Genomic DNA, 60,948 nt, shown 5'->3' with positions numbered 1-60,948 from the left:
GCACAAAGTGTATCTGTCTTCTCCATTTCCCCCCTTTCCTCCCTCGCTTCCTCTCCTCCCTTGCGTAATTGTTTTGAATGGAGCGGACCCGACAGAAGGCGAGAAAGAGAGCAAGCCGGAGGAAGGAAGCGCAGGAGCGGTGAGCGGGTGGGGGCTTGTGGAGGCGTGTGCTCCGCCGGCCAATGGCGGAGCGTCTCGACGGCGGGACCGCACATGTTTACGTGCAGCATTCCGCCGGTTGGGGCTTGATCAGAGTCCGTACTGGAGCATTCCGCAACTGGACGCGGATCCCTTGAAAACGCGTGTTTTCAACTAATTTCACTTTCTGCGGGTGCACGACAGCGAATGGCGTCGAGTAGAAAGGTTTAAACGTGACAATTGAAGCGAAGTCGTCGACGAGAAGAAGCTTGGTCGACCGGCTTGACGCCATTTTGCTCCATCGTGTAAACGTAACATGGCGGCTAGGCCAGCTCCGCGTTTTCTGTCCGACTTCTCTCCCAGCTAGCGAGGCAGGCAGCGAAAACAAACAGGTCGAAGAAACGAAAAAAAAAAAACAAGCAGGAGCAAGATTGGCAGCGGGTTTTGGACGTGGAGAGAATTGTTTGTCTTGTCTTCACCGCGGAAGTCGGCGAAGACGACGACGGCGTCCGTTCGAGTGTCGAGCCCATCGAGTATGTTCCCCCTTCCGGACGTTTTGTCAGGGCACCCGCTGCTGCCGCCCCTTGACGTTGTTTACCAGTCCAACAGCTTCATGCTGTAAAAATAAATAAATAAAAATCCCTCCCCTCCTCCGGTAAATTCGCTTTGGACACCCGCGTAGAGATGCACACCCGACGCCTGGTGAAGCGCTCCATCCTCGGCAGCCGAGTGTACGCGCCGAGCCCGACCGGCGATGGCGCTCCGGTGACCGGAGTGGTCCAGGCTGTCAAGCAGGAGAGCAGCGGGGACGCGGGGGCCCGGCGCGGCGGAAACACTAGCAGCGTCTACACGGTGCTTCTGCCGGACGGCAGCCTGAAGGAGTTCGCCGAGGACGAGATAGCCGCTGCCGGCTTGAACCACGCGAAGGGGACGCTCAAGTCCAGCTTGAAGGTACGTGAAACGAAGGGGGGACGGTCGAGGGTGTTGTGGCCGTTTTCGGGGCTTCCTCCGCGGGATGCCTTGACTTTCAGTGCCCGGGGCGTGATTAACGACGGCGAGTAAACGGGACAGGCAAAAAAGGCGTGCTGTCATGACATTTTGGAGACATTCTGCAATGTGGCACAATGGGCTCCACTGCGGGGCCTGCGCCGTGTTCATGTGCTCTCGTGGGCGGCTGAGCAGAGGCAGGCAAACGACAGCAGCCATTTGGACTCCTGGTGTCCTGCACTTTAACATTTTTTTTTCACATTGGCAACTACTTATTCAGTTTCGAGCATCCAATTTAGCGTCAGATGGCGACGCGTTGTGTTTGTCACGTGGCGTGATGTAATCAATACACAACACGACGTTGTTGTTTTAAGCTTGTCTTTCTTATATTTGTACAATTGTTCGTGGGTATTGCAATCGATCGTTCGATGTCAGTCATCCCATTTGATAAAAAATTGCACGCGTTTTGCAGTCTAACCATAGTTTGCATGTGCTCTTTCTTTTTGTCGCATGGTGGCATGATGCAAACTACTCCACACAGTAAATAATTGTCATTTGTCCTGATTATATTTTGACACATATTCATGAGCACCGATGTTTGATTTCCTTCAACATAAAAATGGCACGCATTTTGTCTTCTTACCATAGCTTGCTTTTGTTTTGTTGTTGCTTTTGCCAACCGGCATGATGAAAAAACGTAACGCAGCACAGGACATTCGAATCACGCCTTCATATTTTGTCCTCTTCCATCACGTTTACTGTCTTCATTGTCAAACAAATGTTTAAAAAGGAGTAAACAAAATATGTTCTTTCAAGCATTCCATTTCACATCTGGCCATTCGTCGTTTTAAATAGTGGCTGGTCGTGTTTTGTTGCTGTTGTGTGTAACGTGGCACGATGACAACAATGCCCAAGACAGACCAGTGCTATTTTAAGCCTGTTCTGTTGTCACTTGTCTAATGTCACATGTTACCATTCTTAATACTTGTCCAGGTAAAAAAAAAAGAATTTTGGGTACAACTTAAAGTAAATGTACTCACCCAAAATGGACGTGCAACCACCACCACTTACAACAGTTGGCCGAACATGCCATCCACCCATTCATTTAAAAAAGCCAAAAAGTCCACAAACAATTTTCAGGAGGTCCATAGCAGTGTGTTACTTCTTGCTAGTCAGCGTTTGAGGAGTCTTGATTGGAATTGCCCCGGTGTAGGTGAACGCCAGGGACAGGGAAAAACAGTTGAAGGGTTTTAACCGTAAAACAAATGTTAATAAGAAGTTCAAAAAATAAAGATCAAGTAAACTACTCACCCTTGAAGGAATTTAGCAATACTGACCCCTAGTGGTCACAAAGGATCACTTGTGGTGGCGTGTGGATTGATTGGCCCGTTCCCTAGGCCTTCAAATGATTTGCATGGCTTGATTTAAAAAAAAAAACAAAAAAACAATAATAATTCATACCAGAGATAAATATGTATGCAATCAAACACCATTTGGGTATTTACGGCAAATGAATACACAGTAAAATTAAACAGAATGTGTGAATTTACAGCGAACGTTAATTCATGGAACCGCCCTCGTTTTTATGTTGTCGTAAGTTAATGAATTCATTTCATTTCCTGTTCGGTGTTTGCCAATCACACTCCTTGCGAGGCTCGCTGAGCTGAAGTCTCACCAATTTTTGATACTATTGCGCAATTACAAGGCTTATTTTGACCTAAAACCTCAAATTGTTCAACTTTAGCCTCGTCGTGTTTACGTTTGTAACCTCAAAACTAAATAGCCCGTGTGGGCGTGTGTGTGCGCGCACATGCGAGCCCGCGTTTAGAATGTCCACAAAGGGGGTTAGCAATGCACAATGGTCACAAGTGTCCCTCCGAGCTCGAAAACAAGCCCTAAAATGAGGAAGAGGCGTGCGTGTGTGCGTGCGTGTGTTGCTATTTCAAACATGGAGGGTTTTTGTTGTTTGTGAGGGTACGCCGCCGACCCCCCTTGACGCAGCTGCACAGGCCAACAAAGCGGGCACCCCCAGGTCGGCAGCGGGTGGCATCCTCCGAGGAATCTGAGCGCTTGGCGACATGCCCGCGCTGCCGAACAAACCAAGGAGGGTGTGAGTGTGTGTGTTTGTGTGTGTGTTCATAGCCACTTGTTGGCAGTTTGCTATTTGGCACCGTGCCAAAAGAGGCATCACTGTTGGCATGGGATGGTGGGCAAGTCTGGAATGGATGAGGCAGCTTTCATTGACAACAGCTAGTATTGCTTCCCACAACGCGTAGGATTTTTTTTTCTTCTTAAAAGCATGTTTTTATTTCGAGTTTTTCCTCTGCAAATTTCTCTTGGATTTTTAAACAAAGTAATGTTCTGAATATTACGACCGGTATATTGTACAAAGGTATATTGTTTGAAATATCAAGTCACATTTGCATTTTGAATAATACAAAAAAAAAGAAAGAAAACAATTGATTCAAATGAATCAATTTGAGCTTTCATGAAATACAATTGAATTTATTGACTAGCTCAGTGGTCCCCAACCTTTTTTGCCCTACGGGCCGGTTTATGTCAGACAATATTTTCAGGGACCGGCATTTAAGGTGTGGCGGAAATGATACAACAAAATACTATGGCATGAGCCGCATGAAAACGGTGGTGTTTTCGAAATATAATAATAAACACAAGGAGCATCTAATCTGGCCGCAACACTCTGATCGCGATGGTAATGTTTAATGCCTTCAAAATACGATACAACGCAAATTCAAAGTGCATGAAAATGACGACTCACCACAGCCCCGAGCTTGATTTTCTGCAACCAGACAGTCCCATCTCGGGGTAATAGGAGACAAATAGTGTGTGGTTTATGTCCAGTCTACTTTGTAATTGTGTTTTAGTCACCGTTGCTGCAGAAAACCCCCGCCTCACACAGGTAGGATGTCGGAAATAGCAACAGTGCTCTTGTGGCGATCTCAGAGTATTCAGCCATAACTTTAATCCAGTTGTCTCAAACGTACTTTTAAGGCCGCCGTCATTTGCGATCTTCAGCAGTTTTCTTACTCATTTTGCGAGCTCCGCCGTTTTGTTTTTAGCGTATTCGGTCACGTGACGGAGAAGCGTGGCTTGAGGCGTGTCAAGCGTGACACAGACGGATGTAACGGAGAATCCGGTAATTTTTCAAAATAAAACATCATTCGTTTTCCGAAATAAACGGAATTAAGGCAAGTTCTTTCTGTGCGGCCCGGTACCAAAAGCCCTGCGGACCGGTACCAGTCCGCGGACCGGCGGTTGGGGACCCCTGGTCGAGCTAGTTTTATCTTCTGTGATTATGCTTTTTGTTTTTCATGTTATTTATTCATAGCCAAAGAGCCTGATGAATTTCCGTCTTACTTCATTTCCATGTTCAAAACAATTCCTCAAAAGAAAAAAAAAAAGAAGAACCAGAAGACTTAAAACAATTGTTTCACTAAAGTAATTCGCAAAGTGTGCAACAATTGCCTCAAGATGTCCGTGGGCTCCCTCTTGAGGCATGTGAAAGAATCGCTGGATTCTGTGTTGAAACTGAATTTTTCTTTCAATCCACGACAGCACATTTCACTCCGGTTCAGTTTTCGTTACCTTTTAAGTACAATACGTTTGCATTTAATCATGAGAATCTATTATTTTCATGTAGCTGTTTTTTAATGTTGTTTTTACGTGTAATACATTTGAATTGAATCCATTTTGAAGTCATCATTTTTTTACGTTCTGTTAGTGGAGTGCAGTGTTGATGTTCAAACTCTGCCTGTTGCATCTCGGCAAACATGATCCTTGACGATCGGTGAATCGCCTCATCAATTATTATGCATGTTTGTTTGTTTTTCTACCCGACTGTTTGTTTTTATGTGAGCAAGATGATTTACCCAACTTCACAAAACAGCACGTACTGTATACAGGCCATCATTTCAAATGCATGGCTCTGCTTCCGGTGAATCTAACGTGCCGGTGACATTTCAATGTGTGGCAGAGTCATTTCTGACTCTTTACCATTGAATGTGTCCAAGACTCACGAGCACTTGGCGACATGCCCGCGCTGCCGAACAAACCAAGGAGGGTGTGAGTGTGTGTCAACTTCTTTGGATAACTCGATGCACAAGCACAGCTGCCACAGCAAGCACAATTTGTTCGCCATCATTACTTACCATAAATGTATCTCACTAGGGGCTAGCTTATGTTGCTAGTCTCGTTAACTAACATCCTTTGATGCATCCAGTCCTGACCGTTTCTTCCCCCACTCAGAGCTCCATTAACGGAGGCCCAGAAGGGCAAAAGGCGGACGGCCCTGAGACGACGGCGGCGGAGAGCGACCACCGTGAGACAAACGGCAAACGAATGGACGCCTGTCGGTCGGTGTCCCTGCTGGAACAGAAGCGCAAGGTTGTCTCCTCCAGCATCGACGTCCCCCACGCCAGGTAGACACTCATTTGGCTTTGGCCCCCCCCCCCCCCAAAAAAAAGAAACAAAGAAAATATTTCCCCACAACCTCTCAGGATAATTTGGGGCACTTGTGTAGGTGCCCCAAGTGCATTGGTTCACCATAATTACCTTTCTTAAAAGACTCAAATACATCTGCAAAGTAAAAATCCAGTTCTGTGAATTGCCTACCAGCTTTATTTATTCATTTTTTGTGGGAACAAAGATATTTCCGGTCAGCCTTTCAGGATAAGTGGGGGCACTTGCGCAGGTGCCCCACAAAGATTGGAAAATTGCCGTTACATTTTTTTAAAAGATCAAAATCCCAAGTAAAAACTAAACTACACCGATAGCTGCAGAGCCTTATCATTGAGTTCAATGGAGCCATTAGGGGCTAGCTTAACTTGCTAGCACCGCCCCTGGTAAGCTAACAGCGTATTCCTATTGTACAGCTAATACAAGTAGGTTATTTGTGATTCCTGAAAGAATTGGATAGCGCGGGGCAGGTGTGCAGCTGCCCCTGATGCATCGTTTGCTTTGTGGACAACCCCTTTTTTCAGGATTAGTTTGGGTTTAACATCACTACAAGTTCTTTCGCACTTCACAGGAAACTAGTGTAGGTCCCCCAAGTGCCGTGCTTAACCATTACCTCTTAAAAAAAATTCACACACTAAAAAAAGAATGCAAATGGTCACCTAATTTTATCCGGGGTCGGTTCCCGAAGAAAGAAAAAAATTTTTTGTCAACTTCTTTGGATAACTCGATGCACAAGCACAGCTGCCACAGAAAGCACAATTTGTTCGCCATCATTACTTACCATAAATGTATCTCAAACCTCCAAAATGTTCTGATTGACTGTGTGTGGTTTGTGTGTGTGTGTTTACGCAAGTTGACAGCGGGTGTGATGTCTCACTGGGAGGGAGTTCATCAGAGCAAAGTTCAGCAAAGGTTTATGGCATAGTTGTGTCACTGTCGCGTGACATCCACTTTCATCACTGTGTGCGCCGCGTGGCCACAGCCGCTTTTTGTGTGTTGAGAGGATGATGTCATTGTAGCGCCTCCGGTAAAGGCCGGGCCTCAAAAAAACCCCTCGCTCCCATCAGTTGCCCGGTGTTTTGTCTCGAACCTTCATAGAGGCGCTACGTTCCGTCACTCCTTTGGCTATTGCTCACTCTCGTTAACTGCGGAGGCCATTTGCTAACCAAAACAGCAGACTCTATCAAAAGTACGAAAAAAAATAAAAGTAAGTCTGGTTGGTGTCTTACCATACGTTAACTTCAGCGGCAATCACCAGAGCGCACGGCTTCTTCACGTCACAATGGCGTTTTAGGATCCGCAATAATGGGCAGCAATTTGCCCCCACTTGACATGTCATTATTTTTGAGACTGGCACTTCAAAGCTTACACCGGCATAAATTCTAAAAGATCCCAATTGTAAAAATAAATGAATAAATAAATGAAATTGACTGCCTGAGCAGCGAATAGAACCCCAAGCGCGACCATTATTGCCGTGAGATTAAAGAGCCCTCGGATCTCCGTCCGTTGCCCATCTGCGACCACACACTCACATTTATCTATAATGGAGGCGAGTGGGTAAGGAGACGAAAGGGGGCTTGTTAACAAGGAGAAAAAAAAGGTGACTGATGGAGGGGGAAAATGTCAGGGGATTTTGTCCCCCCCCCCCCCCCCCCCTTTTCATTTTTCACTACCGGCTCCCTGGAGAATCCTGACTTTGGGGTTGTTAATTGTGCTCTCCAAAAAGTTTCTTGCCGGTGATTTAGTGAGAAAATGTCCGGCCCTCCGGCTAACTCGTTAGCTACGCGCTAGACATCCTGAATATCTCGCCTGCGCTGAAAAAAAAAAAAAAGACACGGGTGGAGGTTTGAGAAATATAAGGCTTCAGGAGGATATGCAGTGAGCCTTTGAAGGTGACATCCAACTCCCAAACGCCCCCTTCGAAATATTTATATGAAAGTTGCTGCGTGTGGCCGTGCGGAAAGTGGTCATTGTGGCACATTTCTGATTTGTTTCAGACACATTTATCAGCGTCTTTCTTTTTATTCATGCCTTCCAGCTTCTCACTCCAAAGCAAAGGGGCTCACTATGTTTTCCCAACACGCAGGAAAGAGTCAATTGTAACCGGAGCCGAGCAGGGCTCGACAGCGCTTTAGCCTTTTGACAAATGGTTTTGCGGCGACTAATTGCTAGAAAGGGGAAATGAAGTACAAGCTCCAGTTGTTCTGCTCCAAAACAAGATCCTCCGGAGTTGTTGGGAACGAATCAGAAATGCAGGACGAGCCGCGTCGTGCCTCTGTTCCACTTCACAGAAATTAGCGGGTCGACTTTTGGTACCTTTCACGCACAACAGTAACACGGGGGAAAAAAAGACGGCCTTGACCTTTCACGCAGAGTCTCGTGTGAAATTGTAACATCGGAGACGTAACAGTAGGCTGCAGCACCTCTGGTGTGACCTCAAGCCTTCTATTCCATGTTTGTACCGTTCACGCAGAACCACGCGGCAAGGAAAATGCACAACAAAAGCCAGCTGCAGCCAGCATTTGCCAAAGAAAAGCGGTTTTCCCGTACCGATCGCTATCTCCAAGCCTCCGCGTTCTGAATGGATTAAAGGACAAGCTTGTCTCCCCCCACCCCGAAACTATTTTCTCCTTCGTTAACTTTTCCGACATCCGATACAATCGGAGTGTGGCTAAAAATAACCAAAATGTGCTTTTCATTTATACGCCGCAAATGTTTGGAGTGTGCGTCCTTACCAGGCGAGAGTTTTGTATCAACAACATTAGCATAACTTGCTGTAGCTAGCCTGCTTAGATTAGTGTTCTGTTCTTATGGCGGTATTATTTTTTTAAAGTTGCCAAACTGAATCATTTTAGGGATAAAGTGTGCCGGATTTTCAAAGATTTCAACCGCATGGCTTCATCCACTGTCCGCAACTTGAGTTTCCCGTCTACGATCATCTCGCGCAGCAGAAGAATCCCCATGTTAATTCTGCGCAACCGGTGGAAAAGCTCTAAAATTAGAGCGTCATTATCTAATTACAGTCATGGGCCCTCTGCGTTGTTGTATGATCATATTCCCACATTTCTGCCTTTAGTGCCTCGGCGTAACGGCGAGTATTTAAAAATTAAATAAATAAAAATCAGACCTTTCTGCATCGGGAAATAATCAAGGCGCCAAACAAAAGGCTCTTGTGGCGCAACGATGCGTGTGAAAGTTTTCCTCCAGGCAGTCTTTGTCGATGACTTCAATATTGTATCATTTGGCATCCTCCATCTTCACGGACCTCCGCCAGGGACAAGTGCCTCGCAGAAGGAAATTTAGATGATGGCTCCAAAGGAAGCGTTTTTTTGGTTCAAGGCTGGAAAACCACAACGGTCGTTAGCCACGCCACCAGATCGCTAGCCTGCGATCCCCTCGTTGAGGAGGAAGATTAATGGCCCCGCCGCGTCCAAAATAGTTGAGCGCTGACTATAAAGTCCAGAGCCAAAATGCTCAGGGTTATATTCGGTGAAACCCAAGCCTTCAAATATTTACTCACGGAGAATTCTGGAGCGAGAGAGTCGCAAATCTGACTTTGTCGTAAACACATTTTCATGCCCCTTCCGATGAATGTTGCTATGAGAGTATTTAATTAGATTGACATATGCATCCGTTATTAATCGATTCTGGTGCATTTTATAACCATCGGTCTAATTTTCACAACCATACGGCGTACCGACAAAACACGGGCCTGTGCGAATTGGTTGCAGCGTCTCTGTGACAAAGTTCACCTGCAATGCTGACGAAAAGGAGTCACGAGTTCAAGTCGATATGCAAATGGTTGCTTTTAATTACGCGCGCTGAATGTCAGCGAGCATGGATTTGCCGACGCTTGGCTTGAGAGCCGTCGGTCGTGCGGGCCGCTGCAAATCTCTGCGTTAAACTTAATTTGCCCGGCCCCCTCACACCCTGCCGTGTACGGCACGAGGTGCCAATTGGGACAATTTCACGGTTTTGAGGAACATAACGGGCCGGTTTTAACTGAAAAAAAAAAAAAAAAAGTGTCCTTGTGGCGTCGTGCCTTTAAAAAAAAACATGGCGCTGGTTCTTAGGAGACAAATTGACCAGGTCTTTTCTTGACTGCATTTTCGCGTCCTGTCAGCAGCGGCGGCATGAATCAATCCAAGAGAAGAACATCACCGATATGCTAATTTGCCCTACTTGTATCTGTGAGTGAGGCTCCGCGTGTTATCATTGCCCGCTCGCTATCTATAATGCATATCGCATCGGGCCTGCGTTGACGCGATACCGGCTCCCCTCGCGCTAATCCATAGTTGCGGGCTTTAATGGAGCGCCAACTCAAAGTGCTGCGCCCGGAGAATAGGCTCTAATTGATTCTATGGACAGGCGTGCATCGACGGCGCAGACGGCGACGTTTATAGTTCCACGAGGCGGGCCGAATTGACGGCTGCCACTGTCGCAATTTGCGGCCAAAACCAACGCGCTAATGAGGCGTTGGACGTAGCGGCGGCCTTCCTTTATAAATCCGCAGAGAGGACTTTGACCTGACCTTAGCCAAAAAATTGATCAACTTGCCATATCCCTAAGTTGCACAGTTACTTTATGCAATTTAGAGAGTGTTTATTTAGTTTCGTTTGAATGAACATTTTAAGGGTATGCCACAGTTCAACAAGAATAAGAACACCTTTTAGGTTCTTCGAAACTGACAAAACGATGTTTTTTGGACAGCAAGCTAGCTTGCGCTCTTAAGAATCCCAGCGAAGTTACTGCAGTCCTTCCTGTGTTTCATTTGATTGTTTTATATTTATGGCCAGAAAGTGTTTTTTTTAAACATTGTTATTATTATTATTATCATTATTATTATTATTTCTTTCCTGCAACTCTGAGTTCACTACTGTATTAGTGAGTCCAACTGAAAAAAAAAATCACGACAAAATTGGGTTGTCACAGCTGTGGTAACAGAATTTAGTTGGCGGGCTTTGTGATGTGCTCCCTAAAATGCAAAGTAACGCAGGATAATATTCCTCTTTTTTTTTATAGATTTAATTCCCAACCCCCCCTCCCCCTCAAATGTGTTTGTTGAAATTGTACATTTCATTCGAATAGGGCGAGTGCGATCACGTGGAGCATCAGACTCTCCTTTTCATTTGCCGTCTGCTTCTCCAGATGCGACCAATATCTTTTGGCGCACAAGGGGAGAAGGTAATGCGCTCGACTCGGCGGCAACTCTGCCGTTTAATTTCACCTTTGTGAGCAATTGGGCGAGCGTCGATGCTTGATGCGTTTGCTGAAAGCGGAATTTCATCAAAGTTTGATAATCGGATTCCCATCCACGCCCTGTCGTTAATAACGCAGACGTTGAGTTAAAAAGCACGCAACAGATGTCCTGGTGAGCTATTAATTGAAAGTTTTCCATTTGTTGGTCTCCACATCAAATGAGCATCTGTTCTGCCTCTGATGTTACATAAATCTCGCCCGAAGAAAGACAAGAGCGAGAATCTCCTTTTTACAATCCCGCAAGAGGCTGCCTTTGGTGTCTTTGGTGTCTTTTCCTCATGAGCAGGCAGCTGACCAGAACCGTAAATACAAAAAAAAAAAAAAAAAGCTCAGGCAGGAATTTTAGAGGCTAATCTGTCATCTGCCAGACTTGCGAGCTTGCTCCAGCACTTGGCCAGATGTAGCGTATAGCAACGTAACAAAGAAACAAAGTCCAACTTCTCGTCATGATGATGATGATGATGATGGAGAAACTTTATGAGCATGGATTATGTCTTAAGCTGAGTTTGTACAGTTCTGAATTTAACCAAAACTGTGAACAGGAAAAAGTCACTTCCAATCGGGAACTCAGTGCAGCAGGCATACAACCGATTGGCTTCAGTGTTTTGTTTTTTTTACACTGTCTGCAACTATCGAATATTTTCAGAATTGAGTATTCTAGTGATTATTCCATTTATGAAATATGATTTTTCATGATGAACACACGATACAGTGGATGTGAGATTCGGATATTATTTTGTCCACTTGCGGGTGCCATCCTCACGTCCGACTGGGAAGTCTGTAACTTTGTGTGTGTACGGCTTTAAAAGGCGGGGCCTCGTGACCGATATGGGTGTCAGCAAATGAGAGTGTGTGGTTGGCTGGCTGTTCATTTGCTAACCTTTGCTTGTCTTTTATGGACGCTTGCATACGGCTGAGATTTTGCTTCGGCTATTTTTGTCATCTAACTATTTTACATCCTATTAGGCAATTAATCATTGCATGCTAACCGAGCACTTATTTTTACATCTACACTTTCAAAGTGAGGTAAAACTCCCCTCATTTGGTTTTTACCTACTGTGTTTTTTGTAAATATTTTATATCATATCAGAAATCGCACCGAGGGGTGTACTCATTTTTGTTGCCATTGTTGTACATATTCATGACTGCTTGCTGCGTCCTTTTGAGGGCACGATCATACAAGCTACGCTGACAACTTGGATCAAAATGTTGATTTCCTTAGAAAAAAAAAATTCCCCGTAGATTGAACAAAGGTTATACCCCGGCAACAACGGGACCTCAATGAGCGTATTATGTCTGTTTCCACGGCACCGCTAAATCAAATAATTGCTTTGACTCGGTGGCTAATAGCGCTTCCATCCCATTGTTGCTCATCTTATTGTTCGTCGCAGACATCGGTCATTAGCCGCGCCGCTTTTACCTGCTACCAAAAGACAAACGCGTGGGGGGGGAGGATCATTCCTGTTATCTTCGCGCTGAGCAAATTGCGGGGGCACCAAATCCTCCCCGACGCTTCGCCTCGTATGAGGATAGAATGTTACAGTGAGCTCTGTTTATCGCCGGAGCAGCGGCTGACAGCAGTGAGTGTGCTCTAAGTGTGTTTTATAATTTTCTTTTGTCCTCTCGGTGGTCAATAAGCATGGGGAAAACACAGCCGTGACTGTGGCTCTCCTTTCCCACACGTAAGTGAAGTGTAAATACAGTTAGAACATTGACTGGTGAGTTTAATTTGTTTCTTGGTCATACTCATAACTCAAATCACTTGTATCTTAAATGAAATTTCCCCAGTAAAATGATTGGAAATGTCATTAATTTGTTCCAGACCCACAAAAAAAAAAAATCTGAAGTGTTTTTAGTCATACCAAAGCTCTATAATGTACTGTACTGTACAAAACATCTACAGTGAAACGCCTCTACAATGAAACCTACATGGGTGAAAATACCCTCTAGTGTGAAAACATCTTCATGCATTAACACCATTCCCACTTTCCTGCCCCCCGTACAACGAAAAAACCCAGTTGCGTTATATGAAATCTTTTTCTTTTGCCTCGCGACGAGATTCACTACAACGAAGTCTAATCCAACAGCGACCTCTACTGCTTCGTTCGGAAACGGCAACAGCAACCACCACACTGGTTTACACATGCGCAGTAGTCCAAGAAGTATTTGTTATTGTTAGTTTCAGATGCAGCAAGAACGTTGCTTTGCTAAAATGGTTACAAAACGGACCTTTGGATGTCAAGCAGCTAAGACAAGAAGAGCTCTGACGCTGGAAGAGAGGGTAAAAGTGATCAAAATGAAAGACGGAGGAAACAAAATAAAAGACATTATCCAAGAAATTGATGTAAGTGAAAGTGAATGGTGATCGTAAATTTCGCAATTTCTTTCCCGTTTTTTTTCTTTCTACACTGACTGTATGAAATGTCAAATAAGTGTATGCTCATATTTATGCACTATTAGAAGAAAAATAAAGCGTACACATACGTTTGTGTGTGTGTGTGTTTACATCTGAGATCAAATTTGCTGCAGTGAAAACCCCCCTGTTGTGAAAAATATGTTGCTGCAAACATGGTTTCGTTGTAGAGGAATTTCACTGTAGTAGCATAATAAACTTGAATGTACATTTTTTTCCCCTTACTTGCTCCACTTTTAGTCTTTGACTTTAAGTGAACTTAATATGAACTGGGGGGGAGGGTTGTTTGTTTTTTGTTTTTTTGGCCACAATTTCCCCATTTTCAGGAGCTTCTCTTTTCATGGGCAGGTTAGTTAGCAACTTCGAATTAATTTTAACACATTTGGCTGGCCTCAGACCTTTTTTTTCCCTACTCCTGCTTTAGTACTACTCCATACCCAGTCCACACGTACACCGCCCGCCTCCCATTTTTCATGATTTTAAGGACTCCCTTTCAAAAGAAGGAAATCTGGTGAAACCTGCACCCAAAAAATGGAAACAAAACAAGCTAACCATGTGAACTGATTGTGGCCAGATGTTGTGAAATTCACTGCCACCATCTGTTGGTGGAGGTTCAGTAGCTCACTTGTAAGTCACTTTTTTTTTCTCACAACAGAAAGTGAAAAACTGACCAAGTCGTATTTTGTAACTCTGAAAATCTTGGAAGTTGTATCACTCTGGAAAAAAAAAAGATATAGTGAAATGGCGAACATTGTAGGGTTACACTTCCAAACTTCACGCCCCATCGTCATTCAGGCTCAGTCATAGCCGATACGGACTTGCGGTCACCTAATCAGCCGCCGCCGTGATTGTTTTTGTTTTGATTCAGGCTGCGCTCGTTGAACTTGACTCCAATTGGATGAGGACACTGCCTGTGCAGAGTCGTCTCTGGGGTTTGGATTGTCGCGGCAATGTGATGTCCTGCCAAACCTGAGGGCTCGCATCCCAACTTTTGTGTGACTTTGTGTGCGTGTGCTGGCTCTGACAGGCCGCAGGCCCAAAATGAATGTGTTTACCATCACCGGCTCCCTCTCGGCCCGTCAAAGAGGCCTCTGTTTTCGTTCGAGAAACGGAACAGCGCCGTTAGCGGTTAGCATCGGAGATCCATTAACTTTTCTCTCTCTCTCTCTCTCTCTCTCTCTCGACTTTATGACCAGAGCTCCATGTGATGTAATCAACACTAATGCAGTAGTTAGGTCACAATTACGGTAGCTATTTGTATGTAAAAGCACTTGTAGTCTGCTAAAAAGGCAAAAAAAAAAAAAGAGAATGTAAATGCAAAACAGTGAGCGTGGTTTCTTCTTCGTAGTAGTTAGTTACCCACTGTTACAATAAAATGTGAAAACAACAAAACACCCATTTGTTTTGGACGGGGAGTCAAACCTCGGTTTTCAAACATCTCTGTTCTCGACCAAATCGGTTTTCGACCAGAAAATTTGAAATTTTTACGCCTCGGATTACGACCGAAAACCGTTTTTTGACCAAACTGAGCAAACCCGAATACGCCACTTGACTCCTCTTGGCTTCCTTACACTAGGAAGTGACGCTTCATTGTGAGTAGACGTGTTTGTTGTGATTTATGCAAATCTGATTGTTTTCATGTTTTTTCTGCATCGTGTATTAGTCCCTAATCATGGGCTAGTAAAATAGTTTCAGCCTTCTGGAACGGATTACGGTCGAAAACCGAAGTAGGACTGTGTGTGTTTGTGTGTGTGTGGGTGTGCGTGAAGCAGCTTAAATGTTTTTATATATGTTTTTTATATATATATATATATATATATATATAATGTATATGTGCGTGTGTGTGTATATATAAATATACGTATACTGTACATCGGTGGCAGTCAGGGGCAGGGTAACCATCATGAATTCCAGGAGCTTCAATTAATCAAGCCATATCCTTTCCAATAGGGAAAAAAGTGCTTTGGCGCCATCATGTGGCATTTCTAGGCAATTATCAATGACGTGGTTAACGTGAAAACTTGGCAGGTTGACGTTGTCCTTGGACACGGAATAAAGATGGAGGGGGGGGGGGCTTTCTCTGTACACACTGAACCCCAAAAAGTGTTTAGCTTCGGAACGCTCGTTGGGAAATTGTTGTTTCACAGCCCTTCCATGATAAAAGGCAACACAAAGGCTGGCTGACAAAGGTCAACAACAGCACATAAACGGGACTCAAGCGAAAGAGAGAAAAGTGGAGGGAATTGGGGCTCGTGGTAGGTGCCACTGAGGGTGGGGGGGCTGGGGGGTCAAAGGCCTTTAGGCTCCTTTGTCCTGCCCGCAGGCGATGGCAGCCGCTGATAGGCCTTTTCTAACGCTCCCTCCATCGGCTCAATCTCCACAGGATTTCATGAGCACCTTCAGCAAACACACGCACACACACACACACACACACACACACGTCAGGAAGTGTAATTGGGAAAGGGCCCCCCCCCCCCCCTCCTCCAGGGCTGCAACGGTCCTCCTGGGAGATGAGCGACTGGACTCACGTGTGCATCACCATGCTTAACGTACAGCCGAGGTGTTTAAAATTGAGAGTGGCACTGATAAAAGGCTGAGTGTGCGTGTGCGTGTGCGCGTGCGCGCGCCGTAATCGGCAGGTAGTGGCGGCTGGAGCGTCCCCCCCATCACAATGAATGGCGAATGGAAAAGTCACACATTGGCCAGCCTCGGTTATGTGCATAGCCAAGGCTCACCAATTTGCGGAATACGTGCAATATGTCCAAATGTTCCCCCAAATAGGACAAGGAAAGTTTTAGAGGTGGAATACTTTTGATCCTTTGTTGGGGGCCATATTGGTCTCATGATGTCAAAATGTGAACAGCATGATGAGGACGACTGTTGAAACACCAGGACATTTTTTGGTCGATTCGAAGTCGTTGTGAATTTTGCCGCTTAAGCTCCTCGTTAGAGAGCGGCAACTTGTTCAAAAAGTACTGAAACATTTAAACAGTTGCACGTGTGCATTCAAAAGCTTTAGAGAAGGTTACAATTTGTGAGTCGTGTATGTAAAGGACCCACACAAATGCAAATTAGGCAGGGGGGTGGTGGGGGGGTTGAGGTGACTGGACTGGCATTCCTATGGCACCATTTTCAGTCTGTTTTGAAGGCGGACTACACCCCCCCCCCCCACCACCCCCCGTTGAATGTCTTAGCTGCTACTTTGCTGCTCATTCCTTTACATCAAGCCATGGAGGACAAAGGACGGGAGAGAGCGGGAGCGGGCGGGGCGGGGGTGGCACTTCCTCTCATATTTACCTCCGGAGCCGAGCACGTTTAGCCTCTACATTTGCTCGCTTCACTGAGCCTCTTCTCTTTGTTTTGCTTGCCGCCGCATCATATAGATGGGAGCCCTCCTCCTCCTAAATGAAAGCCAGTTGACGGGGGGGGGGTATTATTTACTGATGATTTGCGCTATAGGTCGCCATGATTGTCAACTCCGCCGCCTTTGTTTGACGCGGCGTAGCGACGCGTACCTCGTCGGACGTGGTGCCCGTGTGCAATTTCACCGGGTGGGGGGGGGGGGGGGGTGCTTGTTTTTCCATTACCTGCTGCTCGAGTGGACAAAGAGGAGAGCCTCCCATCCTATGCGTACGTGTGCCCTCTCGTGCCAGAGGCAAACGGCCAAGGAAAACCTCCGCCACGCCACATATAGGCCATCTACGCGTCTTTATTTGCCCCATCGGAGGTAGCGTGAAAACACCCCAATGTATAGTGGAAAATGTAGGGCGCGCACGGCTTCTGAAGTATCTGCGCGCGTCAATCATCTCAAGGTAAAGCGCAATGAAGTGAGCACAAGATCATTTCCCCTTTATCTGGCTTGCTTGAGGGGGTTACTAGGCGTGTGTGCGTGTGTGTGTGCGTGTGTGTGTGTGTGTGTGTGTGTGCGGTGCCTCGATGGGATCACCACCTTATCGTGGTGAGGCACTTTGCGCGTCTCCATGACCCCTAGAGCTATGTCGGCAGGAGTCCCGCACTCCTGGCAGGGTCACCCAAGCCGAACAGGTCGAAGGGTAGAGGCCAGACAAAGAGTGATCCCAAACCGGCACCTGGGGGCAGGCACAGGCGGAGTCCAACAGACCGGACTACCGGCAGCCCCCTGCAACTCTTGCCAGGAGAAGGTCGTCATGGGTACCCTCATGCCACCGGAAACCACCTGGCAGGAGTGAAGATGGTGGGAGTGAGGACTGCGCGCCCACACCCTCACCTTAATCCGAACCTCTGCGCAAGCTTCTTGCCCCAACCCCACACCCAATCCCCCACCCTGCATCCCCCTAATCCCCCAAAGTCCTGTGGCGATGTGGAATGGCGGTGGGCACAGGCCAAGGATGTGGCTGGGAGTGCCTAGCCAAACCATGCACACAGGCGGCAATGGAGTGATGGTCGTTGACACTGCGGGATGGAGCAGCGCATCTCTTCGGCAGCTTCCATTGTGACTGAGCAGCTCCACACTGCTCACCCCTGAGATGGGGAGGGACCTAGAAAAAATGGTCTAAAAATTGTCTGCTCTCCACACTCCGGACGGTAAACCGCAATCGTCGGAGCATCCCCCTTGCGGTCGAAAGGATAATAAACGAAATAGAAAAAATCTATGCATAGCTTCGTGGAACGTCCGCACACTGCTGGACCTGGCTGAAACTCCTGACAGGCCCCACCGGAGGACAGCACTTGTGGCCACAGAGCTCGCGAGGTATAACATCGATATCGCAGCTCTCAGCGAGACCAGGATACATGGAGAGGACTCCCTGACAGAAGTTGGTGCAGGGTATACCTTCTTCTGGAAAGGGGTCCCTGAAGGCACTCGTCGAAACCATGGAGTTGGCTTTGCTGTGAAGTCCCAACTGCTGAAGCGCATCCCAGAATCCCCCACCGGCATCAATGAAAGGCTGATGACATGGCGCATTCCCCTGGCAAAGGGACGCTTCGCCACACTCATCAGTGCCTACGCACCTACTCTGAATGCCGAGCAGAATATAAAGGAGGATTTCTACAGAACTCTGGACACCATCCTGCAGCAAACACCGGCTATGGACAAGCTCATAGTCATGGGAGATTTCAATGCTAGGGTGGGCACGGAACACCTGGTATGGAGTAAAGTTATTGGCCAGCATGGAGTGGGAAAAATGAACAACAACGGCCTTCGGCTCCTCTCTCTCTGTGCAGAACATCAGTTGGTCATCACTAACACCATTTTCCAAATGAAGAACAGGTTTAAGACCACCTGGCAGCATCCCCGCTCCAAACACTGGCATCTCCTGGACTATGTGATTGTCCGTCAAAAGGACATACGGGATGTCCTCATCACCCGTGTCATGCGCGGAGCTGAGTGTTGGACTGACCATCTCATGGTCAGATCCAAACTCCTCATGAGCATTCAACCCCGTCATCCAAGGACAGCTCCCAACAAAAGGCTCAACTGTGCAGCATTGAACAACCCCACCACCAGAGCCAACCTCCGGCGACTCCTTGCTGAAAACCTTGACAAGATCCCGGAGGAATCAAGTGACTGGCCAGCTCTGCACCAGGCTATCCAGAGCACAGCTTCGGAGGTGCTTGGCCAGTCAAGGAGACGCCACCAGGATTGGTTTGACTGCAACTCAACCGAGATACATACACTTCTGAAAGCAAAGCATGAGGCCCATAAAGCTCTCCTGTCCTGCCCTACATCTCTCACCCGTAAAGCCACCTTTTCTGCAGTTTGAACAGTGACCCAGCGAGCACTCCGTATCATGGAGGACACCTGGTGGGTGCAGAAGGCAAATGAGATCCAAAATCTGGCAGACTGTAACAACACCCAGGGCTTCTACAATGCCATCAAAGCACTGTATGGTCCCAAGAAGCGGGCAATTGCTCCAGTCCGATCAGCTGAGGGCTCTGCACTCCTCAAGGACCACCATGAGATCCTTGCCCGTTGGGCAAACCACTTTGAACATCTTCTCAACCATACCAACCCTGTCAATCCACACATTCTGGACAATCTTCCAGACCTGCCAACAATCATGAGCCTCGACGCCCCACCATCCTATTCTGAAACCCAGCAAGCCATTGCGGGCCTAAAGAACAACAAAAGCGCTGGACCTGATGGCATCCCTGCAGAGGTTTTCAAACACGGAGGTTATCTCCTCACGCGCCGACTGCACCTCCTGATTCAAAACATCTGGGAACATGGGACCGTCCCGCAGGATTGGAAGGATGCTAACATCGTTGTTATCTATAAGCAGAAAGGGGACAGAGCAGCCTGTGGGAATAGCCGAGGAATCTCTCTCCTCTCCACCGCAGGAAAGATCTTGGCCAAAATCATGCTCAGCAGGCTAGTCGAGCACATCTCAGAAGGTGTGCTTCCAGAAACCCAGTGTGGCTACCGGAAGACTAGATCCACCACTGACATGATCTTTGTTTTAAGACAGCTAATGGAGAAAAGCAGAGAACATCAAAAGGACCTGTACATAGCCTTCATCGATCTCAGCAAAGCCTTTGACACCATTAACCGTGAGTTGCTCTGGAAACATCTCTCCAAACTTGGGGTCCCACCCAAGTTTCTCAGCATCCTCCAGCAGCTGCATGATGGGATGCAAGCCAGAGTGCTCATCGGAGGACTCCAGTCAGAGCTCTTCAAGGTGAAAGTCGGGGTGAAGCAGGGCTGTGTCTTGGCTCCAGTGCTTTTTAACATCCTCCTCTCTGCCACCACGTGCCTCTTCCACCATGGCATGGGACATGAAGACGGTGTCCATATGGAATACCGCCTAGACGGAAGCCTCTTCAACATCAGACGGCTCCAGGCTCACACAAAGACAAAAATCTGTCAGATCTGTGAGCTTCAGTGTGCTGATGACTGCACTATATTAGCTCACAGTTCAAACTCTATGCAGCACGCCCTCGACACCATTTCCAATCTGTACCAATCCTTTGGTCTTCAGATCAACATTAAAAAAACTGAGGTCATGTTCCAACTCGCTACCCCAACCTCCACATCCCCCAGCTTTCACATTAATGGCACTCCACTAAACGTAGTGGACCATTTCACCTACCTTGGCTCCACTTTATCTTCAAACTGTTCCCTTGACACTGAAGTCCACACCCGTATTAATAAAGCATCATCATCCTTTGGTCGCCTACGCAGCAGGGTCTTTGAAAACCGAAACCTGAAGACCTGTACCAAGATTGCTGTGTACAACGCAGTGTGTCTCTCCACTCTGCTCTACGGGTCAGAGTCATGGACTCCATATCGCCGGCACATTACTACCTTGGAAGCCTTCCACATCCGCTGCCTGCAAAAGATCCTTGGCCTGTCCTGGGAAGATCGAATTCCCTATACAGACATCCTCGAAAGCACCAATTCCATCTGCGTGGAAGCGGCCGTGGCGAAAAAACATCTTCGGTGGATTGGACACACCATTCGCATGCCAGACAACCGCCTGCCCCGCCAGGTCCTCTATGGCCAACTGAGAGGTGCAAAGCGTTCTGCTGGGGACCAAAAGCGGCGCCTCAAGGACTACAGCAGGGACCTCCTAAAGCGAGCCAACATCAACCCCACGCAGCTTGAAACACTTGCACTCAACAGACCAACCTGGCAGATCACTTGTGCTACTGCAATCTCTGAAATACACAAAATTAACCAAGCCAGACGAACCGAGAAACGCATTCAACGACACCAGCGGGCAGCTGGTACCCCCCTGGTATCCGGTTTCCCTTGCTCCATCTGTGGTCGAGTCTGCGGCTCAAGAATCGGTCTCTATGCCCACGAGAAGTGGCACCAGCGACAGAGTTGCTGACCCCCCCCCCCCACCCCCACCCCCCTACCCATCCTCCCCTCCCTTGGAGCAAGTGTCATCATCAGACATGATGGACAGCTAGAAGTGTGTGTGTCATAAAAAAAAAAAAGATCGACCTATATCCCATAGTGTACATCAAACTGCCAGACACGTGCGCAAGACGGTATTTGTGAGCCTTTTCATTTCCTTTCATAACAAGAACACACACTCCAGCGTATTTTTGCACACACGCTTAATTAGGACATTTTTGCTCTACTTTATGGCCTCCATCCACAAAAAGTGGCTATAAGGTGTCATGCACGATCAAAAAAAATGCACCGTGTTAATCAAAAATACGATTGGGTAAATCCATTTCTCCCAGAATTCTTTTTTGAAAAGTCAGCCCCCCAAGACTGTTTCGCATGAAATTTAGTGGGGAGGTCTATCACGAGAAGACCCACAAAAAAAGTCTCAAGAAGCCAGCTGCAAAAGTCTGCCATTTTGCCTCCACGCTGCCATTTTTCGCTCATTATTTACATTCAAGCTCCCAGAGCCCGTTTCACTTAGCAGCATCAAGTTTAGTAAGCATGTCGTTCATGATTGGACCCATAAAAAAGTCTTTTTGTACCTTGATGAAGCCCGACATGTTGTCACACAAAGATAATCTTGCCCGTTTTCCAGACCATCTTCAAACCGAGAGATTTATTTTTTCCCAATGGCTACCAAATACGAACGACAAACCGATATTTTAATCGCTTGTGAATCTGTAAATAAGCTAAGACGAGGGGACGCTTGACGCCCTGCTTTTTATTTGTTTGTAGCATCAATCGCAACATGTCCACCGTGGGAGGCAGAAAAGGGACAAAAGCGAGGCTAATGTGCATGTGACACACTTTCTGTTGATTTGCTTCGGCATAGCTGTTGGCCAGCAATTGCGCTTGTTTGGCAAGCGGTCTCACACACACGCGCACGCACACACAGAAACACACACACAAAGTAGTCACAGGGTCTTTGGCGCGCTCCACAGCTAATGTACACCACACCCTGTTGCTCTCTGTCGAGCCGAGTGCATTTGTTTCGTCGATCTAGAACCACAAACTGCTCTTACAAACGTGTTTTAAGACGAATTAAGTTTCACTTTCACTAATATTCAAAATCGGGGTCGTGACCAAATCCGCATCGGCTTTATTTCGCTCGAGCAGATTCCGCGAATGGGGAAAGTCTGAACTAGTTACGAGTCCCGAGGAGGTTCTGGAAGGCTGGCCGCGGCTCCGGGCCAGTGCATATGTTGTTATGACTGCGACCGTGACGCGGGCTGCTGATTGTTGTGTGTCTTTGAGAGCAGCTGTCTGTGCCCTCCGGAAAACGTGGTGATGCTGGTCCGAATGATTCAGAAACAAATACAAAGACCCTTTATTTATCGGCCGGATCCTTTGACGGCACAACCCAAATGGTTGGATAAAATTGCAAACATGGCATCCAGTGATCACACTCTGGCTATTTATCAATCATACGTACTATATATATATATATATATATATCAGTGGTCCTCAACTAGAAATGCTGTAGGTCCACTTTTTTTTTTTTTTTTTAATAAGACCAAGGTCCGATCCCATGCACGGCGGTCATGGAGAGCAGGGCTATATGCCCATTTAGTATGGTAAAGCTAAGCTTATACAAATCAACACTCCTCACAACCAACCAATAATGGGGTGCATGAAAATAACAATTATTCACTTTGCCAGTACACGGCAAATAATGAGAGGTATTGTGTTGAGACACAGGAACTCTTTTATTTTGTTAAGTTGTGCCTGCTTAATGATAGAAATAGCCCTTTTAGGGAAATAAGACATTTTTACTTTAACTTTGTTAAACAGTAGTTGTCTTTTTTTTCCTTAATTTAACAAAAACAAAACAAAATACTAATTTTACCAAAATAAATACTAAACATGAAAACAAAAATATCCTTTTCATTTGTACAATTCCCCTTTTCACATCCCCTCTGAAATCACTGAAAAATATATCAGAAGAGGAGTTAAGAACCATTTTAAACACTGACACAAGGGAGCACAGGAATGTGCAGTGCTGTTCTTCCACTAAAGGTGAATGCAATGTCTGAGGCATGCAAATATTATAAGATAAGATATCCTTTATTTGTCCCACACTGGGGAAATTTACAATTTATTACAATTACAAAAAAAATTATTTGAGGACGCCATTGGGATGTTCATTTACCATGTTGCGGTGTTCTGCTGTTAAACAGCTGCAAAGATCCCCGGGTAGACGGGAGCAAAACTGCACACAATCGAAACCTCCCGCGATTCGTTTTGTCTAATTGTCTGTGTGCGGCTCTCCTGGGCTGAAGCTGTGAGCACACTGTGGCGTCGCGCATGCGTCTGTTTCCTGACACAATCATCCATTTTGAATGCGTGACGCTTATGTATGGGCACACCTTCAGTTCAGAGTAGCCAATCAGTGCATCGTTATCGCCGACATGCCCTGCTCTGCCAGGGTCTCCAGTTAGTCAAACATTATACACACAAAGTTGTGCTGCTGCGGTCCTCTGCATTACATCTGTTAGTGCACGCAAAGAATACAACGGATAATTTTAACAAGCGATCGCGGTAATGCGCAGATTATAGTCCAAAAATATAAAATGTATAACGTAAAAATCACTTTATAATTTTTTATTTTATACAATTTGCCGAGGGTCCGGACAGAGGAGGTCGGCGGTCCGGTCGTGGATCGCGGTCCGCCAGTTGAGGAAGACTGATTTATATCAATCAACGTTAACAGAATACGCCTTCCCCCAAACGTTTTCTTCGACGACCTAGCGATGGCTTCAATTGACGCCGTCACTCAACGCACTCACACCGGTTCGCTAGTTAACAGCCAGTCAAGTCTACGCTCTCATTTGCCGGCTCCCACATCACTCACCGGCATCATTCAAACTATTGATATGACAATCAAGAGAATAGTCAATCCTAAAACTATTTGATCGCCGTTGCTTTATTTGGCCGTTTTCACCCTGGGAAAAGGATTTGTGAATGGGGATATCGATGACATCATCGGACGGTGGCAGTTGCTTTCAACGCAGCAGGTAGGACGGAGTGAGGCTTGGGTTTTAAACTTCACTGCCTGCTTCCTGTGTTTTGCACTACTTTTACACACGGGTGCTGTTCTCCCGTTGATACTCGGTCGATAGCCCATCAATTTCATCCAACTATTGCATTTTGGTATTTTTTTACCAAAGACCGTGACTGTGTGAAAGGGGCCTCATCGTGGAAATTATTATTTTGACATGCTTTTACAAAGCGTCCGAAAGGGGCTGACATGGAAATACTTGGACGATTGCTTGGGAGTTCAACGTCACACCCGCTCTCAAGGTGTTGCGGAGGTTTTCCACACAGTCAATGGTCTGACTCTCTTTGGGTCCTGATACAACCTCAGGCGGCAGAAAAACATACACGTGATGCAATCATCGGCCCGCAGCTGCCAACCGCACCTGTCTGAAACCTGGCGCGCACCCTTATGTTTGGTCGGCCAGCCAGCATTTAACGCACCCCTCGCGGGAAGTCCAATGTGGACATTGCCAAGGACGATTCCCGTAATCTCGCATTACTTTTATTAGTATTGTAAGAGATGCCAATCGCAATTGCTCACTGTGCTTGTGGTCGTTCTTCGCAGAGGACAAAGAATATATGCCCTTTAGTCTTTATTCGCAATCTGACAAGCTGGTGCTTTTTGTGAAATAAATTGAGGTGAGTTCACTGCCACTGTACAGCACAGGAAATAGGCGCCAGAGTGGCGCGGCTGTAATAAACGCCTCTCGCCCTTTGCCGTACCCCCCCCCCCCCCAAAAAGTAGCAATGCACGACAGCAAAAGAGGCCGGCCGCGTGGGCGGGAATGTTGGCGGGGAAGACAGTCATGCCCGGCAAAACAGAGGAGTGAGGGGCGGGGAATTCCTGTAATCCAGCGCAGCGTTCAGTAGCCTTCATTTGAAATGATTGATCACCGTGAAGCCGGCAGGGAAACCGAAGCCACCTGGGTTTCTGTTTCTGCCCGTTTGCGTGCATCGAGATTGACCTCGCTAAGTTTAGATGGAGCCGGGATTCGGGGAAAACATCCTGCTGATTTTATACGGGGGTAAGCTAAATAGCAAGGCTAAGCCAGTTTCCACGCAGTGGTACACTCGAGGGTGGCTGAGTGATACAGCTCCAAAGGCTTCCTTCCCTGAGACTGTCGGCAAAAGTGCCTCATTCTCTGTCCACCAATTAATGGACAGGAATATGATTGGCTCCCCCCTACACCGGCATGCCATGCAGAAATGCCCCCCCCCACCGCAAAAAAAACAAAAAACTGTGCACCATCCAAAAAAAGACGGTTGACAGCAGGTTCCCAATATAATGTCTGCTCTTGTGTTAAATAGAAAGGTTAAAATTGTCATATTCTGACCTGAATATTTTGGATTCCAGAAATGCAGACTCAAACTGCAACAACAAAATATTTATTACAACCAGAACCAAAAAAATGCATAAAACAAAAAGCGCTTGCAAAGGCAAGGTACGAGAGAACAGCGAGAATACACAAACAAAATATCAAAAGTCCAATAACGCGAAAGCAAATAGAAAGATTGATTCAAACAAGAAAGGAATCATGAAAACACAAAGTTCTGAGACAAAACGAAAAGGTTTAGAATACAACACCTGAAAGCTCAACAGCGTGCAAAGTCAATCATCCGACAAGAGGCTTGGCAGTCCTTAAACAAATGGCGGGCTTGGTTGGTAAACGCGGATCAGGTGCGCCTGTTGGAGGGAAACGCCCTCCGCTCCAGCTGGGGCTGAAAACAACCAAAACAGACAGAACATGACAAAAATATGAGCCACACTTCCCCACCTTGCAGAAAAAAAACTACAGCGAGAAGAGCATAGTTACAATCCCTGCTCTATATTAAATATCGATGTTTCAATTCTTCGCCGTACGTCTAAGGCGGCTTCCCACATCGTGTTCTCGATTTCCAAGTGTATTAAACGCAGATGTGCGTGCGTGTGTGTGTCCTCAAGTGAGTCAATGGGTGGCAGCCATCTGGGGGTGCAACTGGTGTAAATTAGCCCCCCCACCCCAGGCGTCCAATCTTCTTCCTACGCACAAATGCGTGCGTCCTTGACGCTTGAGCTTGCGTCGTGTCGCCGGGGGGGGGGGCCAAACATGACACACGCTAAGCGAACGCACAAGAAGAATTAAACGTCCGCCGGGAAAACAAAGACGCACTTTTCCTCCTTGACACTCGCGCGCGTTTTGCTTGAAACTCAACCCTTGTGGTCTCGCGGCATACACACACACACATATTTGCTTCTCATCCAGACCCTTCGCCCAACCTTTTGTCGTACCTTTAAGGGCGTGAGCAACAATGGCAAAGGTCTGACAAGATCGAGGAGGTGCGAGGGCGGGAGACAAAGGGAGCGCGGCGGAGGTGAGAGAAGAGGAAACAAAAGGTGGCGCCGTAGGAAAGGAGACAAAAGGAGGAGTGTAAAGGATCTGAGGCGAGGCGCAGCGAGGAAGAAGAGAGTACAAGAGGAAGGGAGAGGAAGATGGTAGTTAAAGCATGGGGCGGTGGGAATGGAGAAGATATGGTGCAAATAGGGGAGGAGACAAATTGGGGGGGGGGGGGGGTATGGACGCGCTGGGAGGAGGTGAGGCTGAAGAGGGGGGGGCGAGAAGAGGAAGTGTCGAGGCGCTCTCGGAGCAGGTACGAAAAGAGTCCCTCTTGCTGCAACACGTCATTAAAAATGTCATTCCTCTCTGTCCCAGCAGAGGGCAGTAAAGGGACAGAGTATCAAACGATGCCATTTAAAATCATTTCAATTAAAAAAAAAAAAAAGAAAAGAAAAAGAAAACAGCAACTTTCCAGCAGTTGGGCTTTCTCCCATTCAATGTGAGTAGCCCCAAGACCCGGAGATCTGCCAGTCGACGATAGTGAACTACAAATAGGCGCTGAAGGCGGGAGGAGGTCAGATAGGAAGAGACAAACAAAAGAGAAGATGGGAGGAAGGAGGAGACAAAAGGCGAGTCGAGGAGTCAAAACCGTGAACGTCCGTCCGTTAGCCGCCGCGATATTGATGAAGAACGCCTGCGCCGTTGGCTAATCACGCCGCGCATCAATCAAGATGCCGTTGCGCACAAACCACGTCCTCCACTTCCTGGTCACCTTGGGGGACGCCGTCAAGTGACCGACTGTCGTCAAGGCAACAGCGAGCGCTCATCACGGCGTGACAAGCGCATTTGGAGGACTCTCAATTAAGACGTGATGTACGAGCGGTGGGAGTTGGCGTCCAAGTGCATAATTAACGACAAACTGCCTAACGGATCGCTAAGTCAAAGTCTGATGGATGTCGTTCATAAATGTGTGTGCGTGTGCGCGACCAGTCATCTCAGCCGACTTGCAATAAAACATCTCGCTAGCAGAGCCCCCTGGAGGTCCCAAAGTAGCTTGTTGACAAGCAGAAGCCGCACGTAACTCCAGCTGGTTCGCTGGCGGCTATTCATAAATGCTAAATGAGCTTGTTTTCATCATGTCACCTGATGAACCCGATCATAGCCTCCTGACTACCAGGAAAAAAAAAATGTTGTCCAATCACATTTATTTTGAAATTCCCCAATCTATGTGAAGTAATTGGACTACTCCAAAAGAAATTTTTGAAATACCATTACATTTTTTAAACACTTGAATATTAGGCTCACATACACTTAAAACAATTCAAACAACACTTTAACGGGTTCATAAGAGTCTTATAAATAAAATGCCAACAGCATTTCAAGACAAAATGTGTTTGATAAAAAGTATTACTTTTCCTCTTCCCATAAAAAGTGCTTGCACTGAGGGAAGCCGTTTTCTTACTTTTTCTAACCTCTACAAATTTGGTATCATTGGAAAGCACTGAATGTCCTCTTTAGAGTAACAAAAGGAGTTAATGCGATTGGATGCACTGGGTGGGAGATATTTAGGTTCACAAATGTCCTCTACAGAGGACAAATTTGAACTACTGGTAGTCAGGAGGATATGCACGTCCAAATATGGAACACCAAACTTTTAAACTGTATTTTAGCTGCTCGTTTAATCATGTTTTTTTGGTTGTTGTTTTTAAACAGACGGTCAGAGGAGGAAGTGGACATGGACAAGGTGACGGCCGCCATGGTTCTCACCAGCCTCTCCACCAGCCCACTGGTCCGGAGTCCGCCCGTCAAAGTCAGCGGTAAGCTAACAGACACGTTTGCTAACCGAAACGCAGTAAACGAGATCCCTGCGCAATATTAACTTCTGTTACGTTACCAACTATTAGCGTTCCAATTTTGACATGGTCACACAGCACTGTTGTGGTGCTCACCAAAATAACAGCGCATAAAGATTTCGTTACCCCCCTCAGAGGCTCTGAGCGGCTCATGGAAAGAGAACGGCTCCGGGGGTCCCTTCACTCCATCCAGCAACAGCTCATCCGGCGGCTACTGGAGCTGGTCGGCACCCAGCGACCAGTCCAACCCGTCCACGCCGTCGCCGCCTCTCTCAGCCGACAGCTTCAAGCCCTTCCGGGTGCCTGGCGGGGGCCCCCCCAATGCGGGGTCCGAAGACCCCAGCCTGGAGGAGACGGATGGAAGCAGCCTGCTCTTCGACGAGCCGATACCACGCAAGCGCAAGGTGGCCGCCCATGGTTGTTTTAGTTAGCCACGTGAGCAGTGAGACCCAATGTGCTAATGACAATATTAAGCTAACTTGCTAAAAAGATGAGTTAAACACCTAAAACAATATACTTTAGTCCACTTTGTCATAGCTAAAGAAAATGCTAATCTAATCATCTTATAGAGTAAACAAGTGTCTGATGACCTTGTGTTTTTTAATGTTTGGTTACATGGACAAGTTAGCCATTCGACATTCAAATGATAGTGCTAACGTTGTGATCGTGTTAGCACTTGTTAGCCACACTTCATGTTAACAATAATGGTAACCAGCTACAAGCACACTAGTCTAAACAAATAAGTCACCAAAGTCTCATTGTCATTATTCAAAAATGCGCTTTGCTAGCCACCTAGCAAACCAGCTAGCCCCTGGTGCTAACTGGGCTACGTTTGTCCTGTGCAGAACTCCATGAAGGTGATGTTCAAGTGCCTGTGGAAGAACTGCGGCAAAGTGCTGAGCACCGCCGCCGGCATCCAGAGGCACATCCGCACCATCCACCTGGGGTACGTACCCACTTGCTGTTTGCTGAGCTCATTTCCTGTTTGCTCAGGTCCTATTTTGTCAATCCCTCCTTCCAGGCGCAACTGCGACTCAGACTGCAGCGACGGCGAGGAGGACTTTTACTACACAGAGATCAAGCTCAACACAGACGCGGTTGCCGAGGGCCTGAGCAACCTGTCGCCCGTGTCGCCCTCCGTCCTGACCCCGCCTTCGCTGACGGACGCCCATGGGGCCACGCCCCTTCCCCTGCCCCTGCCCCCGCCGCCGCCCTGCACCAAGGAGCCTCACTCTGGCAGCGCCACGCCGCTCAGTCGCTCTGCGCCCAGCGCGCTCTACCTCATCCACGCCGACCACGCCTACCAGGTGAAGGCGGCTCACACACACACACACACATATACACACACACATCCTTCTTCACTCTTAAATTGAACCCCACTTTAACCACGTGACCCCCGCCTTGCCCCCCGTTCAGGCTACGCCCCCGGTGTCCATCCCGTCCAACGGTGCGACCAACCCGGCAGCCTCTTACAGCTTCACGCCCACCAACGGCTCGGGTTTCAGCATCTCCTGGCAGTCACCTCCCATCGCCTTCACCGGAAACATGGTCAGGAAACAAAACGCACGCACGCACGCACACACTACCAACAGCATTCAGATGTGCCGATGCCATTGATTGCATTTGGGGGTTTCAATGTATGGTTGGGCTTGTGCGCCTCCTGCAGGTGTCACCCAGTAAGAGTCAGAGCTTCACCGAGCAGCGTTCCCAAACCATCGCCGTCCTCTCGTCGCCACCCAGAGCCACAGCCGCCCTCAGGTGACGACTACAAAAAAATAAAAATAACAAAAAAGAATCAAGCAAAATCTCAAAATGATTATACACTATATTATCCGTCTTTTTTTTTTTATTTACCTCACAGTCGTAAAGTACGTGGCGAAGGCAAGAAGTGCCGCAAAGTGTACGGGATGGAGAACCGCGACATGTGGTGCACCGCCTGCCGCTGGAAGAAGGCTTGCCAGAGATTTACCGACTAGATGGACGTCGGGACCCGCCGAAACGGGGCGAGGAGCCTCGTTCTGCATGCATTCTGTCTTCACATCAAAATCGCAACTGTCCATCAAGCTCCAGCTCCGCCCCCAGTGCCGACATCCCTCCATCCCACAAGGTGGCGCCGAGCCAGGACGTCGGTCCATCAGTCCCACTTTTTGGGAAAGTGCAGCTAAAAAACTGTTCGGAAAAATGATCCATTTCAGATGTTTTTTATTTTTTATTTTTGTTCGTTTCTTCTTTTCTGTGTTTTGGAAAGGTTTTACATGGAACGTCCCAGCCTTCCTGTGTGGAGTTTGCCTGTTCTTCCCGTGCCTGTGTAGGTTTTCTCCGGGTACTCCCACATTCCAAAAACAAGCATGGCAGGCTGATTGAACACTCTAAATCAGTGGTTCTTAACCTTATTAGAGGTACCGAATGCTACCAGTTTATGTGTACATTCAACCTTTCAGAAATGAAAAATTTAAAAAAAAAATTACAAATTCAAGACCTAAAAAAACACATTTATTAACAACACAAAGAGCAGCACGTTTTTTAAATTGTGAACAAAATGAATCTCCATGCAGTTTCAAGAAGCGTTCCTTCAGTTTTGCCGACTCCACTTGGCATGACAAATCATGCATATAGGAAGCTGAGTCCCATCACGGTCCGTGATGCATGTGAATCCACGTTGTACATATTCGTCCGACCACTTTTCTTTCTTTGCTCGACATGGTTAGCATGTTTTAAAACATAAAAAAAAAATCACGTACAATCACGACAGTCACACGTTGACTACTGAGCGAACTAAATTTCCCGCTGCACTGATTGCACAAGCAATGTAATGTGATCATCTGCAGCCAGTGATAGCCAAGCGGGCGTGTCATAACTAAATGACATGTTGATTCGGGTGTGTCTTAACTTCCATGGCAGAGGCTCCGTCGAACCCCTGAGGTTCGATCGAACCCAGGTTAAGAACCACTGCTCCAAATTGTCCCTCGGTGTGATTGTGAGCGCGGATGGTTGTTCGTCTCTGTTTGCCCTGCGATTGGCCGGCAACCGGTTCAGGGTGTCCCCCGCCTACTCCTCGAAGACAGCTGCGATAGGCTCCAGCACCCCCCGCGACCCTTGTTAGGATAAAGCGGATCGGAAAATGGGTGGATGGATGTTTTTGTCAGAAAATGATCCAAAAGAAGAAAAAGAAATCATTTGCTCGCAGTTTTGAGTGTGGACGAACATTTGTAATGTCTTCATCTGTTTTTTTTTCTCAACCTTGGAAAAAGAAATCGGACATTTTGTGCTCCCTTTTGTGATTTTTTTTCAACGGAACGTCGCAGTACAGAAATGGCCCAAAAAATTATCCAAACAGAGAACTTATTTGATAATAATTTCCAGAAAAAGCGGGAAAACAGCGTGACGGCTCCCTCATTTTCTTCTTTCATGTTTTCCATTTGGACCCACTTTTTAAGAAGTTGTTTCTTCTTTTGTGGAGACTGGACTTTTGTGGTTTGACTGGGAAATTTTGCAAAATTAAGCAAACGTTCGCTCGCAAACTGAGGAAAATTTGAATAACAACACGAATGAAGGTGACCTTTTTAATGCCTGGCATCCTTCTTGTAAAGTCGTTTCTACCCAATGTTCATGGAAAGAATTGTCCAAAAAAAAAAAAAGATACTTTTTTTGGGGGGGGGGTCAGAAATTATCCAAAAGAAGAAGCGCAAAAAAATCAGGAATCGCTATAGTGAGGTGTTCATTGTCTTTCGCTTTTGTTTGACATCGTGAACCATTTTCCCCATCACCAGCATCCTTTCCCTTGTTCCTTTTGGAAAGTTCGGCTAACCAAGTGAAGAAACATTCAAAAAAAAAAAAGGAACAACTTTTGAACAAAGTCCTTCGCAAGAATTCCAAGGAGCGTGGAGGAACAATATGACAGCCTCATTGGTTTCATCTTTTTTTTTTCTTTATACGAATTTCCCAAGAACCTTGATTTATTGCTCCGAGGGAACATTTGGACAACAAAGTTGCAACTGGATATTTCTCCTTTTGGTTCCTTTATCGGATATGGAATCGAGTGGAAAAACCAGCAGCTCGTTTAAGCTTTTTTTTTTTTTTTTTTTTTTAATTTCATGTGGAAACATTGCAACCAAAAGCTTGTTCATTTGTATGTTAGCGTTTTGTTACACGGCCGTGTTTATTTGTGTCTTTTTTTTTCTTCTCTGGTGAAACTAAGACCGACATACAAAAAAATGTCAAAATAAAAAGTTAAAAGCTTAAAAAAAAAAAAACTATGTCAGCCCTCCTCTGCAAAATGGTCCTTTAAAAAAAAAATATTTTGATGCAAAGCAACTGAGGAGGGCCCCAAACCAAAAGCGAGGCACTTAAACGCAGCACTTGTTCAGTCTTTGTTAGCGCCTAAAACTCCCTTTTTATGAACATATGTCGACGGAACAAACAAGAGAAACTTGGAAAGTTTTGAAACTAGATGAAAAAAAGCACTTACCGGTAAGTGATTAGGTCACTATTTTAGTTAGGGTTTTTTTCGTTAATCTACGTCATTTGGATTATATTGTGCTTTTGTTTTATTGTCGCTAGTTGATGGGAAACATTTTAAAGCCCAAAAAATGTTTACAGATTTTTGCTTTTTTTTTTTTAACTAATACTGATGTATTTTCCCCCGACACTTTTTAATCCTATTTTCGCAATCTTTTTGTTGATTGGCATATGCCACAAAACTTGCTAACAAGTATTTGTCATACGGTTTGTTTACAACTTCTTTATACGCGACCTATCCGATTTTTCTATCGGACGCTGGCCTTTAAAAGTCACTTCCGTGAAATAAAAATAGTTTAAAAAATCGTGTGCTTCTTCCGTGCAATCAAACAAAAATATTAGCCGTTGTTTTGTTCTCGAGAGATCTATCTATCTTATCAACAAATGTCGGGATTTCACAAAAATGAGGAAAAATTCAACATTTTTTAATTTTGATGCTTACCATTTAACTGTATACTGTATCGTATTTGACATTTTTTCCGTTTGTTTCTTAATGCGCTTGCAAGCTTGATTAACAACTCGAAAGATCGTGGGCTGAAACTGGACCACGGTGCTACGTTAGCCGCTAACCCACTAAAACAGTGCAGCTAAGCTAAGCAAAATTTTTGCTTTTGTGTTTGTTTGTTTGTCTGTTCGCAGCAAAACGGATTAAGATTCATTTTAGATATGGAACTGGATCATGATCTTCAGTATCTGAATTTGGGTCAGGATCACAACAGGCGTCAAAACAAATGGATCCGTTTTCTAATATTCAAATCAATTTTGATCTAAATGATGACGAAATCCAGTGCGTCATTTTTGATTTGAATCGCAGATTCAAAATCATTTTCGAACAACATAAGTCAAAAATGACAAAATTGAACGCATTGCAGTGACATGTCACAATGGTGAAGGAATTGATCTGGATTTCAGAATTCAGACTTCCGCTTCTGTCATTTAGTAGCCTCTTTCAAACTGTATTCAATGATCGGCGTATACAACAGAAACCAATTTTATGGTCCCAACACTTGTCTTCATGGCAACCGCGTTGAGAGAGAGTACGGGGGCGGGGCAATTATTTGTAAACTCATGTTAGCGATGTTGGCTCACATCATTTTCGGAATGCCGAATGTGCCTTGATTGAACTTCCAGAGCAGATGTCTCCGGAAAGCGGAGGGAATGTTTCCAGGTTGAGTTTTTATTTTCCGAAAGACGGTGTGACTTTTTCTACGATATTTTCCGTGTTGTTTAACGCCAATACTGTGTTTGCTATCTTTTTTTTTTTTAATTCACAATTTTTTAATTCAATTTGTGCTACCCCTTCTTGACAAGGGCTTGTACATAATTCTCATGTCCGTGTTGTGGTTCAAATTTTCTTTCCCCCTGGAATTTTTGGGAAAATCACAGAAAGCCTCACACAACGACAAAGGGCCAATTAGATCGTCCCTCTTAATGCTGAGCAGGAAAGGATGACAACGCCGTAATGAGTTTTTTCATAATTTTTTGAAATATTTTGGCAGCTCGTCAATATGCAACCCGGACGATTTCATTGGCCAACTCTGCAATCACAAACTCAAGATTTCAACACACGTGGTGTAAATACGCTAACAATATTAATTCTTTTATAAAAAATTGCTTATGTCGCATGTGCATGCTAACACGTTGAAATTAGTTCAAAGACGTTGTGATGTGTCGTCCATGTTTCAGATTCGAGAGCAAAAACTGTCACACAATCGTCTTAGTAAAATGTTTGCCATAAAAACTCTTATCATTTACGGCCAAATCCCTATTTCATACAGTTGCTAATGTGTGAAAAGAAGAAATAATTTTTCCCCATGATTATGAAAATCAAGTCATAAAGGCATTTTCCCGAAATGCCCCTTTTCATCTTTCAAAACAAACGATATGTTTGCATCTGTTAACTTAACATAGCTCTGTAATGTTATTTTGTTCATTTGTCAGTAGGCATGACATATAATTCAACATGGGGCCAAATGTTCATTTTCTCTTTAGAAAATATTATGCTTGGTCGTCTTATCTTGGCATCGACGAATATTCTTCATTTGTTGATGAGTAGGGCATGAACATCAATGTTTACCAAAATTTGACCAAAAATCAATTTCCACATTTCAAAACCAACATTTGCTAATGTGATACTAGCATGACCAAGATAGTAACTTTATTTCGTTCTTTTTCGGTAAAACATCAACTCCAGAAATCTCTTTCCTGTTTCCATTCCTGTCTTTTTCCTTTCTTTAAAATAAACATTACAGAACTTTAGCATAGCATAGCATAGACAGAGTCACTACCTTTTTATTTGACGGACATAAAATCTCACTGTGATGTTTTGACTGTTTTCCCCCGTTTTTATTTTTTAGCATTTGGACCACAAGAGCATGACCACTATTGTGATTTCAAATTTATATATTACAACAAACAATACTGTACACAAAACTTTATGGGTGTTCAACATCAAAGCTAAGCTAACAAAGCTAATGCAAGGGAGTCATTTATCAGCTTTTTTGTTTTTATTTGTTGTTATAAACTGCTCCACGAAAGCACTTGCAATATAAACAAAAATGTATATGTCAAAGTATATATGCTGTATCTAAAAAAGTACTCTATTACACCCAGGTTTGTTTTTTATACATCATAATCCAATTAAATATAAATATGAATCCATACACACTGACTGTTAATACCTGTTTTGCTTTAATTTGTGTTTTCTTTATATATATATAAAGAAAACACAAATTAAAGCAAAACAGGTATTAACAGTCAGTGTGTATGGATATATCTCTCTCTCTCTCTCTCTCTCCCCCACACACAAATTATATTCTCTCTGTACAAATGTGTTTACTGACCCTTGTGTTGGTTCTGGTGCTGTTGTTGTTGCTGTTTGTACAATTTTTGGAGTTTTTTTTTAATTCATGTGGCGTCACAACTGTGGGGATTTTAACAAAATTAAACAAGTTGGGTTCCTTTGCTGGCAGCTGATTGTTAAAAGTGGTGTCACCAGTGTGTTTTTCTTGATACACAAAACGCGTTGAATCCAGGAAATAGACCATACTTGTTTTCCTCCTATGGTCAATATCACTCCCATCAAGAAACAAACCAGACCACGGTTCATCTGAAATATTGTCAATGTCACAGGCACAGTTGTTTATTGGCAACATCCAGGAATCAGACCGCACTTCTATGTCTTTTGTATTGCCGCGTGTAGGAAATAGACCAGGCCGCATTCCTTCATTTGTTGTTGATCAAGATCACTGTCTCCAGGAAATAGATAGAGCCCAAATTCTGTCATTGTCAATCAAGGAAATAGACGAGACCACAGTTGGGTTGTACTGAAAGGAGCGGAAGATGATGAACTTGTTTTTGGTGGCTGTGCAACTCCACGGCGTGGGGCCTGGTAAGTGCACAACGGGCAACTCTCCTAATCACCTTCCTTTTTCACAATTTGGACTGTTTAGGAAAAGTTGCTCAGTACTCAGAAATACATCAATATTAGAATTAGCATTGCAACAATTTTGCTGTAAAATGTCCGAAACAGAGTCATCAATTTAAATACAGTATATAAAATTATCAGAGATTTAATAACTTCGAACCGTGCCCCATTTAACACTTATGGGCGACACCTGCGTGAGTCTGCTGACGTCAGAGGCAGAAGAAAGCACGTTTCCCTAATCAGGGTGTATCTGCCGTCGCCTGGTCTCTTACTTGAATAATTTTTTCATGTTTTAACGCAATATGAATCGGTTTCAAGTGGCGAAAATAGGTCGAGAACCAATCTCGGAACGTTCTTTGACGCTGAAAATGTCTGACAAAAGTGACAAACTCTTGGTGCCTTTTCTTCCCTCGTAGAGCGCAAGCAAACCCCGCGGCGTCAGCAACTGGTAAGCTTGCACAATTCTTGTTTGCCTTTAGCAAGTGATTATTAAAGCTTGTAGCTTCGGGAAAAAAAATTGAACCAGGGCTGTCCTTAAGTTGAAGAAGCACCTATTCATCTCTTTAGCTTGATGACGTCCTCCAACAAGGGTGAAGGAAAGGTGGCTTTCCCAAGGGGCACTTTGATGCTACTTTTGTTCTCTGCCTCTATCTAGTGTTTAAAATGCGAACTGCAGCTAATATGCATTTTCTTTCTCAAATATACATACTGCATACTGTACATATATATAGATGGACCTTACACAACAGCTGCGACTGTAACAAAGCGCTTTACAGTAAATTCAACGTGAAATAAAACAACAGAACACATCACATAAAACATTGACAATACAATATTAACTGTTCCAACATACTCCTTCACATAAATGATTCTATTCTGATGATGGAACAGTACTGTATTTGTATTTTGTTTGCAATATCGATAGAAACCATTTTTAAATTATGAGTACTTAAAATAGTTCATTTCCGTGAATGAATTTATAAATTCTATAGTAAAAGTACATCTTGATCGGGGGGTTTTTCTGGTTTGAGGTTCATTGAAAAAAAAAATGACAACGGTTGAGCAGTTTAATATTTTTATTTCTTTTCAACAAAATCCATGAGAGACTTGTATTAAAATATCTTTAAGCGCACTGAGGAAAAAGTATTTTATTTTGAAAGTCAGGCAGTGTCACTGTTAAACAAGAAGTTTATATTTTTACAGTGTCTGGTTAGTAACAAAGCAACCTTAACCAAGAGTGTTCCAATGTTCACTTTAGCTTCACTCCACATACCGTGTGTGCGTGCATGCATGCATGCGTGAATGTTTTAAACTTGGATAAATAAAGCTGATTTGGCCCCGAAAATGAGAAAACTAAAATGTGTGTGCGTGCGCTGTTAAACCGACTGAGCGTGTGGCGGCAAAAAGCGATGTCAAGAGGTTTCGCGGTTTTAATGAAGGCATGTTGCTGTCACCTTTAAAGACTTGTAGAGGGGTGACAATGTGGGAGGTTCAAAGGTCAAGGGTTGGGGGGGTCACAAGGTCAGTGCAAGGGTGTGTCTAGGTTGGTGGGCGTGTCCTGGTGCTGAGCCTCTGCGTCGTCGGGAACGTTCATTTGCTCGCTGGCATCGATCTCCGACGGGCTCGTCTTGTTCTGAAACGGGAAGTAGAATTTTGATAAAGATCTCACACATCGTTAACGCTAGAGTTTGTTTTTTAATGATAATACCTTCCATGTTCCCACCTTCTCCTCAAATGACTTGAATGAGGGAGTGTTCCTGGGAAGAAAAAAAAAGCCAATCAGGGATTGCATCTTGAATTTTGTGGAGTTTTGCTTTAAAAAAAAATAGTTGGGAACTAGTAGGGAAAGTGACATTTTTGGTGGAAAAGAAAACTACTGTACATACAAATGAATCGGAACAACAACAAAAACGGAACATTTTAGAATATTCAAGAAATAATGTTTTGTGCTGCTTTTCTATTCATATTGTTACAGCAATTGGCATATATTTGGGTGAAAGAAGTCGAACTGAAAGTGAAATGCAACGCCAACAAATTTACAATTAGTCTATTTAAAAATTAAAATAATGAAATAAATAAGACAATTTTAGCATTTTCTTTCTTTTGTGTGTGTGTGTGTGTGTCGCTGTTATTGCAGAAAACCTCCAAAACCAATCTTTAAAAATAAAAAAAATGTTGATACTTCAAATATTAGCAGATATGTATGTCAGTGTATAATTTTTGGCAGTGGAAATAAAATTTCCCCCAGCAATTACATTTTTCTTTGTACGATTTTCAACTAAAGTGCCTATGTTGAGATTTATTTTTGTAAAACCAAGCTCAATTTGACTTTTAAAAAACGGAACAGGTAAATGTTTTTACAATATACAACAATTATTTGAAACTACGATTTTCTAAAAAATATATCTTTTTGGACAAAAAAGATTGATGCTGAACCTGTTAGAATGTCACCATCAGGCAGTATGAATCATACAATTTCTCCAAGGGAAAAAAAACAACAACTTTTGGGACATTTTTTGTACAATTTCCCATTAGATTGCATATATGATTTATTTTCCTGGTAAAATGGAAATGGAAAGCTTTTAAAAAGGTAGCGTGCATGCATGACGAAACCAAATGTGCACTTCGACGGAACTTAGCTGACCAAATCAAAATCAAATGTGCGGCGGACACACGATGGTGTCCTTCTTACCTCATGACAGGCATACTAGCCGAGTGCTGCAAAGAGCGCTTGCTAGTCGGCAGCGTTAAAAAGAAGGGTGGGGGTGGGGGGGGGGGTATTAGTGGTCATTTCACAACGCCAGTCGGCACACTTTTACTCCACGCACAGACACGACTACATCCTATTAAGACTGATTGTGAGTGAGCGTGTTGATCCTTGTGTATTTTTGCGGGGGGCATTCCAATTACCCCCCTTGCACGTGTCATCACAAAAACACCCGCTGCCCCTTATCGAAGACCCCCCTCCGGGCCCCCCAGTCAGCAACTTGCATGTGGTTGCATTTCAGAGTAATCATCAGCTTTGAGGAGCCCGCTAATCTTGTTTGCGCTTTGCTAATCCACGGAAGAAGGATGACAGCGGAGAAGTTGGATTAGCTCGCTTGGGGAGGGAGGGGGTAGTACCCGAGTCTTGTCGTTGGCAGGTTCTTACTGTGGGATTAAGCCGGAAACAATTAGCGAGAGTCGTGGCGGTTTGGTTTTAAAATATATACTGTATATAAATAAATAACGACTCATAGAGGCCATGCCAGTAATGAAGATGCATCGATGACTTGCCATCGGCTGAAGACGAATAAACACCTCCTAGCAATGGACGCCCCCCCCTCCCCCCGCCGCCCCTTTTAACATCAAGAAAACAAAAAATGTCGTCTCTGTAAGGATCAAATAAGACGCCCTCATTCACAGATGGAGGTTAAACAGTTAACTCTGCTACCAACCAAAACAGCAGCGCCAAAGCGACGCACAGAATCATCTGGTCACTCGGTGAGACTTGGTCACTCAGCAGCCTGCCGTCGAGGTGGTCGAGTGAGTCCGTTTTTTTTTTTTTAATTGGTTGATCGGCTCGTCTAGTAAATCGGTCATTGAGTCTTTGGCAACGAATCACTTGATCAGTCGAGCCAGTTGAATTCATTTCTGGCGTGGTTGAAAAAAAAAATCTGTCGAGATAATCGCAAGCTCAGTTTCAGCAGTTTATCTGGTCTGGTGAGTTAGTTAGTTCATTTAGCTTTTTGGTTGGTTTGAAAGATGAGATTGCCTTAGTGTTCATCCATGTTTTTGTTCTGTCCTGCCTTAATATTTCTATTTATCATTATTATTATTATTATTTAAAAAAAATGAACGACCTCTCTTTGTAGTGCTAACAAGACACCCTGAGATACTAGTTGAGTTATTACCGTATTGGCCCGAATATAAGATGACCCCCTCTTTTTCAAGACTCAAGTTTGAACTTTTTGAACACCAAATTAATTTTTATACAGAAAATAATGACCGTACATCTGAAACAAATGATGATAACAATATATTTGAGGGAAAAAGCATGTTGTTTTTCCTCATTCAAATCTTAATATCTGAACATTTAAATATGTAAACTAAAGTGCAATCACATTCGAAAATGAATGGCTTCTGGTTTTTGAAATGTAAATGACATCATAACTTCTCAACTGCCGGTTAAGCTGGCCGATCTTCGACCCACTTTTGTCGCTACGTTTCTCCATTTTCTGTTTTCTCTTCTATTATTTTCTTCTCACTGCTATTTATTTTTATTTTTCTTCTTCGTGCTACCGCTATTTTTATTTTTATTCTTCGTGACAGCGATTCGCTTTGGCCTGGGGAGTCAAGTTCAGCATTCGCTTCATTGATGTCTGGCGCCATCTAGCGTCGTGAATGGGTATAATGTCTAGACCCCGAATATAAGACGACCCGCACTTTTTCAGTCGTATTTCAATGCAAAAAACACCGTCTTATATTCGGGCCAAGACGGTAGCATGTGCGAAATGTCCCCTACCATGGGAGGAGCATGCTAAGTGATCATCAATCACAAGAGCAGAGATGGGAAGCAACACGCGGTCGAAATTCCATCTTGGTTAAAAAAACAAAACGAGTGGAAATCAACCCCGTCGGCCGCCAGGAGGGAGTGACCGACGCGGCGTTTGTCCGTTAGCTCACCTGACGTCTTCCAGCTTGCGGCTGAGGGCCGAGCTCATGGTGGAGAAAGCCGCCGTGGCTTTCAAGCCTGCGTGCGACAGCGTCTCTGATGTCCTTTTGTACCTGAATAGAGCAAAAGCTGGTCCGGTTTTGATTTTTCAAGCGTCGGCCGTGTACACAGACAGACACGTAGGTAAAGAGGATGGGGGGGGGGGGCAGGACGTACGCTGACGAGGTGGTGACCTCCTGCCAGGTTTTGCTGAAGTTCTGCTTGAGCTCGTTGAAGGGCGTCACCCCCAACTTCCTCTTGATGTCGGCCAGCTGTCTCTCCTTCACCGCCAGAACCTGAGACAGGGTCTGGACCTCATCCTCCACCTGCACGCACGCAGTTCAACTTGGTCAATTCCCAGTGCCCCCCCCCCCCGGTAAACTCCTGCAATGTAGCATCAACGGCGGCACTCAACGCCTGCTAACCCTCAACAACTCCGCTTGCAGCTCCTGGCGTTCCTCCTCCGTCATGGCGGGCGTCGGCGATGGGGGTCCCACGCCGACGGCCGCGTCCTCTCCCACCTCGGCCGGCGGATCCGCGCGCTGCCGCGAGACTGCGGGGTCGACGCAAGCACGTTTGCAACACGCTTCGGATGGAAAAGATGGTGGAGGGGCTTGCGACCAGCGTCGGGGGAGCGCAGCGGCATTCACGGTACCAACATGATCGTCTGAGGGTGAGTTTAAGTACACACGCGAGCACGAGCGCTTTGACGGCTACGGGAGCGGCGGGACATCAATAATACAAAAGAGCATTGCTGTCAATCGCACGCATCCGCGTCAAATGGTATTTGATCACATCAGTCGGAGGAAGTGGTTTTCGGAAGGACGCCCTGAAGGAGCGGCATTGTCGTTGGAATCCGATGGCGTCGCATCATAATCGGAGTGAATCGAAATGGAAGTGCAGTGAATTTATCGACGTCGTCGGAGTGACTCGATCGATCGATCGTAATTGGACCACAACTGGCGTGAATCGGTCGGAAATGATCTAGCGCTAGTTGACGGCAATGGTTAATCATTCACGCCATTGTCGTCGTCGCATTGCGCCGTTTACCTCTGCCGGGGAGCGCCGGCGAGCCGGGCGGCGTGTCGCTGAAAGCGGGCGCCAGGTAAAGGTAGCTGGCGTTGACGCCTTGCTCAAAGTCGAAGGGGGAGCGGTACTCCTCCGCGGCCTCCATCGCCTTGTCTGAGCGCCCGCGGAGCTATTCGGCATCAAGAACGGCGTCCCTTTTGCGCTCGGCGGTCTCCGCGGCGGCGGCTGCGTTATCGCGTGACCCTTCTTCCCACCCTCCATCCTGGATGTCCCGTCGAGGCGTCACGTGAGCCAAGTGAAGAGCGTAATCTACCCTGTCCCAGATTACAGCCCGGCCGGCGTTAATCCGGGCCGGGGCCCATCCGTCCATCTCTTTTATTCATGTCAGTTAGAATGGACGCACGAGGGGTGGCGGCGGGAATATTCTGTGCTTATAACGAACATGAATGTGTGTGTGTGTGTGTGTGTAAAATGCCTCTCATAATATGACGTCAAAGGCTGTTAGGTTTCCATTGTTTTTTTGTTGTTTTTTTTTTGCACATTATTTTGTCTGTGCAGTTGCGTTTTATCATGCATTCATTTTCGAAGGGGTGGGGGGGGGTCAGATTTACTGTTTTTTTTTTCCCCCTACAGTGATTAACGTTAGTATGGCAGCGAATGTTTATAAAATGTGCGTCAGGTAACGTCAAAAGGCTGAACAAGTTTTATTTCAGAACAACAACAACAAAAAAACTCCGGTTTTGTTCAACTATGTCTCGTTGAAAGCGGACATTGTTGGGTTACGTCGACTTCGACCAAACAGGAACAAGCGTCCGTTTGAGCGGCCTGATGGGTTGCAGCATCAAACCAATTAGCGTAATATTTGCCACACAGCGTGTCACATGATGGGCCTGAAAAGCAAAATCACGGGACAAAGAGAGGATGGGGTGGGGGGGGGGGGGGGTGCTGCCTCACTGTGCTACACTGATGCCCCATGAGAAGTGGCTGCAGGGGAGTGGGGGGGGGGGGGGGTCAAGGTCGGTTACACGTAAGCCAAAAAGAGAGAACCATCATAAATTGGTGTAATATGATGTCGACTCAAGCGCTGCTGCTTTCTGAAAGCGCGCTGGCGTCTCGGTTGGAAATCAAATTACAAGCAGCACTCCTCATGCTGCTCCAGATCAATCGCATCCAGAGGATGCACAGAGAGGGAAAACAACGCCGGCCGGAGTCGTTTCCAGCTCAGACTGGAGAGGGGGGCGGGGGTTGTTGCCAGGACGACAAAGCGCCTATAAAAAGGAGCAATGTAGACGATGGGCCCCGATAATGTTGCGTTAGGTTAAGCCTTACCTACAAATAAGATAATTCGTCAAAATCTCCGCTTACCAGGTTAGAGCGGAGGTTGCAGCATCATCTAGCTGCATAAAAACAAACATTTTAGATCTTATTTTGGAAGTGGTGTTTGACCCCAGAAGGTCAATTCTTAAAATATAAGGGGAAAAAATCCGTGTTGTTACTCTGAGTATTTGTACGTTTTGCGCTTTTTTAAAATCGCTCTTCGTCTGACGTCTCATTTGTTTTTTAAAGTACAGTTATGGCACACAAAACAGTTTCACATCACAGGGTGCTCACAAAATACTCCACGTTGTGTACTAAGACACACGTGGAGTACTAAAGCACACACGCGACATAATATACGGTGTTACGAGATCACCAAATATGAAAGAAAGTACACAAACACTCAAAATGCAGTGTACTAAAACACAAGATACTGCACATACCAGCTACTCAATGAACAGTGTACTTAAACACGAGACACCCATGCAGTGTCCTAAAATACAAAACAACAAACGTGCAGTTTACCGAGACGCCAGATAGTAAACATTGAGTACCAGAATACAAAATAATCAATTTGTAGTGCATGCAGCGTTCTGAAAGCAGAAAAACAAAGTGTCCGAAAACACTCAACACAGAGTCGACTAATTCCAAAAACGGAGCGTCCGAGTGTACTAGAAGATAAAATGTATTTGGCATGCTTGTGCTCACTTCACTTCCTGCTTTTCGTTACTGACATGCGCACTCGAGCCTGTTTGGCCACTCAAACATTAAACGCACATCTCAAAATGGATCTCTAACGCGGACAAGCGGCGTTTAAAACCATCATCGGACCGTTCTTTGTTTTTATTTCATTTTATTTATTGAATTGAATTTATTCGCCACGTCAAATGAGTTGCGCGGACACGTTCACTTCCGTTTTCTGGGCATGACGAACCCACAAGTGAACATTTTCTTTGGTCCACATTAAGACGTGAAGGTTGGGGCGCAAAACCGAGATAGTTTGCTTGCCTAGAGTTTAGGTTTCCGTCTTTTTCTTCTTTGTTTTAAAAAGCGACAGCAAGCCAAAGCTTCGAGCGAGACGTTCAGAAGCAATGATTTACCTTTCTCGTTGTCATCCATGAACGGGTCTAAGCGTGGATTCGGTCCGAGGCAGGAAAGTAGCAGTTCGGTTCAGTCGCGACACGCTTTTTAAGCGTACAAATTGATTCTGCTCTTCTTCCCCTTGTTCTTCTCCTCCTCCTTCTTCTTTTCCTGGTTTCTGCCTTCTGGTCGCTGAGTGGCTGCCATTCACGGCGTGGGAGGCGGAGCATGCTGCCTGACGTCACCGCGTACAAGTGTAAACAGAGGTGAGCACGTGGGTGTCAAAGCGACGCTGTCAACATTGCGCACGCGCACTAAACAACCCATTTCGGCTGACGTGTTTCTGTCAAACACAAGCAGGAATTCTTATTTTGAGCATTTCATGGATTTTCTTTTTATTTGGTAAATAAAATAATATCGCTGTGTAGGTGAAATGTTCCACTCACTTCATCATTCCAGAAACCAGAGAAAATTTGAGATATATTTAACCGTTATGAGACTTTATGTGCAATTTGTATGTAATATACAGCGAAACCTCCAGAACGGAACAAGTGACATTCGTAACTGTCATATGAGTATAAAGTGAAGCTAAACACTGGATAATACAGCTAAAATAAAGTAAAAACGCTCAGGCTTTGCGGGCACTTTGTTATGGGAAACTGTTTTTTAAACCAGAAGAGTAGAAATAATATTTTTTGGCAAGCTTCTCTGTGCAATTTTTAGGCTCATATTTAGCATTACTCTTTTGCCGACATGCTAATTACACACAGCTGCTATCTGACTCGGCCATATGTTCATTTTCCTGCTGTATGGTTAGCATCACATGCTGCCCATCTAAAATCATTGAAGCAGGCGCTACATATTTTAAGTTCGAAGAGCGAGCCAACGATACAGGAGCAATGCAAAGCGTGCTTCCAGGCCTGACAGTCTGCCATTACACTTGCGTGACACATCCCCAAACAGGCACCTTCATGTTGTCTCAGCCCGGGTTATGCCCCGCCGCTGTTCACACGCTGTCTGCAAAGCCCTTAATTGGACACCCGTGAAACTTTACACCGGACTATGCAAACTATCACGAGTGCGCACACACACACACACACACACACTGCAAAGAAGCTGAAGTGCACATTCTGTCCTGTCGCTGCACAGGACAACAACATTGTGGGATGGATGCCTGATGTAACTACAGCATATTGGTATGTGGCCAGTTTTTACAACGATACAATAAGTAGCGTTGCTTAAATATTTAAAAAAAATTCTATTATAATTTTATCATGCATTCATAACATAAAATATTGTAAAGGTGAATACGAAATATACATCCCACCATTAGGTATATTGTTGATTATAATGAGATTTTATGAAATATAAATGTTGTATTCATCAGTCTGTATATTTTATACATATGTATAAAAATATTCAGAATAAACAGTCAAATATAAATATGTACATTTTAATGAAACCACAAACCTGATTTTTTTTAGTACTATTGCATTATGTATTTTTTATTCACGATAAATAAAAATTCACCAAAATAAAACACACCTTTCACGTAAATTGTGTGATATTTAATGCAATAGCGCAATTCGATTCTCTCCTCTTTCATTTACAACCCCTTCCAACAACAAGGCGTACGTAGGAATAGTTGTTGCGATGTTTTTGGTTGTGTTCCGTTGTATTATTGTTATGTTTGGTGTCCAGGAAAAAGCGCTTTGTTGGAGCGGCAGCTGTTGTGAAAGCGCTGTACCCATAAAGAGGTATTGTATTTTTATTGGATGTATGTGATATCGGTATAATCAACAGTTTCCATAGGTCGGAAAAGCGTGAAGTCACGTGATCTTGTGATTCCCATCCAATGTTCAAAAAGTGCATTTCTGTGCTTGCGGCAGAGCCTGCGAGCGTTAAAGAGATAACGAAATAGAAAACAAACGCGAGCGCGAGAGACGGAGAGATATGAGAAGCATGCGGAAAATGGGTGCAGCCTTGCACACACAAAAGCCCCCATTGGCGCTCCACAGCACCCCCATCTCGCCCTCTTCCAGGCGGCCCCCTCCCGTTCCTCCTCCTCCCCCTCCTCCTCCACCACCACCAGTCGAGGTGCATTGTGGGGAGGAAAGTCGTTGCCATTCGACCTCTGCGGGGCCTGCGCGGACTCAGCCAGAACCCTGAAAATGGCATTATGCGCTTGAAAGGGACACTTATTTCCGCATAACCGACACACTCGCACCGGCCGGGGGCCCCGCGACCGAACAACGACGAGCAACGACGGCGGCTGGGAGACAGCGAGGAGACGGAAGGGAAAAGGAACGTTTTGCCGTGGCGGGGGGGATCCTGGTGAGACATTTGTCATAAGCGCAAGAAAATGTCCGGCGAGAGGAACCGCAGGTCGCTGGCGTTCCGAGGCGGTGGACTAGCCGGGCTAACGGGCTCCGTAGGCGGCGGCGGCGGGGGGAACGGTAACAGCTGGGAGGCCCCGGCCTGCCACGATCGACATTTTAACGGCAACCGGCCGGACCAGGACGACGACGGGGACCTGGGGGCGACGGGACCAACGCGGAAGCGACGGGAGGGCGCCGGCTCGGTGAGCGACAGCACGGAGCTCGACGCCGAGGAGGAAGAGGACACAGAGGGGGCGGCCGGGAGCCGCGGCGTTGACGCCGCCGACTCGGCGGCGAACGGCTACAAGGAAGCGGGCAGCGGAGACTTGGCGGAGTCGGGGAGCGCCGAGGCGGGACCCAGGAAATGCGGCGTGGAGATGAGACCGCAGACGCTACTCCAGAAGCACTCGCTGTTCCACGCGTCGTGGCTCCACGAGTTCCCGTGGCTGCGCTTCTGCCAGCAGACGGGGCTCATGTCGTGCTCGTGGTGCCGTGAAGCCGCCACCCGCAGCAGCGACGAGCTCACCAAGGGCAGCCGCAGCTACAAGCGGGCCCTGCTCCTCCGACATCACCTGTCCTCCGAGCACGGCAGGAATGACCCCAGCAAACAGGTACCCGCTTCGGTAGCAACCCGCACCCCTGCGCCGCTGTCAAAACATTAACCCAGGACGCTTTCGAAACACCCCAAAATCACTTTAAATGCGATATTATCACAACTCGCGGGTGATACTTTGCTCATATTCGCGAACATTTTGAGTGTAAACGAGCTTTTCGAAGCCCCCCACCCCACCCCGTAACGCTGTTCGCTTTGCGGATAATTAGCCTCGGAGCTAGCTCCTAGCTTGCTGCTTGCCGACTGTGTAAGCCAGGATTGGACGTTCGAGTCTGGGGTGAACCCCTCGCTGGAGTCGCTGACTATTTAACGTACAGTTGGCTGTCGAGTTCAACTGTACGTTTTGGTGACACTTCTGTGCTTCTTTCTCGCCTTTGTCGGAGTAAAAACAAAAGTAGTTGTTCAAGGCCAGGGTTGGGCTACATGTAGCCCGCGGTCCCAAGAAGGCACAGGTTGAGCCCTTTGATCAAGACTTGATCTGACCAAGAGAACCGGCTTTGAATATTTGTTGCGGCGTTTTCTTAAAATTGCTGCCAGAAAGTGACTTTGTTCATGTATCTTGTTGAATGATTGTTGAATTTGTTTGTCATTCATCAAATTCGCTTCGTTAATTGGTTACGTGCATTTTATTAAATACTCGGCAAGTTCATATATTATTTCGAAATATTGTTTTGTAAAATAAGCAGTTTGATTACAAATTAACCTGTAAAATAGAGAATTACTTACAAATCCAAATAAACATTTTTACATATTTAATATTTTTATTTTCTTAAAACGTTAGCAATTGGAAATGATACAGTAATTAAAAAATCTTATTAGACTATTTAACATCTTCCTGATGAATTTCCCAGATTTAGAAAACCTGGCTCATCCATCTCTTCCAAAAAAAAAAATCAAAAACTACCCTTGAGCACAAACCTGTACACCCCTGTCTGAAATTTCAGCAGTTTTATTCATTTGGTACTGTACATAAACCCTTCCCTTTCGTCTCCGTTTTTTTGGTTGCATCAGCATCTGTCTTGATTACTATCTCGCCAGAGGTCACAGTGACATGGGGAGCCGCACGCCAACTACCCCCCCTTTGGGCCCTCCTGTGCGGCCTCTCAAGGCTCGCGCTCCCTGGTGACCTCTGGTGCTTTTACACAACCTTCCCCCTCCTCCCCTTGGGGAGATAAATTAGAGGCGTTGTGCCAGAATGATCCCCCGCCCCCGCCCCCCACACCCATCCAAAATCTATACTGGACCCAAGCAAAAAAAAATAAAATATAGGAGTGGGAGGGTGAGAGCAGGGTGAAATAGAAGTCCCTAATACAGAGGTGTCAAACGGCGAGTCTCATGGTTGCCGGTATAATACATATTTTCAGTTCCTAGTTTGGTTCTTTTAGGGTACAGTAAGGTAGCAAAATGCAAATCTTTTTTTTCATTTTAATTTAATTGTATTTCTTTTTTGTCATTGGGGACAAAGACATGTTGACTTATAGTTGCATTTTGGACAAAATTGCACAGTTTGTGGGAAACTGATATGGGAATTGTGGTTGTCAAGGTTTTGGATTGCCAAAAGTGTTATTTAAATATTTTGGAAGTTGGATTAATAATTAAGGTACTACTAGACCATAATAGATTTTTGTTTTGTAGTCACCCCCCGCCCCCCAATCAGTAATTGGTTGAAAACGGATATAATTTTCTGTAGTTAAAAAGCAAAATTATTACTAGCCTGGAATTGTCAAAATGTTGTGTTGGATATGGCATATCTCCAGATGGCATGATATATTTTCGAAAGCAAGTCCTTTTTTTATTTTTTATTTTTTTCTGACATCACCGTCTTACAGCACTCCAGCCTGTGGTCCGCTTCCGAAGCAGTCGTATAACATCGACTTTTTCTCGTTTTGGAGAGATCATGTGCGAGAGTCTCTCTGAAAACCTTTTCCGAAATGGATAATGGGACCTAATCTTAATAGACCACGCACAATACAACCAATACTTTTAAATTCCATGCCCCCCCCCCCCATCTTTCATAACAGTTTTTGTTGTTGTTGACTTTCGTCCCTTTGGGGCGTATCTTGTTTTTCAGCCTTGTTGAAATCACCACTGAATATTTGAGGGCTACGTGACTGTAAAGACTGTACGTGTGTGCGCACACTTTTTTTATTTTTTTTAATTTTTTTATGGCGCCAACATTTACACAGTGTTCTCAAATGCCATAAAACTAGGGAGTGTTTGGTCGACGTCACGGGCGATCCCAGCCGGGTGTCAAAGAGCGTTTTTGCGCAGAGCGAGCTGTCACGGCCGACTCGGAGGCCCGTTTGACTCGCAAGAGGATTGGACGACCGCATTTAGTTCCTTCCCGCGCCACACGCAATCACTAATCAGAATGACTTAAAGTGATCCACTAACGTGTACACACGTCTAATTGGGAACGAGAGCGCTGCCAGTGGATTAGAAGGCGGGGGGGGCTCAGTGCCGCGGATCCTCCCCGGCAACGAGAACCCCCGCACGTACGCTATGTCCTCCTATCCCATACGCTGCTGAAGCGAATACACGGCAAAGGTTTTTTGCAAGAAGTGCGTTGGAAGTCGGCAAAGCGTTGGGAGGGAAGCTAACTCGATTAGCCGCCAGCATGCGGGGCAGCTGGGCTAAATGCGGGTTTCTTTCGGAGAGAGTAGGCTGTCTGGAATTGTCTCTGCGCCATCTTGTGTCTGGATTTTAGCCAGAGCAGACCAAAATAAGTCTCGTAAGGTAAAAATGTGACGAGAGAGACATTTTTAGGGGTATTCTGCACCAAAAAGTTGCACTGTATTTGTAAAAAAACAAAACACACGCCTGATTGAAACTTTTATCCGCCCAGTTTGGTTAAATGTTACTGAAGAGCCTTTTTAGTTGCAGGGGGAAAAATGCAGCGAGCGGAAAACCACATTTGTCGGCGTTGATCCATTTGCCAAGCTGTCAAACCAAAACTTAAAACGCACTAAAAATGGGAATGAGGCTGAAATAGGTGAGCAAAACCTGAGAATCTTTCTACCAAATTGAGCGCACATTTTTTTGGTTGACATTTTCAGTAGAAAACTGCCATTTTGGCTAACGTCGTCCGTTTAGACGTTGCCGGTGATGTCGCTTAGTTGTATTTGTTTGCTTTGGTGACCACAGAAATTGAACTGCAGTTTCAGAGCACAGGAGACAAAAACAAAAAAAATCTCTCAGAATTTAGTTTCACTTTTGTTTTTCTCCGTGTGTGGTGTGCCAACTACCCTTCAAAACCAGACAGGACAGGTTGGAGAACTTTTTTTAAAAAGCGGGAGTGGGGTATGGATATTGCCACTGAGTCGGGAAACCTCATGTTGCCCACCAAAACCAAAGTTTAGTCTGGCCCTCGGAGGGGAACAATGTAGCCCACCCTTGCGGTGGGCTACGTGTGGCTTGTTGAAGCCCCGCCCCTCCGGTTGAGTCAAAGATCGGCCAACTGAAGTGATCCCCAAGAGCCCGAAATTGCGGGGTCATTTCACCCGTTTATTGTTCCTTTGACAAAGACAAGGCCACACCCCTTTTTGGGGCGGGGGGGGGGTGCTGTTTGCAGTCTGAGACAAGATACAGAGGTGGACGGGATGTTTATTGGGGGCCACAGGTCGTTAAAACGGGGCGGACTGCCGCCAGAGGGAAAATTCTTGTTGAATTAGCGACTCTCTGCCCTCTTCCCCTCGTCTACTTCTTCTTCTCTGGCGCGCCATTGTTGAGCGGCCGGGAGACACACCTCCCACACCTTGGGCCAAATGCACACAGCTGTATTGTTCTGCTATCTGGGGGCGGGCTGGTTGATGAGACTAGACGTCTTTTTTGGGGGGGTGGAAGTGGGGCCGGGGGGGGGGGGGGGTCCGGCCATGAGACTAGATGAAGTTTAGGGTGGGGTTCTTGAGGGGGGCTTCAATTTCTGCGTGGCGACGCTGCTGGATTACATTTCAGGGCGCGTCATGTTTGCCGCGGATCGGCCGCCACTGGAGTGGGCGGGGCTCCACGCTTTGCTTAGGGTTGAGTTTTATTTGTGCTGCGGCCTATCGTGATGCCTCGCTCGGCCCCTCCATCTTGGGTTGTTGCGACCTGCCACCCAACTTTCAGTTCGTGTGCTACACAGTCAAAGTCCTTGACTTGAGAGTTTAATTTGGTCCGAACCACGCTTGTAACCTAATTTGCTGCTCTGTCAAATCCAATTTTGAAATGCTCTTAGCCCCTTCAAGCCCCCAAAGCACCCAAATATTTTTTTATGGAGAAAATTTGTACTCCACCAACGACACATGAAAGAGAACGTAAAGACATTTCAAATTACTTTACGTACTGTAGTAACTGTGTGTTCAATGTGTTCCCTGAATGGGCGTGGCCTAATGAGTAACGTTAGGAGCTATCACATTTTTGTGTGAGTGTCAGGACATGAGTTGTGGCCTCCAGCAACTCCTTGTGTGGTTTCATTTTGTATTTATTTCTTGCATCAGGACTGTGGCTCTCCTTGCCCATATGTGAGGGCATTACAGTATTTTCATCGCCGGGTGAAATTCTGGAGTAATGTCCAATTCTTTCACGTCGTCGCTTCTTGTGCGGTTGTTTCGCTGCGCAAATGGCAGAAAAAAACTGCAGGGGACTCATCCTGAAGTTTCTCTAGAACGCCTTTTGGTCCACCGTGATCTGATCTGGGACCTTGGGAGGAACATTAACACCAAAAACATCACTGATTAATGAAAAAAATGTACCAAAATAAATGTTCAAAAAGAAAAACCACACTCATAGACGGTAGATTTGTCGACTGGAATCCAACAGTTTACCACCGCCGGTGTAAATATTCCTCCCGTCCATTTTTGGGACGGGTAGACGTGGCAGAGGGTCTCGCCTAGCTTGTTTGTGAAGTTCACGTTTGTAAGGATTTGCCCAAGGTCTCACGTGATCTTGCGCTGACTTGTTTGTTTGCTGAATGTTTTCGCCATGTTCAGGATGGGATGACCCCCCCCCCCCCGCCCCCCAAAAAAATGGACGGCAAATTTTGTATTGCGTTGGCACGTTGAATTGGACTCTGATGCATCCGCCCTGGCCCGAGTTGCCTCGGCGCACCCCCTGGCTCCGTCCCGCGCGGTCTGAAGAAGTGATTTCACAAAAGGCCCACAGTGAGTGGGCAATGAGCCTCGGGGAGAACGCGGGGCATTGTGAAGGCCGCCGAGAAAAAAAATATATAAATAAATGGGGTGACCCGTCAACTTGGGCGCGCGCTTGTCCCTTCCAAGTGCCCTCCTCCGCTTGCTCCACATTTTCTCTCGAGGTCTGGCCAACCATCAACCGTCTCTCATGTCGCCTTTGTAACTTTTCCTCCATTATAAGGCTCCTTTTCAGCCGATGTCGCGAGCGTGTCGTTCGGCTTGCTGAAAGCGTGCGTGCTCCCATTGGCTCTCTCGCGATCCCTCACATCCCATCGCCCGTATTCTCTTTCTCTCTCTCACCCTCCAGCTGGATGATAACCCCCCTCCCCCCGCCCCCATCTGCTCCTCTCCTCCCCTTTTTATGCCATCCTGCATGCCCGGGCTGCTGTGCAGAGAGTGGGGGCTGGGTGTGGGGACCTCTGAGAAATGGATTTCATCGGCTGAAACCCCAGCTGTGCGCGTGCACCCATGGTGGGGGGGGGGGGGGGGGGTGCAGTGGGCAGCTCACTTTCTGTGTGTGTTTACGAGGGTGGTGGCAGAAATGCCAGAGCAATGTGAATTCTTCTGGATTAGGACATCTGCTGTGCAATTTGTTTGCACCCCCCCCCCCCCCCCAAAATAAAATAAAAACTCGCAATGGAGGCGTTGGCAATGCTTGCCATTTGTGCGTATGTACTGAACGGGCACGCGACCCCGTTTGAGTTGCTCGGTACCAGGCTGGCTCTTTGGCTTGTCTGGAGGGCAGGTGGGGGAGTGAGTTGGGGGGGGGGGGGGGGGGGGGGGGTTGTGCTGTTACGGGGCCGGTCGACTTGTCCGCCAGCTCCCTTCGCCAATCGTGCATCCTTGGACAGCCCTCCTCCAGGTCTTCTCTTTGTTTCACTGTACAAAGAGGCCACCATTAGATGGGGAGGCCACATCTCCAGTGCAGCCTGGGGGGGGGGATCTCACACAGCACTTACCTTTTTTTTCTCTACACTTTTCTAAAACAACACTATCGCATAAATGACTTTTTTTTTTAATACAAATATCGGAAATGAAGTGAAGATTGCCACACTTCATTTTGGTCGTCTTATTCCAGAATGAAATCAATACATTTGTACTTAAAGATTCTCCACATGATAACATGGGGGGGGGGGGGCGGGGGGGGGAGTTATTTTTGCAAATTGTCAACAAAAAGAATCTGAAGCGTTTTGTTTTTTTCCCCCAGTAAATATAAAATCCCTCAACTATTTCGCTGACCTCAAAGGTATATTTTTCAACCAAAACTATTCGTACGTCACTTGGCTAACTGAAGAAGTCACATCTGCGGTTGCCTGGTTGTGATTTCTCGACATCCCGCATGTTGTCTATTCAGAACCAGGCCGAAATTTGGGGTTTGACAACATTCGTTTTTGTCGGAACCAAATTTCTGTCGTGGAAGTGACGGGAGCTTCAATGACTTCAATCGCACTCGTCTGAGGCGTTGCGATCCCAACTTCCTTCAAAACACGAGACGTTGCAAGAAACGATTGACTCAAAACAGCGTCAACGTCTCGGCGTGAACCAAAAAAAACCCCAGAAAGAAACCAGCTGTGCCACTACAGTGATAATTTTACAGTTTAACCCCAGCGAGTCCCAGGGACTCGCTGATCAGAAAAGTATGAATCCCATTTTGCATTAAGATAGTCCCAAATTTCGAATTCTGAAATGGTCAACTTATTCAATTGCATATGATAATAACACAAACAACAACAATATACAGTCAAACCTCGGTTTTCGAACGTCTCTGTCTCTGTCCAAATCGGTTTTCGACCAAATATTTCGAGTTTTTTATGCCTCTGATGACGATCGAATTTCAGTTTTCAAACAAACTGAGCGCACCTGAATGCGTCACTTGACTCCTCTCGCCTTCATTACACAAGGAAGTGATGCTTCCTCGGGTAGACGAGGAAGTGACGCTTCCTCGTTTAGCGTTCAATAGTGAGCAGACGTGTTCATTAAAGATTTTTTTTTTTTTTTTTTTTTTTAAAGATCTTTGTTTCAGTTTTCAAACAAATCGGTTTTCGAACAGCCTTCTGGAACGGATTATGGTCGAAAACCGAGGTATGACTGTACATTGATAATAGGTTTATTTCTTCTAAACAAACGCTGCAAAAATGTAAATAATTCAGGCAAACAAGAATTGCTGAGAAATAGGTTCTTACTTCATCCCATGGTTGAGTCTTGGAGTTCATATCTCCGCGATAAACTTTCGCAACACTTGTTGGCGACACTCGTTTTCACGTTACACAACTTGGCAATCGTCTGCTTTCCAAGAGGTGAAGCCCGATTTTCGCCAATCTCGTCTCGCGAGAACGGAAATCCTGTCACGCGAGATCAAAACAACAATGGCGGCGATTGTCAAACTGCGATCGTTGCTGGGAAAAAAAGATTTACCGTAGTTTTTTGAGGGGTTTTAGACGGAGAAATTTCCTTGCGTCCCAAAAACGCACATTATTTGGAACTGTGCGTCTGGCGGGAAAATTATGCGTCTAGGACGCGGGGCGCAGAGGTAACGAAATGGCTGCCATTGCTCTCCGTGTTTTGGCTGAAGACTCAACTTCTGCGGTTAAGAAGGAAAGAATCTATGTGATTGTTTTGTTCCAGAGCTGCCGTGTCTCAGACTCCACTTTTTTTTGGGGGGGGGGGGGTGGCTGGTTGGGATCTCTTGCTGCTGTTTTGCTCGCAGACGTCCCAATCTGTCAAATTTGTTCCCCCTCCCAGCAACAAATTGGTTTGGCCCAAGATTATGATTATGATTATTATTCTTATTATCAGAAATGGCTGCTTTTTTTAATTAGCGGGGCAACGTCGCACAATTTTCTCACAAGTGTGTACAGTCTGGCGAAAATGTCATTTTGGGGCGAAGCGCCGCATCGGCGTTTGATTCAACTGTTGGACGTGCAAACCGGAACGTCTCGGGAAGAGTTTGCTCTTGATCTCGGGGCTTGGCTTGGAAGCAACAACCTGACCGTGTCTCCCAGCCCATCCCTCCATTGTACCTCATTTGTATCCCCGCTCCCCTTTTGGAAGCCTGTCGGACCAGTTTGTGGTCTCCCCCCCTCAGCCGCCAGCAGGCGTGTCAGGAACCCTGGGGGCGTTTGCCGACGCCACAGTGTTTAGTAAAGATGAGGCTCTGCCAGGGAAATGTCCTATTTTGTATAAGCACACAACTATCCTTTTATTTTGTACACCCTGTGCTCAAAATGTCCTTCGGCAAACTTCCCGAGCCGTTGCTCCCCTTCTACAACCGAGTCCCACCCGGTACTCCGTTTGCACGTCCTTTTAAATGACAGCCAAACGAAAGACGGTACCCCAAATTGGCCTTTTGTTCATTTCACGCACAATTTGGGAGTTGTCATTTTCGGGAATGTGGCTTATTAATTTATTCTGACCACATTTGCACCTGCAAAAATAACGGCACGAATAAGGTGCAACCCGAGGTTGTAAACAAATCGCCGAATCCGATGACAACTCGCCATTGTCATCGTGCGGGAAATGAAATACAGGGTGTCCATAAAGTCTCTTTACCATTTCAAAAATGGATTAAAAATGTAATTGATTAGAAATTCAGATTTGTTCTATTGTATTCAGTGTTTATTAAAGTTTTGTTTTGTTTTTTAACCTCTTTTAACTCATTCAGTACCAGCCAATTCTAGACCAAGTCTGAAAAGACGTTTAAAAACGTCTTTGGGAGTTAATACACTTCTACATTAGAAACTCAAACTTTTTTTTTTTTTCTTCTGGAGTGGAAGTGGACAAAATTTTAAAAACGTCTTTGGGAGTTAATACACTTCTACATACACACTTCTACATTAGTTGCACTCTGTGCAACTAATGTTCGCCGTAGCATAGCCTCATCAATTGTGGCATTGGCATCAGTCATCCTTTGCTCTAGGTCAGTAATGTCCCTTATCTTTGTTCGATACACGATATCTTTAACACAGCCCCATAGAAAGAAGTCCAGGGGAGTGATATCTGGTGAACGTGGCGGCCACGGAATTGGCCCATCCCTTCCAATCCACCGGTCTGGAAATGTTTGATTGAGGAACCCACGAACATGCAGCCCCCAATGTGGTGGTGCAGCATCTTGCTGAAAAATGATGCTTGGTTGAAGGTCATTCAGTTGTGGTGACACATATTCAGTTCAAAGGTCAAGGGAAACATTTGCAGAAATGGATGTCCCGTTGAAGAAAAATGGACCAATTAGAAACAAACAGGATCCCTGAAACACACAAATGCAGTGTGATTTAAAAAAAAAACTTTAATAAACACTGAATACAATAGAACAAATCTGAATAAAATATCTAATCAATTGCATTTTTTATAAATTTTTGAAATGCTAAAGAGACTTTATGGACACCCTGTACAAAGGGGCACTCTGGAATAGACGCATCGTATTCACTCATAATCTGTCGTAGGCAATTTTCTTCCCAAAGTTTGTAGGGAGCCCAAAAAGCATGATGCAATTCTTGCAAATTTTGTCCACTTCCACTCCAGAAGAAAAAAAAAAAGTTTGAGTTTTTAACCCTGGAGAAAGAACCCAAAGGGTCAAATTTGGCCCTTATCCTAAATTAGGATTAAGGCATTGAATATTTGAAAAAACATATACAGTCACACCTTCGGTTTTCGTCCATAATCCGTTCCAGAAGGCTGTTCGAAAACCGAAACCACGCTCTTTTTAAAATAAAAACGTTTACTGAACACGTCTGCTCACAACGGAAAGCAACACGAGGAAGCGTCACTTCCTCGTATAAGGAAGGCGGGAGGAGTCAAATTGCGCATTCAAATGCGTTCAGTTTGTTCGAGAACCGAAATTTTGGGTTGAAAACCGAATTGGTCGAGAACCCAGACGTTCGAGAACCGAGGTTTGACTGTATTTTGGTGTTCGGTGAACATATAGCAGTCATTTAATGTATAATTCATCATTTTCCAAAGAAGAAAAGGGTTCTTGGGTTCTCCAGGGTTAAGCCCACCGAATATGACAACTTCAAATATTTTGGCGAATAACAGTGAAAGAGAGCCGGTGACTTTCATCATCGGGCTTCCCCGTTTTTGGTTCAGGTCACATGACGCCGTTCATTTTGGCCACGCCCGGTCCTTGAGTAACCCGTCTCGTTTTGTCTCTCTCGACCAAGGAATCGGCAAGGCCCCTGGACAACGCCAGCCCGTCCACCAACTCCTCCGAGGACGACTACCGCAACAAACCCAACGAGAACTCGTACTGCTACCAGCTGCTGCAGGAGCTGGACAAGCAGCGCAAGAGCGGCATCCTGTGCGACGTCAACATCGTGGTGTCGGGCCAGGTGTTCCGCGCCCACAAGAACATCCTGGTGGCGGGCAGCCGCTACTTCAAGACCCTCTACTGCCTGACGCAGAGCGAGGCGCAGGACCGGGCCACCGTCACGCACTTGGACGTGGCCGCCGTGCAGGGTTTCTCGGTCATCCTGGACTTCCTCTACTCGGGCAACCTGCTGCTCACCAGCCAGAACGCCATCGAGGTCATGTCGGTGGCCAGCTACCTGCAGATGACCGAGGTGGTGCAGTCGTGCCGGGCTTTCATCAAGGACGCGCTCAACATCAGCATCAAGCAGGAGGCGCCCGACTCGGTGGTGGTGGACTACAACAAGCGGCAGACGGTGACCAAGGAAGGCCCGCGGGGCCACGCCGACCGCAAGCCGGGCAACTTCTGGGCCACCAGTATCCTCTCCAAGCTCTCCATCCAAGCGAGCGGCAACGGCCAAGGGAAGCGGTCGGCGGCGGCGGAGGACGGCGAGGAAGACGGCGGCGGGAGGGTGAAGGAGGAGTCCAGCGACGTGGAGGTGACGCCGCTCGGGGCCGGTCCCCCCGGCGCCCCCTCGGGGAGCTGGAGCCACCACAACGACAACTCCTCCGACTCGGCCGACAACAACGAGGCCCGCTCGCAGGTTTTCGTCTGGAACGAGCCCGGCGCGGCGGCGGCCATCAAGCGCGAGGCCCCCGACGCCGCTGCCGGCAGCGGGCGGCGGAAAAAGCAGGCCGCCACGCGGAGGTTCGTCTACAACTTCCCGCCGGAGCCCGAGGAGGGCTTCGACGAGGGCATGTTCGTCCAGCCGTCCGCCTCCTACCCCCGAGAGGACTTCTCGGCGCTCTCGGAAAACGCCGGTAAGGCGCACATCGCCACTCTTAAAAATGGCCGCCGCCTTTGATTCATCACCGTGTGCGTATTCGTTTCCCCACCGGCCCCCTTTGAAATTTTTTTTTTCCCCGACGCGGTGTTACGCGCCATCTCTACGTTAGCCGTCACAGCAGATCGTTTTCACCCTCGTTCCGAATCTTTAGTTGACGACAAAGAAATGTAATCATGCTTTGAGACACAAGGGGGCGCAAATGGGAATCGCAGCTCCTGGAAAGTTTCACCGTCCTGTTGCAACAACTGCAGCCGTGTTCCCCCAGTTTGGGAGAGCGAAAGCGCCAAAGGCTGCACCGAAACTGTCTTCACTTTTAAAACCGTGGAGATATCGCAAGCGCTTTTGGATCCAAAACCCCCTTTTTTAAACGGAAACAAAAATCGCAAAAGTTAAGTCAAAAGAAACCTCAAATGAGCTCACCGTGACACCATAATTCACTTTCCAGTCCGGGTTTTGACAAGGCGTTACATTTTTGAAAATGGTTTGTCTGGATTTCCAAACGGGTCATCCGTAGGTTGAAAAGTCAAATTTATCGGCGCACAATTTAAAATTTGCTGGCTGTGGAGGTGCGAATGGTCATAAACGAAGTCGTCAATTGTCATGAGCGTGCTTGTAAATGTGTGTGTATGTTTGTGTGCTTGTAAACGCGTGCAAGTCTCTGTACGTGGTTTTTTTTTTGTGTGTCTGTGTAGCTCAGGTTTTGCACGTGTGAACGTGCGTATATGTCACTGCAGCCTTGTGCCTGTTAATGTACGTTTGCATTTGGAAGTGCGCCTTCATGTCAAGTCAAGTCAGCTTTTATTGCCAAATATGCTCTCTGTGTAACATACACAACACAGACGAAATGATTTCCCTCTCTCAACCGCAGTGCAAACATGTCGTGCATTGAACGCACACAGCTAAAATTTACGTTCAAATTCCAGAAGTTTTAAAGGCTGGCGTGTGGCCGTCGCACGACCCCCCCCCCCCCCCCCCCATACCCGAGCTGGGCTGCGCGTGCGCGCTCATCAAGCAGGCTCAACCTGGCCCGCCGTTTTCCTCCTGATGATCCCCCGCTAATCGCTCCCGAGCCGGGGCTGTGGGGGTGGGGGCGGGGCCGCGTTAACCCACGTTAACGGCTGCTTTGTGGGCGCTGACGCCACACAAGCCTTCGCCGCACACTCTTGCCCTTCCTTCCACAATAAAAAATAAAATAAATCGGCATGACTCCCATTTGAAAATCCTCTTTGTGTCCTTCCATACATGTTGATTTCATCCTGGAATAACCTTTTAATCCCCCCCCCGCCGCCCTTTCTCGTAGGGCCTAATCTCTCCTCCGGCCATTAAAGCGGCGCTCCTCCACCGTGACGGAAGCACGGGGCGTTCTTTTTTTTTTTTTTTTTTTTTTTTTCCTCCCAACATTTGCTTCCCTCCCTAATGCAGGATAATGAAGAACGCGTGGGGGGGGGGGGGGGGGGGGGCAAGGGAGGGGAGGAGGGGGATCCGCTCCCTCAGGCCTCCCCCTCTAAATGTGCTGCAATGCTCTTAGCGCCTGCAGCTCCTCTAATGCGCTCCACAAGTGATGCCTTGTGGGGAAGGGGGGGTAGGGGGGCGCACTAATGGCCTGCGCTCAAGGGTGCCCATATACATGTTGGCCGCCATGCGGGAAGCAAATGTGCACGCTTTTGATGATCCTCATCAGCAAAACGGATCGTCTTCTCCTCGCCGTCCAGCGGCCATGGCCAATTAAGGCGCAACACAGTGGGGCGTTTTGTTGCGCCCGTCACATGGCTTCCGCGCCGTCGCCGCAAAAGCAAAGAGCGAGGGCGCAATTGATTTGGTGGGAATTCGACGATGCTAATCAACCTCGCCTGCACTCTCAGAATCAAGTACACAAATCCAAGCGCATGAACTTTGAGCCCTGTTCAAATTCACTTTTCATGTTATGTAAAAAAAAAAAAAGAAGAAAATGAAGCCATTTCTTCAAAGGAAAGCCAAACTACTGAGATAACGCCATTGTAAAAGCGTGAGCTGCTCGATCAGCTGACCTTTGTTTGGGAATAAGCAGAGTGACTTCAAACGGCGACTCCCGTTGAGTGGGATTTGTTCCGAGCACCCTTTAGTTTTGAGGGTGTGCACACTTATACAACCACTGTTGTTCAGTTCTTTTCCAATTCTAGATTGGCAGATTTAAGGTCACGA

At 46.2% G+C, this 60,948-nt stretch overlaps 3 protein-coding genes across 9 annotated transcripts in view; 2 read left to right on the top strand and 1 right to left on the bottom strand.

The window, feature by feature from the left end:
• The first annotated feature begins 213 nt into the window (after positions 1-213).
• Positions 214-35,856, top strand: znf704 (zinc finger protein 704). Its single transcript, XM_086137069.1, has 9 exons — positions 214-1,089; positions 5,392-5,564; positions 28,214-28,317; positions 28,489-28,757; positions 29,199-29,299; positions 29,375-29,660; positions 29,770-29,901; positions 30,020-30,111; positions 30,215-35,856. The coding sequence occupies exons 1-9, from the start codon at positions 823-825 to the stop codon at positions 30,327-30,329; spliced, it is 1,539 nt and encodes a 512-aa protein (XP_085993195.1). The 5' UTR covers positions 214-822; the 3' UTR covers positions 30,330-35,856.
• Positions 35,857-37,356: 1,500 nt separating this feature from the next.
• On the bottom strand, positions 37,357-44,588 carry tpd52 (tumor protein D52). Of its 5 annotated transcripts, none has more exons than XM_086136165.1 (7): positions 44,438-44,588; positions 41,417-41,544; positions 41,169-41,317; positions 40,964-41,065; positions 38,991-39,032; positions 38,007-38,055; positions 37,357-37,931 (listed from the first exon to the last, which is right to left on the bottom strand). In XM_086136165.1, the coding sequence occupies exons 1-7, from the start codon at positions 44,454-44,456 to the stop codon at positions 37,821-37,823; spliced, it is 600 nt and encodes a 199-aa protein (XP_085992291.1). In that variant the 5' UTR covers positions 44,457-44,588; the 3' UTR covers positions 37,357-37,820. The 5 variants fall into 5 exon arrangements, with proteins under 5 accessions (XP_085992291.1, XP_085992286.1, XP_085992287.1 ...); XM_086136160.1 differs by lacking the exon at positions 44,438-44,588 and adding an exon at positions 42,042-43,027; XM_086136161.1 differs by lacking the exon at positions 44,438-44,588 and adding an exon at positions 42,042-43,027 and having other exon boundaries at positions 38,022-38,055.
• zbtb10 (zinc finger and BTB domain containing 10) overlaps positions 44,565-60,948 on the top strand; it is a 25,053-nt gene continuing 8,669 nt past the window's right edge. Inside the window, exons 1-4 of one of the 3 annotated variants that reach the window (XM_086136157.1) lie at positions 44,565-44,683; positions 46,119-46,174; positions 46,307-47,406; positions 57,736-58,741. In XM_086136157.1, coding sequence (XP_085992283.1) covers positions 46,780-47,406; positions 57,736-58,741 — 1,633 coding nt within the window. In that variant the 5' untranslated portion in view covers positions 44,565-44,683; positions 46,119-46,174; positions 46,307-46,779. The other 2 variants (XM_086136156.1, XM_086136159.1) reach the window with 2 other exon arrangements.

Source organism: Hippocampus guttulatus, chromosome 18, assembly GCF_054856545.1.
Source record: "Hippocampus guttulatus isolate MCC_2025c chromosome 18, RoL_Hgut_1.0, whole genome shotgun sequence".
Lineage (NCBI taxonomy): Eukaryota > Metazoa > Chordata > Actinopteri > Syngnathiformes > Syngnathidae > Hippocampus > Hippocampus guttulatus.
Note: the sequence above shows the minus strand (reverse complement) of the source record. Positions and strands in the feature narration are given on the sequence as shown.

Bases quoted from the DNA above. Each gene is read 5' to 3' on its own strand.
- znf704 (XM_086137069.1), top strand. From the start codon at position 823: ATGCACACCCGACGCCTGGTGAAGCGCTCCATCCTCGGCAGCCGAGTG. The intron at 1,090-5,391 runs GTACGTGAAACG...TCCCCCACTCAG, and splicing joins CGCTCAAGTCCAGCTTGAAG to AGCTCCATTAACGGAGGCCC. The intron at 30,112-30,214 runs GTGACGACTACA...TTTACCTCACAG, and splicing joins AGAGCCACAGCCGCCCTCAG to TCGTAAAGTACGTGGCGAAG.
- tpd52 (XM_086136160.1), bottom strand. From the start codon at position 42,165: ATGGAGGCCGCGGAGGAGTACCGCTCCCCCTTCGACTTTGAGCAAGGC. The intron at 41,545-42,041 runs GTAAACGGCGCA...TCGACCCCGCAG, and splicing joins GCCGGCGCTCCCCGGCAGAG to TCTCGCGGCAGCGCGCGGAT. The intron at 37,932-38,006 runs GTATTATCATTA...TTCCCGTTTCAG, and splicing joins AGAAGGTGGGAACATGGAAG to AACAAGACGAGCCCGTCGGA.